The sequence below is a fragment of the Hibiscus syriacus genome, unplaced genomic scaffold, assembly GCF_006381635.1.
Source record: "Hibiscus syriacus cultivar Baekdansim isolate YM2019G1 unplaced genomic scaffold, ASM638163v2 tig00110998_pilon, whole genome shotgun sequence".
NCBI classification, from domain to species: domain Eukaryota; kingdom Viridiplantae; phylum Streptophyta; class Magnoliopsida; order Malvales; family Malvaceae; genus Hibiscus; species Hibiscus syriacus.
The window spans coordinates 458,695-530,783 of NW_024062945.1; the positions used below are offsets into that span (position 1 = coordinate 458,695).

At 33.7% G+C, this 72,089-nt stretch overlaps 1 protein-coding gene and 1 pseudogene across 1 annotated transcript; one reads left to right on the forward strand and one right to left on the reverse strand.

Annotated features, from left to right (window-relative positions):
* Nucleotides 1-17,267: 17,267 nt before the first annotated feature.
* Nucleotides 17,268-48,931, reverse strand: LOC120149239 (annotated as a pseudogene).
* A 6,230-nt stretch (nt 48,932-55,161) lies between these two features.
* On the forward strand, nt 55,162-57,367 carry LOC120149224 (probable serine/threonine-protein kinase PBL11). The gene is made up of 6 exons (XM_039162085.1): nt 55,162-55,505; nt 55,713-56,032; nt 56,099-56,234; nt 56,372-56,505; nt 56,583-56,706; nt 56,787-57,367. Exons 1-6 carry the CDS (start codon nt 55,391-55,393, stop codon nt 57,317-57,319), a joined length of 1,362 nt encoding a protein of 453 aa, XP_039018016.1. The 5' UTR covers nt 55,162-55,390; the 3' UTR covers nt 57,320-57,367.
* Nucleotides 57,368-72,089: the final 14,722 nt, after the last annotated feature.

The window sequence follows — 72,089 nt, forward strand, 5'->3', positions numbered from 1 at the left end:
TTTAGCCTTCGACTTAAAAGAAAATTAGCTAAGCATGACCAAAGTCATACTTAGCATAATTTTTGAAAATGAAATTTAAAAGAAAATAAAGAAGTTTGTGAAAAAAATAGAGAGAAAGCTAGAGAGAAAAAAGATTTTATTCTCAGATCTGTGTCTGTTGTGTTTCTAGGCTCACCATGAGAGGGTATTTATAGCCTTCAAATCCCTAAAAACAAGTTAAAGATAATTCCTAAAATAATATCTTTTATCCTAATTAAAATACTTAAAACTATTTAAACTAAAATACCTAAAACTATTTAAACTAAAATACCTAAAACAAAGATAAAATAAACTAATATTTAAAATAAAATCCTAATTGAAATACAAACATCTATTTAAACTAAAATACAAAGATAAAATATAATATTAATATATAAACTAAATAAGCCCCGGAAGAATGGGTGTCTACAATTGCCTCTCTTTGTCATTTTTCGTGTAACGAAAAATAGGACAAAGATAAAAGGACACAAATTTTCGTTCGGTAGTTATGAATGACTTCTTCGTCGCGAAGTTGGGTCAGTCTTGAAATGATATCCTTCTTCATAAATTCAGAATTTGAATCGGAAGGTGGCTTCTTGTTGCCAAATCGTAGTCAACCTTGGTCTTCTTCTCGGTTTAAAGACCTCGGTTTGAAAATTCAACCAAAAAGTAGTTCCTCATTGATACCATATGGTTGATATGCCCTCGAGCTGAATGGAATCGAACTCCAAGGTTTTTGTTGACAGATAGCCCTTCTCGCCTTGAGTTATGATGTAAATTCGACTGGGAGATAGTTCCTTGTTGCTAAATCGTAGCCAACCTAGGTCTTCTTCTCGACTTAAAGACCTCGGTTTGAAAATTCCACTGAAAATTAGTTCATCGATGCTACCATATGGTTGATATGCCCTAGAACTGAATGTAATCAAACTCAAAGTTTTTTGTTGATAGATATCCATTCTTGCCTTGAGCTATGTTGTAAATAGGCTATGAGATAACCCCCTATTGTTGTAGATGACTCATTTTTTGTGAAACTATGTCAATCAACTTGGCCACTATATCATTCATTGTGAAGTTGAAATAGTGGATGGCTCATTCACTGTGAAGTTGAGCTTTGAATTGGATGTCCTTCGTTGTGAAGTTAAAATCCAAAATTGCATTGCTTTCGAGTTCAATATCTTTCGTTGTGAAGTTGAAATTGACTCTGAATGAAACTAGGAAAATTGTTTGTCGATAGACAACTTTTCTCGGCTTAAGTTGTGCTGTAAATTTCCTCTAAATGAATGATGGTCCCCCTTCACGGGTCTAAGCCGATCATAGTTCTTTAAATGTCTCCCTTTTACGAGAAAGCCAAGTGGTATAAGTTGAATTGTATCCGTTCTGAATCGGCTCTTGGACCCGTCTGAGGTTGATTCTAAGATCTGTTGATCTTTCAATTGGTCAAATTGGTTGAGGTGTAGCTCCTCGTTGTTGAGTTAAGCAACCACCATCAATCTTTTTTGAAGGTACTTTTGAATCGAGTATCTTTCATCTTGAAGTTGAAACTTGACTCTAAAGTTGCAAAAATTATGTATGTGAAAAATGATAAATGTGATGCTCTTAAGTATGTCTAAGATGTATGCAACATGAATTAGTTCGTTTTATCTCCTGGATGGAGCCTCATTTTTGTCTGTTTGTTCATGCATGTGGAGAAAATGCCTACAGAAGATCTGGTTCGTTCATATCAGGATGTTGAATCCCCAAAGATACACCAATATTCGATGTTGAATCTCCAAAAATGCCCCAACATTTGATGATGAATCTTCAATACCCCCACTAATCCTCATTTCTTGCTTCAACATTGATTCTAAGTGTGAGCTTCGTGTCTGAGAGCCACATGTCATTTACCAAGATCCACTCTAGAGAGATTGTATTGTTTGAAAAATGTTTCAAACTTCTGAAAATATCAATTAAAAGAGTGTTGAAAAATATTTAATCAAAAGTTTTGAAAATATTACCCCTTTCTTGGTTTTACAATTGAGATAAATCATAAAACTAGAGTTCATTGGTTATCAAAAAATTAATTACATTGTTAATCCTTCAATAAATTATAGCTATTTGACAAGTGTCAAGATCAAAGCTATCTTTGGGAAATGGTTAAGTAAGGAAAGGATACTCCCAGCTTTCATGGTCACACTTGGATTGTACGATGCCTTATCAAGGAATTTGTGATCGCCTCTTCTGCACAATTTTTACATTCGAGTCACCTTTTCAAGTTTTCAACTCGAATCCTCCTTTGATTTCAAGACGTCATTCAGAATTTACATCTTGAACCCCTTTTTATTTTTCTCTATCATGCATTAAAGATTTTAGAAAACCTTTTGCAAATAAAGATTAATCCTGATAAGCAGGATGAAAACTGAAGATAGTCTCTTCTGTTCAAAAATCCATGTATGACTAGAAGAGACTTTTAAGGAACGTAACGTATGCCATGGTTTATGGTTATGAAAGAAAGGGATAAAAGGCTCAAACAAGTGTTTAAGGGTGATTGAACCAATGATCAATTCATTCTGATGCCTTCAATCTCGTCTTGGTCAATTTGAATCTGCTCGTATGTGTCTCTCTTGATGCTCTATGATCTTTGAGTGAAGTGATTCAGTGGTTCTGGAATGATTGTTCTTGATCAATCTCATAGTTTGAAGCTTGATGTGCCATTTGGCTTTAGGGAATCTTTTCATGTGCTTCTTGTCCCTTTTTCTTTGTTTATTTTCTCTTTGATTTTTTTTGGTTTTTATTCTTTGATTTTCTTTCTGCTTTGATTTGATCTTTGCACTTAGCATTTGGTTCACCTTTCAGTATCTCCTCTGATTTGATGCATTCACTCATGCGAGCAGATTTCCTTCATCTTGCCCCCTAGTGTGAAGGGTTATCCTTGGTTAAGGTTGAATCAAAAGAAAATATACTATAGGCTCAAAAGGGGACAACAAGAGATACATACATATATATATACATACATATATATATATATGTATATATATATGGATTAATGAAACAAAGCCATTCATCATCTTTACAGGATAATTTTTTATTCACATGAAAACAATGTAATTAATGCATAATAGAATTATTTCGAGTTAATTCTACTTTCTTCTTCTTGCTCCCAGTATGTCTCAATGTTCAAGCTTTCTACGAGATGCCCTAAGTTACATCTTAGAAGAAGGCTCATGTTTAAATGAACAACTCAATGCCTTAGGTTTTATTGGTATAAATGTCAATTTTGCGTCTAAAAAGACAATGGTGTGACTTTGTTGACCCAAAGAAAGTTAGGGGTATGACTCTTTGTGTATCGAAAAGATAAAGGCAATGTTCAAAAGTTTCAAAGGGAGGTAATGTCAAAATCTGGTCTTTTGGTAATGACCATGAGTTATTTTGGGTAAATAATCAAGGTATATTTTGGTTTTGGACATCATAAGAAAGGTCTAATCTTTTCATATGTCAAAAATCCATAATTCTTGAAGAATTAAAAGAATCTTTAATTTATTCGATATTCAAAGAACTAAAGATTAAAACTCGTTCAATTATTCCACCATAGAAGGTAGCATAAATTCAGTCATTTAAAAGATTAAGCAAATATGAAAGATCAAAATGTGTTCAAACAAAACAATGCTCTCAGTGTAAATGGTATATGCAATGCCCCCTTTTTTGATTGTCCATGCCCCTGAATCTATTAGATTTTGGATTTTACGCTTCAGTGCCTTATAATTCTCAAAGGAATGTCTGGAGCTTCCTATATGGTAACTGCACAAAGCTTCAACATCGTAGCCCTTAGGATATGGGGACTCTTTTATCAGATCATCCTGGTAGGCTTAGTCTCTACAACCAGCTGATCAGGCTCCCACTGTACTGATTTCAATTTTTCCTTTTAATTGTTAAAATCTTGCTTCCATGTGGTGTCATGTGGTTAAGACCACTTTATCGAATCCTCTATGTAGAAATTTCATGTTTATGAAAATGCTTAAAATGGAATGTAGATGCAAAATGAAAAAAAGCATGAAATGTTTGAGGCATTGATCCGAAAACATGTATGTTATTATAAATAATACTTATTGGGACAAAAGTGTTTTATTTTTTAAGAGACAAAAACATTTTAAAGGTATGTTCTGACTAAATCCTCTAAAACCCGAATAGCTTCTAATAGGTTGACAAGTCTTCTTTCTTTCTCTGTCACTGGTTGAATACCTTGTCGGACCACTCCCGCTTCCCATGCTAAACCGTGCAAGTATCGAGTTGCTTTTTGTACTTGTTCCAAGAAGTCTTGAATGACTGCATCTCTGGCTTTCACTCTCTTTCGAGTCTGCTCCCTAAAGGAAACACCATTGGAGCCCTCCATCGATAGGAACTATCTGAAGTTCATTTGCTTGTTTCTTGAATTCGTCAACAACGGCCTCCAATTTCAGCTATCGTTTTTCCATACTGTTTTCATTGTCTTTGAAGGGACCTCTCTATATCAATAACCCTTTTCTCATCTGCCCCTACAACCTTTGTCAACCCATTTTTGAAAAGCTGAGTTTGATGACTTAGTGTAAGCCTGATCCATTCTAATTCTTTCACAATGTAGTAGAGTGGTATATTCTTTATTGTGGGCACCAAGTCTTCTTGATTGAATGTGACACATGGTTACCCTAAATATTGTCTCCCTTTCTTTCTAAGTCTTTTCTGACCATAGCCGGACCTCTGTGTTTCTTACCTCTTGTATTATAGCCCCTTTGTCCATTAATACAAATTATTTTTGTTTAACGAACACATTTTGGTTGATCAACACCTCTTTTGAATGATGTAAATGATAAAAATTAAATGAAAGAGAAAAAATGAAAAGAGTTAGTGAGGTAAGGAAAATAATCAAAAACAATAATGAAAATAAAAAGTCCTACCCCACATGATATCTACCCCACATGTTTATTATTCCTACCCGGATATGATCTCTATCCTGCATGTTGATTGAACAAGTCCTAACCACATAAATTTCTAGTGCACATTCTTTGAACAGAAAATAAAGCAGGAAATAACTCAAGACAACCTAGGTTTTGATATGAAGTTTTTGGAGTGGGCTCTAATTCCCTGTAGTCTCCCAGTTTAGGTTCTAAAGAAGGTACCCGAGTTCTCCTTGCTGGTGCCCCCTTGGGCTTACCAGACCCTTAGTCCTAAGCCCATTACAAGTTTATGTGGACCAAGTTAAACTCGAGAGGATACATTCCCTTATGTCTATGAGGTGAATAAATTCACACGAAGACATAACGTATATTAATCCCAAAGGTTACTTGCTAGGTTCGCTCGAAGAATAAATTCTCACGAAGGTGCCACTTTCACCCCCACTTAAAAAGGGTTCGGAGCTCGGGTATAGAGCCAGAGATGAAAATGTTTTCAAAAATAGTGAAATCATTGAAAAATGTCAGTTCAACTATTTATTTGAAAAAAATAATCAAAGATAAATAATAAGAATCGAAAAGTTAAATTAAAATTTAAACTTACAATTTTTCTTTAAAAAGACAACCGAAAATTAATTATGGTTTGACTCACTTACCTGTCCCCAGAGGAATCGCCAACATGTGACAACCTTCTTTCGGGTTGACCCGAAATTGGGCTTTGACTTAAATAAGTTGGTTAGAGTCGCTACTGATCATTTAAAAAATATTTAGGTTGATCGGACATCATCTTACCTGATCTGCGTTTTACCATAAATATGTCAGACTCGGGAGTCGGTTACAGTCAAGGAAGGATTAAGACCCTTGAACTGCCCTTTCGGTACCATTTAATTTATTGGTTGTCTTAATTGCGAAAATTGAAATTAAAACTTACAGTCTCAATTCGAATTACTTACCTTTGATCGATTGAAATTACGTCTAAAAGGTTGAAAACGTTAGGTTATAAAATAAAAGAAATATCAAATAAAAATTAAATCTAAAAAAACAAATCAAAGAAGGAAATTTTAAATTTAAAAAATGTTATATAAAAAATGTTAAAAGAAAAAATAAAATAAATGAAGAAAATATTAAATTTCAGAAAAGAAAACTAATAAAATATAAAAAAATGTTAAAAAAAAAAATAAAAGTAAAACAAAATAAAATAAAAAATGGGAAAATAAAGATAAAACAAAATAAGATGAAAAAGGGAAATATAATAAAATAATAAATAATAGTAGTAAAGATAAAAAGGAGTTTTTAAAAGTTGTTTTTAAAATAAAATATAAGAATTAAATAAAAGAAAATAATTAAATAAATAATCTAAAGAGATTGAGATAAAGAGAAACTTACAGTGAAAGCAACCTCAGACTTCAACTTTGCCTCAAATTCCTCGAATTATCGAAACGGATCCTTACTTCAAAATTTACGTCGTCTTACAAGGTCAATTCTTCGCTGCCGACTCGGATTATGTTGTTTCAACAATAACTGGTTCTGATTTCAGTTTCCTCTTAGCAAACAATTTTGCTAAATGTGTTCTCGGAAAGTCGAATATGAATTCTCACATTTAGGACTGAGCTTTTGCTTTAGCCTTCGGCTTCAAAAAATTAGCTAAGCATGACCAAAGTCATATTTAGCATAATTGTTGAGAATGAATTTAAAAGAAAATAAAGAAGTGTGAAAAAAATAGAGAGAAAGCTAGAGAGAAAAAAGGAGATTTTATTCTCAGATCTGTATCTGTTGTATTTCTAGGCTCACCCTCAGAGGGTATTTGTAGCTTTCAAATCCCTAATAACAAGCTAAAGATAATTCCTAAAATAATATCTTTTATCCTAATTAAAACACTTAAAACTATTTAAACTAAAATATCTAAAACAAAAATAAAATAAAATAATATTTAAAATAAAATCCTAATTGAAATTTTAGCATCTATTTAAGCTAAAATAGAAAGACAAAATATAATATTAATATATATACTAAATAAGCCCTAGACAAAAATGGGTGTCTATAGGTTTCTTTTGGCCTCACATTTTTCGAGATTCTTATTTATTCTGTAAAACTTGTGAAAGATGTTAACGTACAGGTAATTTAAGTCATATGAATGAAATGCCTCTTACTTCTATACAAATTTGTGAAATTTTTTATGTTTGGGGAATCAATTATACGAGTCTTTTATTTTTTTCATTTGGAAATACTTATATTATTTTAGCCGTAGATTATATTTCTAAATGGGTGGAAGCTAAGGCCACTCAGAATAATGATGCTTAAACTACAATTATTTTTTTTTGAAAAATACTATTTTCCATGTTTGGCACGCCACGAGCTATAATAAGCGATAGAGGAACTCATTTCATCAATCAACTAATAGAGTCGCTAATGAAAAAATTTGAAGTAACTCAAAGAATTGCTACCTCTTACCATCCACAAACAAATGGACAGGCCGAAGTATCAAATCGGGAAATTAAAACAATTCTTGAAAAAATTGTTAAACCGGACCGAAAGAATTGGAGTTTAAAATTAATTGACACACTTTGGGTATATCGGACCTCTTATAAAGGCCCCATTTGGATGCCACCATACCGATTTGTTTTCGGTAAACCATGTTATTTACCGGTTGAGTTAGAACATCGGGTTTATTGGGCTGTTAAACAATGTAATATGGACATGGATGCGGTTGGTGAAGCTCGGAAATTACACATTCAAGAACTTAGGAAATCTGAAGAAATGCCAATGACAATCCTCAGATATTTAAAGAAAAAAACAAAAAGATTTTTACAATAGTAGAATTTTTTTTAAAATTTTTTTATGTCGGTCAAAAGGTTTTGTTTTTAACTCCAAATTTAAACTTTTTATAGGAAAACTCATATCAAAATGGATCAGACCATTTACAGTAACTCAAGTATTTTCTCATGGTGCTATTAAAGTCGAAGATAACTCATGAGTTCGATTTAAAGTTAACGGTCAAAGGTTGAAAATGTATTATGAAAAGCTCTGATTGGTCTAATCGAAGAAATCAATTTAGAGGAACCAACAGTCTGAAAAAATCAGGTCGTCGAGCGAACGACGTTAAACAAATGTGCTTTATGGGAGGCAATCCATTATTATTTTTATTTTCCGTTTGTTTAATTTTTATTTTTATTTTAAATTTTATTTTTCTAATTTATTTTTTTTTTATTTTTCTCTGATTTTTCAGGTACTAGTTATTCCTAGTTGAATTTGAAGCAGATAGAATCAAGAATTTTTGAACCGAAAGCCAAAAAAATAGCGAAAACCTGACCCCAATGCGTGAAGAGATCATGTGGAAACAAAGGAAAAATCATTCGAAAAAAGGAAGCAAAATTTTGAAATACACTGTTCGGACAGTGCAGAAAAACTGATTTGGTTGAATAGTGGAGAAAAACAATAGACTTGGTTCGAACAGTGCAGAAAATACACAGCAGATTCAAACAATGCAGTATAGGAAAAAAATAGTGCAGAATAAAAAACGATTTGGTTCGAACTATGCAGAAAAGTTCGAATAGAACAGTGCAGTGTAAAAAAAGAATTACAATTTTGGTTTGAAAAAAACACATACAATTTTGGTTTGAAAAAAGAGGATAAAGCTTGATTGAGTTATTTTCTTGAAGTCTACTGCCTTTAGAATAAAATATTGGAATGATCTATTTTTTCTTGATTTTAGTTTTGCAGAAAATTTTAATATATCTTCTGGTGGCTTCTCGATCGGATATTCTACTCTACAACAACGCGTCTCGTCGTGGCCGTGGTCGCCACTAGATCGGGGAATATTCCTTTTCCATCTCTTTGTTTTTAAATTTGATATACGTTTTGGGACAAAACGAATTAAGTGATGGGGGGAAGGATAAGCATGTCAAGTTCTTTTCCTTGACTTATTTGATTGTATGAAATTGAGTTATTTTGATATTGATGTGTTGGGATCGTTGGTTGCTATTCTTAAACTTCATTTTATACTCTTGTTTCCTTTTGGATTGTGACCATGTTTTGATCGAATTTAATTTGCATGATTGGTGATTGATATAGTTGGTGAATTTTTTGTTGAGTATTGATATTTCATGTTTTTGCTGATAGAGATGAACTTGACTCAGTGCATATAAACTTTTCTTGTGAGATTTGAGCCTAACGAGCATACATTTTCTTTCTTGCTCATTGTTTGATTTGAGTGTGTGTGACTAATTAGGATGTTCTAGAACTTGTAATCACAATGCATATCGAAACTACATGTTGGACGTAATGTTTTAATGTGATAGGGGCACCTAGAATAAACCCACTTTTCCCAAAAAGCCTACCTATTTACATATCCACTAGTGAACCACATTTGAGCCTATTTCCCTTTCTTTATTTTACACCTCATAATTAAACCAGAAGTCTTTCTTTTTATTTTTCCTCTCTTTTCACACCCTTGCCGAGACTTGAGATCTTGTATCATTCTTGTTTCATGAAAAAAATCACTGTTTTGAAAAAAATGTTCACTGTTTCGAACAACAGAAAAAAGAGAAAAAACAACCATTCGTTCGAAAAAAGGAAGGAAAAATCGATCGTTTCAGTTTCCTTTCATCTATTCCTTTTCCTTGTTTTGTTTTTCATTGTGCTTCATGTTAATTCGTTGATTGTTCTTAATTATTTTGATCTCTTGTTTTGGTATTTTAAATATTTCTTATTGGCATTTTCCCTTCCCTAACCTAAACCCCGTTACCCCTTGTTTAAGACCCCTTGATTATTGCATTATGTTCACTTTTAGTAGTGGAGATTTGATTGGATTCCAAGCCTATGATAATATTTTGGTTAGTTTCGGTTTGAGCGATTTTATTTACCCCAAACACTTTGAGCGGATATGTGTGAATCTTTGTGAGGTATTGAGTCATGTTTCATTGAAATTAGCAATTAATTGGATATCTTACTTACTTTAAATTTTCTTAGTTGTGTCTTTGCTTGATTGTAACATCAATTTGGAAAATGTCATGGACTTAGTTCAATTGGAAGTTTGAGGAATAACTTGGGACTGAAGATAACAACTTATGATTTTGATGTATTAATTGATGAATGCTTGAGGACAAGTATTGAATAAGTGAGGGAAAATGTGATAAGTGCATTATTTAGTTATTATTTTCCTTTTAAATTGCTCTGTAATCATTGGTTTTTGTGGCTTATTTGTTCGTTTTGATTCATTTTTTGTGCAGGACGCTAGATTCTGGAAATTGAACTAAAAGAATAGAATTTTGCAGTTTTTTTTTATTTTTGGAATCAAAGTTAGATTAGTGGGCATGACTTTGGGAATGAAACATCTGACGAGGCGATGACATCCGCACCTTTTAGAAGGTCCAGTCAGTGCTTCTAGAAGAACGAATGGATCAACCACACGTTTCTTCAATTCGGATTTGAATTAAACTCATGTTTTATGATATTATTTTAAATCTTATATTTTATCTTATATTTGTTTTAAGTATTTTAGCTTAAATAGTTTTAAGTATTTTAATTAGGATTTATTTTCTTTATTTTAGGATTATATTTACCTTGTTTTTAGGATTTTGAAGGCTATAAATACTCTCACAGGGTAAGCCTAGAAACATTTCTCAACAACTTAGAATTTATTCTTCTTCTCTCTAGCTTTATAAAATACTCTCTTCTATTTTCTTTCAAGTTTTCAAAATTTCTTTATTTTATTTTAAAATTTTGTTTTCAAATATGCTAAGTATGGCTTTGGTCATGCTTAGCTATTTTTCTTTTAAGACGAAGGCTAAAGAGAAAGCTCAATTCCAAACGTGAGAATTGTAAGGAACTTAAATCACTTCAGATTTTTCTCTCTATTTTCTGGGCTTATTTTCAAATCAAAACGATTTTCAAAACCAAAAGCCAGCGTTGGTCTGGATGTTGTTATAGTTAACGTGGGAGGAAGGATCAACTTATTAAAGCACATTCGACTTCTTGGGAACACACTTAGCAAAATTGTTTGCTAAGAGAAAACTGAGATCAGAATAAGTTATTGTTGGAACAACATAATCCGAGTCGACAACTTTTTGAACTTCAACGTTTTAAGATCTACAACATTGTTGCTGCTTAGATCAATTCACAAACCGAAATTTAAGAGTGCACTTGGATATTCAGTATACAAAGCATAGTCACAAGGAATTGTCCTTGTAGACAAGTAGCCAATGTGAATCTTGAAGTAAAGATCTATTTTGATGATCCGAGGAATTTGAGGCAAAGCTGAAGTCTGAGGCTGTTCTTAGCATAAGTCTTATTTATCTCAATTTATTTATTATTTTTATCTCATTATATATCTTTAAATAATTTAAAAACTCACCATTCTTATCTTTATCATTATCTTATAATTATTATTTATTATTTTATCCTTATCTCCCATTAAAACAATTTATATTTTATTATTTATTTTATTATTTTATTCTATCTTTATCTGTAATTATATCTTCTTCTAAATCAAAAAGTCTATTAAATCAGAAACACCAGAGTACTTGTGGATCGACTCTGCTTGGATGCTTCTGTATATTATTCTCACTTTTTACTTATTAAGAAGCCGAAATTATTTTTATAGCAAAATGACAGTTATAAATCGGTTAATAGATCGAATACCAATAATTAATTCAAAAAAATAAATTTACTTTTCTAAACACGAGACAATAGAATGATTCGAATGATAAACAAAAAATAGAAAGCTTTTTGGGTAATCTAGATATAAAATCATTGTTCAAAGATATATTTGATGTTTTAGTGACCAATTTGTTATTTTTTAAACTTTAATGGGAGAAAATAAAAACTTACTCAAACATCAGTGATAATTGCTGTAGTTTATCATTTTTAATCCACTGTGACATATAAACAATCCGTTAAAAATCTAACGACAATCCATTTAAAGCCTAATGGTAGTTAATCATTAGTTCACATCTTAATTAAATAAAAACGATATTGAACAAATATTAATTAAATAAAAATCAAAGTGACCAAATATTATATTTTTGAATTAAGTGAGAAAAAGTGTACAAAACGTAAACGGAAGTGATCATGTAACACCCTTAATCCATATACATACCCAAATATGAGTCAAAGTTGTCACACAACATTTATAAACATACTATAATTGAAAAATAATACAAATTTGAACTTTAAAATGTATCAAATTTAATTCTTTCAATAGAATAATATAACCACGTAAAATCATATTATAATGTTTAAACATCCAAATCAATATCAGCTTCAGGCAATAATTAAACAGTTCTAGACTGTGTTCTCTCATAAAGTAAGTTGCCTAATAGTTGTCTAACTTTAAAATATTTCTTTAATCTAATAAAATATAACTTTTTTTTATCTAAAGTACAAAACTTATATTCATATTTTTTTCATTCATAATAATATATCTCAAACACTTCTTACTCGTATACATGCCATCCAGAAAATTTAAAAAAGTATGATGACATTACTGATACTTGTAGTTATTCTTTGTTGATTGATGCCAAGCTTCACTCCTAACTTCACTTGCTCTTCTTAACCTACGCGTGAAAATCATCACACGCTAAGTGTACACTTAGTGAGACATTATAAACAAACTAAGATGATATTAGATACAAAATAACTTAGTAATATTATAACAACTTAAAACGTTAAACTTGAGTTCAAATAAAATCATTAAATATTGAAACTGACTTATTTAAGCCGTTTTTTTCTCATCAGAGACCTGAAAATGATCATCTCATGATTTTTTCAAAACCATGATAATCAATATCAAACATAATAATCATATCATATTCTTTTTCACGTTTCATTTACATAACAATACTTTTACGTTTCATAATTCATTTCCAGATTCAAACTGATTACCATACTCATAATTCACTTTTAGATTTGTAACTTTACTTCAGATTCATAGCCCAATGTATATTTATGAGAATGCAAGGTACGTGAATCAACGAGTGTGCGCAATAAGCATTTCAGTGCTATCATCAAATTAAACTATGCACTCCAAGTGCAATCATATCATTTGCACCAATGGTTCTATACATAATGTACACAAATATACCATATCAAAATCAAAATCACTCCACCTCATGGCATGCCAATTGTACCTACGATTCTCAATGCAACATAAAATGGGTTTTCAGATCATATCTTATTCATTTAATAATCATTGTTTCATAATTTAGAATCATTTAAAATTCATCATCATAAAATCATACTTGGGCAATTCATACCCTAGAACATCCATAAAACTTTATAAAAACATCATGGAAATAATCCATTTATAAAATAAAAAACATACTTTAAAATAATACGAGGTTGATTTATCGCAAGTCATCATCAATCATAATAATTAAATAAATAAATTGTACTCACTCTGACACTTTATTTATAAATCAACATATAAGCCTTGCTAAGCTTTATATTTAATCCTTTATTTCCATTTGCTTCAACTACATAATTTATTAAAATTTTATACTCTAGCAGTTTGCACTAACTTCAAAGAAGTATTGTTTTGTATTAATATACATACTTAAAAATTATTCCATTTATATAACTGGAAACTATACTCAAATAAAAATCCAACCATATAAGGAACTCATTCTAGTTCAATGTGTACAATTTATAATGAATTTAAAAAGTTGACTTACAAAAGCTATTTTGAGCAGAATCTGCTGCCATGTTTTCTGACCAATCCCCGATTAAAAATTCATATCTTTTTGTATACTCCTCGAAATACATATATGTTTGTTTTTTTTATAAAAAAAGATAGATTGTTATATGAATCCAAGGTATAGATATCATCCTCTAATCACTTCTTTATAATTCATGATGATTTTCTAAACTTACTGTTCAGAACACAATTATGGGCAGATTTCACTAACGTGTATTTTCAGCTTATTCAGTAATTCTATTAGCATACCAAATGAGCTTATATGCATGAATCAAAACGTTTTATAACATTTAGGATCCATTTTTTACCATAGTAACTTCGTATTTGGCTCATCGCATGCCAATGTTTGCACGATAACATAAATACGATTAAATATGCACTCACATGGTGTCCTAAGCTTGTAACTTTCCTTAGTAATCCACGCTTCATCCTTAAGCTTCTCCTTAGCTTTAATATTGTTTGATCTTAAATTCAATCACACAATCTAAATGAGCATCATTTACACAACATAAAAAATTCAAGTCACATGTTAGAATCTTACTAACATGAGCACATACTAGAAAATAAGTTCCTAAAAATATTTCGATGCTCATTCGATATTAGTTTCATGTCACAAAATCTATGTTGACCTTAACACTTCAAATTGACCATTTATTTTCCTTTTATCCAAATTTATCCAAACTTCACATAAAGTTCTCAACTTTACATTTTAACCATAATTCTTTTGGAATTCATCTCAACGTTTTCATTTTATTCGTAATAGTCATGTGCCCTTTTACTTCAACTCAAGTCTCAAACAACTTAATTAAATTTCAGCCCAATACCTCAATAATTCCACTATTACCACTTATTTGCTAATTTTCTCAATATTTGTCATTTAGTACTCAAACTTTGTCAACTTCCAAAATAATCCAATTTCACATTCTAACATCAACTTCATCACTCTAATATTAAATTCCAGCATAGTACAACAACTATTGAACAGTTACAAATCAATCCCATAACTTTTCAAAATGGTCAAATAGGTCCCCTAACTTTCACAAAATTACATATTAGTCCCAAAATTTATCTAAACCTTGTAGAATCATTCCTACATTATTTCCAACCCCTACATAATTTTTCCATAATTTTTCTCACCTTACAAGGCTTAAGCCGAATGTTTCAAGGCTAGGGTTCCTTGATTTTCACTTGATTTTAATTGATTCAAGCATGAAATCAACCTCTATTCAACATTTTAAGACCTCTATAATCAAACCCCTAACTCAATTTCATCAAATCACAAACTTTCCTAAATTAGGGTTTAGGTCAAAAATCAATAATAGTATTTCTAGGTGGTTTTGATCACCACCAAGCTTGGAAATGATTATACAACATCTATTAGAATAGAACAATTTTCTATTTCATGTCTTAATAAAAAAAACCAAAGGAAATTATGTGAAAATGAAAAATTAAAAAATTTCTCCACCTTGTGAATCCATGGATGATTTTTAAGATGAATTTTTTCATGAAATTTCTAGTTAATTTCATGTAGATTTTCCATTTATTAACCTTAAATGAATTTAAAATTCATTTACTGGGAAATGACAATTTTACCATTAATGAAACTTGATAATTACATCCATACCAAGCCACATAAACCTTATCAGCTTCCCAAAGTCAAAGATGAACAAAATATTATACTCTTGACAACTTTATCCATGCAACTTTTCAAAAAAAAAAATTCAAATTTGTCATTTTCATCTAATGATACAAATTTAACATGGAAATAAATTCTCAAATCCAATGATCTATATTATTTTCCATCAATTTAAAATGTGAAAATAAATATTTCCAAATTTAATTTAATAACCTTGAAATTTTCCTAAAATTTCTATTCGATCTGACTTACCAAATTTTTACCAGGCTTTAACACTATAAAGTTTTTAACACAAGTTTCGGATCAAAATTCTAATTCCCACCAAAATGTCATTCTTGAGGGTGAATTATTCATTTTTGAAGTCAAAACACCTAAAATTCGAAAATTACCCATTTGGTCCTTGAACTTTTGAAAATTATCCTTTTAGTCCTTAAACTTTTCAAACTTCATACTTTAGACACTAAACTTTCAAAATTTATGTTTTGGTCACTAATTAAAATTTATATTTTGGTCACTAACTAAAATTTGGGGATTACAGATCACAAAGCTTATATGATAATCTACAATGTTGATTTGACATTTCATGATATTGTTGTGGTAGTACATGATAGACGATAATGTGGTATATAGGTTTAATTGATTTTTTTGTTAAGTTCGAGGGCCTGACTATTTTTTAAAAAGTTTGAGGATTTATTTAATTTTTCAATAAAATATTGTATAAAATTTTAAATTTTAAATATAAACAATTATTAAAAAATTAATACATTAAATATAAAAATACTACAAAAATTAAATTATTAAAAAATTAGTTTAAGGATCACATTGAGTGTAAAAACAAGTTTAGAAACCATATTGATTTTTACAAAAGTTTGAAGGTCTTAAATATCATGAAATCAAAAAATTATTGTTAGAATGATTTGAACTTGTATAAGTTAAGTAAAAAATCTAGATTAAGTGCTTTTCTATTTTTTAAATTCCGAAAATAATTTAAAGGAAAATACCGAAAACATCTTTTTTTATGTTTTATTATTTTCACTTATTTTTGTTTTTATTTGTCAAAAAACCGTTTTCTAATTTTACAACCAAACACGTTTTTTTTCAATTTTCTTTTATTTTCTAAGAAAATGAAAATAAAAATACTTTACATTTTCTGGAACCAAACTGACCATTATAGTATACATACAAAAACTATTTTTGAAAAACATATCGAAAGAAGGGTGCATTCGAAGAAATTATATATATGTCTTCAAATATGTCAGAAAACGAAAGAAGAGTGCTTTAATGAATCTTTTCTTAATTTGGGTTTTTGACGAGTTAAAAGATGTATTGATTTCAGCTGAGGAACAGTTTGGTTCCTATCTATGTTTTTTTGGAGTTGGAAGGAACAACATGAAAGACTGCATAGATGGAGATTGAACAAGAAATAAAGTTTGAAATAAATTCAAATAAAAAATTAAACTATATTTTATTAACAAAAGTGAACACAATTTTCATTCTCAACTTAAAACTCAATTATTTGTAATAAAGTTTAAGTCAAAATCACGATTTTTAGTACTAATTAAAAAAAGAGATCAAACTTGGAATTAGACATCACAAGGAGAGAGGATAACTTACTCCTAAACAATTGCATAAATGTACCATTTTTGTTGCTCAATAGCATAGTCATAAGGGATAAAACATATAAAATATGCAGACTTTCGAATATGTTAGCATGGCAAGTTGCTCGATAGTCGAAAAAAGCCTACCAACATTTTTTATTGTTAGATTTTCCAGTTTAAGTAAATAATCTAGAATAGAAACTATCATGCATATCTCTTGTTAAAATAATCAAGGCTTATCTCTTTTTACTATAGTATATTTATCTGTAAATTTAAAAGAAGAAAATAAACCTCACCTGATGGCATTATACCCATTGAAAAACATTATAACTTTTGGACTAATAATGTTAGCAAAGCCTTTTCCAAGGACTTGAGCACAGAATTGCACACAAATCATTTGCAAAATCCATATCCAAGAATTGCTAGAAAACATCATGGTTGAAATGGCCTGGGATGGAGCTACTTTGCCGAGCCTGCTTCAAATGCATTGTCAATGCATAATTATTTACCTATTAAGGAATCAGATCAGACAATTTTAATCAGATTCGAAACAATAAAAGTTGTATATTGAATCAGAATCCGAAAAAGAAAATGAGAGTAAAATATGTAGATTATATAGGTATATGAAAAGTCTTCATCTGTTCTCACTTCCCATGTGAATCAAAAGTTGAGTTCATGAAGCTAACCTCAAGGGTTCTCAACTGCTTTTGATACTGAGATGCTAGTTGTAACACCCCAACCTGTATCCGACCCGAATATGAATCCGAGATGTCACATTGACTTTTCAAATCATTCACTTTTACAAAACAATTGATAACTCAAGCTTACATTAAAATAAAACAAAATAATTTATATAAATGCAATCAAAAAGGTTTAAACACTGATCATAGCATATTTGATTTAAACTTTCATTTACATGCCAACAAAAGTACATACAACTTAAATCAACTTGATATGATCTTCGGTTGATATATATTGTCTTGCTGACTTGTCTTAGCTTGCATCTTCCTGTTTCTTTGAACCTACGTGTGAAACACTCACACGCTAATTCACGAACTTAGTGAGGCATATAATGCAATAATAAATTAATGAAACACACAATCACATACTTTCATAATATACATGAATCATCATATATCTACTCAACAAACATACACCATCATTCATTTAACCAAAAATAACATATCACATTATTAAATGTTAATTCATGTTATAACTTTTAATAGCCCATGGTACGTTACTGAGAACTTAAGGTATGTGAGTGCATTGAGGTTGTGCACAAATGCTGTCAACACAACTCGTATAAATTGCACCGAAGTGCCGCGTAGAAATTGAACCAAAGTGACACATAGAAATGTCCCGAAGGACCACATAGTATTATCCCGGAGGACCGCGTAGAAATATCCTGAAGGACCACGTAGAATTGTCCCGAAAGACCACGTAGAACCCTCGACTCTTGGCATGCAAATTATACCTTTAACTCTAATAACACATACTATGGGCTTTACCATTTATATCATTTTGATAGCTTATCACATAACCATGTATTCACATAACCCATTATCACATAGCTTATGTCATATTCTCATATAATCACATAGATCCTTGTCACATAGCTTATATATCACATGTTCATATAATCACTTAGGTCAATACCACATAGTTTATCTTATACTCTCATGTAATCACATAAGTCATGTATAATAATGCATATAACACATAAACATATGCTTACTCCTGTACACATAATAATCATATCAATAACATGCTTGTATTCATGGAATCATGCAATCAAACATTGGAAATAAACTCATCGCAAGTCTTATTTCCATAAAACACCATATACATAATATCATGCACTCACCTTAGCCTCACTAGTTAAAGCACTACTATTTTTCTCACTTGATCAATCCTATCTCGTTGACTCGTCCGATACTTACTTTCGTTCGATATCTACACAATACATATGATCAATATGAATGTCTTAATTCAAATCACTATTAATCAATCCTTTATAACATAAGCTAAACAAAGTACTTAAATTCATAATTTCCATATGAATAGTATCGGTACCCAAGGTACAGTAACGATACTTCCTTACTATGGTATCGATACTATACTTCAGTATCGATACCCTTTCTCAGTTCTGGAATTCCATCTCTAAAAATGGTACCGATACTTATACATTGGTATCGATACCCCTAGTACCAATGTTAATACTTCAATATCGATACTCTATGAATAATTTACCAACTTTTACCTTATGGTATCGATATTGTACATCCAGTATCGATACCCAGACCCAAATATTGTCTATTTTCACTTTGAAGTATCGGTATTGTTCATCCAGTACCAATACCCCTCGTCCATAACTTACTCATTTAACCTAAAATTTTCCAAAGCTTTGCTAACTTTCTCTTTTTACTCTTCTTTAAAGCCTTCAAACTCAACTATACTCTCCTAAACAAACTTATTTCACTTTGGTACTCCTAAACATCCAAATTCTCAATAACATACTTAAAATTGAAAATCATACCAAATTTTCAACTTTGTTATAAATCCTTTATATCCTCATAAATATATTATTCTAATTGATGACAAGTCAAATTTAACTTCAGACCTCACTAACTAACTCTTTCTCAAAAAATCACTCAAAAACCCCTTTTATTCAATTACTCATAACTGGTAATTCTTTTAGTTTTTACTTTTCTTTAAACTTCCTTAAACTTTCCTAATACTTCAAAAATCAAAACCAACTTAAAATGAAAGGAAACATTAACTTAAGAGTAATCTTACCTTACCAATTAAGTCACGGGAAGAGAAGAAAATGGTTGAACCAAAATCTCTAGATTTTTCTTTCATTTCCTTCCATTCTCTACGTGTATATATAAAACACCCATAATGAATTTTTAAATCATCACTTGTCTATTGACCATTCTTCCCTTACATTTTTTATTCATTTTTATTTAGTCATATACAATGATATTTCCAATTAAGTCCCTAAACTTTTTAATTTATCTAATTTGATCACAAAATTTTAAAATCTTGTAATTTGGTCACTAACCCGGTGTTTGGGATGTTACAAATCTCTCCTCTTAAGAAAATTCATCCTCCAATTTTCACTGCACAAAGAGATGGGGAAATTGTTTACGTATATCATCTTTACGTTCCCATGTTGCTTCCTCTACTTTGTGATTTCTCCATAAAACCTTGACCAACGAAATTGTTTTATTCCTTAACTGTTTAACTTTATATGACAAAATCTGCACCGATTCTTCTTCATAATTCAAGTCATGTTGAACTTCTATTTCTTCTGGTGTAATGATATGTGAAGGGTCAAATCGATATCTTCGGAGTATAGAAAGATGGAAAACATTATGAACTTTTTCCATTTCCGGTGGCAAAGCTAACTGATATGCCACTGGTCCTACTCTCTTCACAATCTCATATGGCCCAATGAATATAGGACTCAACTTTCCTTTCCTGACAAAACACAATACTTTCTTCCACAGAGATACTTTCAAAAATACTTTATATTCAACTTCAAACTCAATCTATTTTCTTTTTAAATCGACATATGACTTTTGTCTATCGGATACCACTTTGAGATTGTGCTGAATCACTTGAACTTTCTCATCCACTTCCTTGATCAATTCAGGACCAAGAACTTCCTGATCCTTGAGCTCGTACCAATTCAATAGCGTGCGACACTTCATTCCATATAAATCCTCATAAGAAGTCATCTTAATACTTGACTGATAGCTACTGTTGTAAGCAAATTCGACAAGTGGCATATACTTCTCCCAAGACCCTTTGAACTCTATTATACAAGCTCTTAACATGTCTACCAGAATTTGGATAGTCCTTTTGGACTGTCCATCTGTCTGAGGATGAAAGGTTATACTAAAGTTCAATCGAGTTCCTAAGGATCCTTGCAAAGTCTTCCAAAATCTTAATGTGAATCTAGGATCTCGGTCAGAAACAATTGAAACAGGAACACCATAAAGTTGAATTATCTCTTTAATGTATAACTCAACATATTTATCCCTTCAGAAATAAGTTCAAATGGGAATGAAATGTGCTGACTTGGTCAATTGGTCAACTATTACCCATATGGAATCTCTTTTATTCGAAGTCAGAGGTAACCCCGTCACAAAGTCCATCATTACATTCTCCCATTTCCACTGAGGAATGGAGATTGGTTGCAATAATCCTAAAGGAACTTGATGCTCAGCTTTGATTTGCTGACACGTTAAACACTTGGACACAAATTTTGTGATACTTCTTTTCATTCCTGGCCACTAATACTAACTCTTAAGATCCATATGCATCTTGTTTCCACCTGGGTGCATAGTTAACGGACTACAATGAGCTTCTGTTAACATATCCTTCTTCAATTCCTCATCCTCTGGAATAACCAGCCTCCCAAGATAATATAGATGACCATATAGATTAACTTCAAAATCCTTATTCATTTTATTTTTCACTTGATCCATCCTTTTCAAACACTTATCATCCTTACCTTGCAAGTCATTGATTCGATCCAGCAACATTGGCTTAAGCTTTATGTAACACCCATCTCTCGTATACCCATACGTATACGAGGTATAGATGTCACATCACTAATGTTACAATTCCTAATTCGAAATCCCGTAAATTTTTTGTTTCATAAAAAAACATTTAATTCCATTAAAAAGAAAAACATAATTTAACTTAAATCAACAAAGAAAAAGAAATCTTCAATATATCATCATTTTACAACGGTTTAATCTAATCATTGTTCAGAGTGTTTTACTAAACCCTATTACATGCCAACTAAATTATAACAAAAGTAGACAGGTATGTCATATGGTTACTGATGAGGTGACTCAGTCTGGATGTCCAATGATCTCCTTACTCAGCTGTGTTCAACCTACGCACGAAATAAACACACGTTAAGTATTACTTAGTGAGGCAAATAGAAATCGTATAACGAAATCAGTAAATATATCATTATCCTTTATTGACCAATTATCAATTCGTTATTTACATTCATTACTCTTTATTTATATATCACCCGTAGTGCCCTAGCGTCATTCATAAACAAATTATGAATTTTGTACCTTGCACACCTAGTGTTGAAACGGATATTCATCCTCATAGGATAAATTCCATGAAATGCACACTTAGTACCGAAACGGTTATCCATCCATATAGGATGAATTCCATGAAATGCACACTTAGTGTCGAAACAGTTATTCATCCACATAAGATGAATTCCGTGAAATGCATACTTAGTGCCGAAACGGTTATTCATCCATATAGGATGAATTCCGTGAAATGCAAACTTAGTGCCGAAACGGTTATTCATCCACATAGGATAAATTCCGTGATATGGACACTTAGTACCGAAACAGTTATTCATCCACATAGGATGAATTCCGTGAAATGCACACTTAGTGCCTATTGGGTACTCACCAAATACATCTTAAACAATCATACAAATATAATTGGCGCAACATATAGTAGCACGATTTAAATGCACTCACATTTCTTGCCTTGCTTAGATATCCAAAATTGGAGATAATTACTCCGGAACTTGGCCCCTGCGTTTAGCTTTACTCGACTCGGGAGCTTGATTTCAATCTATCCCACATTCATTAAATACATGCATAATATCAACTGTTAGTATATTTCCTAACAATTATAATTTAAACATTAATCAAAATTCTTATTATTAACCTTTTTACAACAATATCAGCCCAACTTAAGATTTCTGGCCCTTCAGTATCGATACCTATACCATGGTATCGATACTACCCTACTATGGTATCCATACCCTCTTCCGGTATGATACCAAAATTAGCTTCGATGTTGTCTGGTATCGATACCCTCACCTTGGTATCGATACCTTCCCATCAGTATCGATACTGACCGATACTGTTCTTAGCAGTACCGTTCCAACAATATCGGTATCAATACTCCTTGTATAATTCAGCCCAATCTTTGTTTATTGTATCAGTACTGTTCTTAGCAGTACCGATACCCCTGCCCAGATTTTCTAGTTTTCAACAAGAAATTTACTCAACTTTGGCCAATTTTCCTCTCATTTACCCCTAACATGCTATGTATCCTTTCTATACTTAACCCTACTAACTTTCCTTCATTTAGATACTTATAACATCTAGAATCTCTCAAATACCTTTGATTCTTAGAATCATACCAAAATTTCCAACTTGTTTTTAAACTCATTTTAGGCTTCTAATATTGCTTTACTTATTTGACAAGTCAATTTTACCAATAACCAACCATAAACCCTCCTATTTCAACATATCACTAAAAACCCCATTTTCTTAAATATCTAATATCTCATTCATAACTTAATTTTAATCTCATCTAAACCTTCCTTAAGTTTCCATCATATATAAAGCTTCAATAACCAACAAAATTTGAATGAATAAACCATTAAATTGAAAACTTACCTTTGAGCTTGGGAGAAACTTAGTTACGGGAGAAAAAGGAAGAAAATAGAAAAAAATCTTTTATCCAACCTAATCCCCTTTTCCCTTATCTTTTATATCAATTTAAAATATACTTCAAATTCTCTTTCTTATAAAGGAACAAAATTCCCTCTTACTAATCCATAGTCACAATTTAACCATAACCATTAATCATAATCATTCTCATATTTCATTATTTGATAGAATAAATCCTCATATTTTTGAATTATTTCAATATAGTCCTAAATCAGTATTTGGGGCATTTTAATTCCCCCTTAATAAAAATTCATCCTCGAATTTTAAAGTAGTACCTGAAGCAAAGAGATGTGGAAACTGTTTTTTCATATCCTCTTCTCTTTCCCAGGTAGCCTCTTCCACCTTATGATTCTGCTAAAGCACTTTAACCAACGGAATCTGTCTGCTAGGTAATTCTTTGGTTTCCTTAGCTAAGATCCATACTGGCTCTTCCTCATAAGTTAAATTTGGTCGAATCTCTATTTCTTCAGGAGTGATAACATTCGAGGGATCTGATCTGTACCTCCTAAGCTTCGATACATGAAATACATTGTGGATCTATCCATGTCTGGAGGCAAAGCTAACTGATAAGCTATAGGTCCAACCCTTTATAATATCTCATACGGTCTAATGAACCTCGGACTCAACTTTACTTTTCACCCAAAACGTAACACATTTTTCCAAGGAGATACTCTCAAATATACCTTGTCTCCCTCCTAGTATTCTATTTATTTTCTTTTCAAATCCGCATAAGACTTCTGTCAATATGAGGCTATCTTAGATTGTTTTGTATAATCTTCACTTTGTCCTCCATAACTTTCATTAAATCTGGGCCAACCAAATCCCGATCTTTCATTTCAAACCAATTTAATGGTGTTTGACATTTTCTCCCATACAGAGATTCATACGGGCCATCTTAATACTCGATTGATAACTATTGTTATATGTGAATTCTACTAAAGGTAAATACTTTTCCCACGATCCCATTAATTCAATCACATATGCCCTAAGTATATCCTCCAATATCTGAATAACTCGCTCTGACTGCTCATCTTTCTACGGATAAAAGTTGTACTAAAGTTCAATCGAGTACCCAATGCCTCATGCAAGGACTTTCAAAATCTTGAAGTAAATCTTGGGGTCTCAATTGGACACTATCGATACCAGTACTCCGTACAGTCTAACTTTCCTTTTATATATAGCTCAACATACTTATTCATTGAGTAGTCTACTCGAACTGGAATGAAATGAGCCATCTTGCTCAATCTATCTACAATTACCCAAATCGAGTCCTTTTAACCCGGTGTCAGCGGTAGCCCCGAAACAAAATCGATCGTGACTCTCTCCACTTCCACTCAGGAATGGATATTGGCTGCAGTAACCTTCATGGACTGATGTTCAGCTTTCACTTGCTGACATGTCAAACATTTGGCAACAAACTCTATGATAGATCTTTTCATGCCTGACCACTAGTAATGACTTTTGAAATCTGATACATCTTATTTCCTCCTGGGTGCATCGTCAAAGGGCTATAATGGGCTTCGTAAAGAATATCACTCCTCAAATTATCATCATCGGGAATGCAAAGTCTTCCCCGATAATATAAGCATCCATCTTCCCTTAATTCAAAATCTTTAATATCTTCTTTTTCAACTTGCGCTAATTTCATCAAAGATTTTTTTATCTCTACCTTGCAACTCTTTTACTCGATCCAACAACATCGATTTTAACTTTAATTCGGCAATTAAAGCACCATCTCCGTCCACAGACATACGTGCGTCTAAAGCCCTTAAAACTACAAAAGTTTTTCGACTGAGTGCATCCGCTACCTAATTAGCCTTTCCCGGATGGTAGTCGATAATCAAATCGTAATCTTTCAAAAGCTCTATCCATCTTCTCTGCTTTAAATTCAACTCTTTTTGAGGCGCTAGATTTTTAAAGTAAAAACCACTGCAGCCAATTCTAAGTCATGCGTCGGGTAATTTTGCTCGTGATTCTTTAATTTTCTGGAGGCATACGCCACAACCTTCTTTCTTACATCAGCACACAACCCAACCCATTATGGGATACATCACTATACATGAAATATTTTTTACCCGACTCAGGTTGTACAAGCACTGGAGCCTCAGTTACAATTCTCTTTATAAACTCAAAACTTTCTTAACTTTTATCCAAACAAAAGGCATATCTTTTCACAACAGTTTAGTTAACGGCAAAGCTAGCATTGAAAAGTTCTTCACAAATCACCTATAATAACCAGCGAGTCCCAAGAAACTCTGAACTTCTAATGTTCTTTGGGGATTACTATATGGCCAAGAAAAATAATCTCAGATAACCAAAATTCACATTTGGACAATTTAGCGTATAAATTCTTGTCACGAAGTATCTGAAGGACCACTCGAATATGAGCATCATGATCTTCCTTTGACTTGGAATAAACCAGGATATCATCTATAAACACTACCACGAGCTCATCCAAGTATGGTTCGAAAACCTGTTCATTAATTCCATAAATGTAGCAGGAGCATTTGTTAATCCAAATGACATTACTACAAATTCATAGTGTCCGTACCAAGTCGAAAAGCTATTTTGGAAATATCCTCATTTTTTTATCCTTAACTGATGATACCCTGACCTCAATCTATCTTAGAGAACACCGTTATGCTTTTCAACTGGTCAGAAAGATCATCAATCCTTGAAAGAGGATACTTGTTCTTTATCGTTACCTTATTCAATTGACGATAGTCAATGCATAACCGCATAAACCATCTTTCTTTTTCACAAATAGAATAGGTGCTCCCTAAGGAGAAATATTAGGTCGAATGAATCCTTTATCACGCAGCTCTTGAAATTGTGCTTTTAGTTCCCTTAACTCCGTTGGAGCCATTCTATACGAATCCATAGAAATAGGTTCGGTACCCAGGTAAACTTCAATTCGAAACTCTACCTCACGATCTGGAGGTAAACCTGGTAACTCTTAAGGAAAAACCTCTGGAAACTCTTTAACTGTGGGAATATTCTTCAATCTCATTTATGACACTCGAGTGTCTAATACGTTGGCTAGAAAAGCAACACATCCTTTTGACATCATTTTCTTTACTGTCATGTTGAAATCACATTAGAGGGGGGCTTTGTTTTATCACCAATCACTATAATCTCGGAGCCTTCTGCATCCTTTAATAATAGTCGTTTCGGTGAGAATCTACCCATCCATGATATGGAGACAACCAATCTATGCCCAAAATGATTTCGATCTCATCAAAGGGTAACTCCATTAAGTTTGCTAAGAACACTACCCCTTGAATTTTAATTGGACATTTTCTACACACCCTAGTTATCCTTGCACTTTGACCCATAGGATTTATTGCTATCATTTCACTAGCAATAGGTTCTAAAGGAATTCCTCTATTTCTAATCAGCTTAGTACTAATATATGAATGTGAACAACCTGGGTCGACTAGAATAAAAATAGGCTCATCAAAAATGTCAAATATGCCTGTTATATTCTCCAGGTTATCTCGATCCTCATTGGTCTTTATATTATAAACTTGGGTAACTCCCCGAGTCTCTTGCCTTTGAACGGTCTCAGATTGACCGCCTGACCTTCCTCTTCCTCTACTTCTAATAGGTGATGTTACAGATCTCTCAGATTGCACTGATTTATCCCCATATTTTGTGGATAGCTCCTAGCATAATGACCCATTCCTCCACAAATAAAGCAAGCGCCAGAGAGTACTCTACACAATCCTCGGTAAAATTTACCACATGTCTGACATGGGTTATTTTTTTCTCCAAAAGTTATACCCGAGCTCGCATAAAAGAATGGGACTGCTTAGACTTCTATGTAGCTACAGCAGCCTCCGATCTATCATTATATCGGGAACCAGATTCCTTGCGTCTCTTAGAAAATGTGTAGATGAAGACATCCCACTCCTTTTTCCCATCTGTATGCTTTGTTCCGCACTAGAGTCTCTTCTTGAGCTTTTCAATCGTTTTCGCTCTATTAATCACTTATTGCAGACTTGAAAAATTTAACGCTAACATCATCTCTTTTAGTTTAGGCCTCAAACCCTCTATGAACCAATCTTAACGAGCTTTATCATTAGGAACAACTTCTGTAGCATACCAACTGAGCTTATTATATTCGGCCTCATACTCATGCACAGCTTGATCACCTTGTTTCAAGCTAAGAAACTTCAACAACATTGCCCTCATGAACTGCTCCCTGATATGCTTGTTCTTGAACTCCTCTAGAAAGAATTGCGAATTCACTTACTCGGGTGACGCATACATCTTCGTATTTGTCCACAATACCCGAGCTGAACCTCGGAGTAATGATACTGCTTCTCCAACGTTTCATGATCGAGCATTGCAAACTTTCTAACATCGCCTTAATGTCATTCAACCATAAATTCATATCTATTGGACCTTCACTCTCTTCTCCCCTGAATTATAGAGCTCTTAAACTTCTTAACTCCTTTGGAATTAGCATTCGTTGTATTGGAGGAGCAGGGGGAGGCGGTGGAGGTTGGAACCTTGTCAAGATAGCGTCGAGAGCTTGCATGAAAGTTCCAAACTCCAAAACATGCATACCCTGAGCTGCCGATGCACTGGCATTCTCTGACGGAATCAAATGTTTGCTATTCTCTTAAGAGCTTTCACTACTCGATTCGTCTCTACTCTCTCAACCAGCCGCTCCTCTTGAATTATAGAATCCAACATATATCACATCATTCATAAGAATCATACTCAAGTTAGTAAGGAGAAATATTTTTCATACTCATTCAATACCCTATCAGTAACCTTGACATCTTAGTGGCATGTAAACTATTTTTATATATCAACCTACACTCGTTTTCTACCGAGAATCAGCTAAACTTGTAGCTCTAATACCAATAAATGTAACACCCATCTCTCGTATACCCATACGTATACGAGGTATATATGTCACATCACTAACCTAATTTGAAATCCCGTAAAATTTTTGTTTCATAAAAAACACATTTAATTCCATTAAAAAGAAAAACATACTTTAACTTAAATCGATAAACAAAAAGAGATGTTCAAATATAACATCATTTAACAACGATTTAATCTAATTATTGTTCAAATTATTTTACTAAGCCCTATTACATGCAAACTAAAATATAACAAAAGTAGACAGGTATGTCATACGGTTACTGCTGAGGTGACTCGGTCTGGATGTCCAATGATCTCCTTACTCAGTTGTGTTCAACCTACGCGTGAAATAAACACACGTTAAGTATTACTTAGTGAGGTAAATATAAATTGTATAATGAAATCTATAAATATATCATTATCCTTTATTGATCAATTATCAATTCGTTATTTCCATTCATTACTATTTATTTAAATTGCACCCGTAGTGCCCTTACGTCATTCATAAACAAATTATGAATTCCGTGCCTTGCATACCAAGTACTGAAACGAATATTGATTCTCATAGGATGAATTCGTGAAATGCACACTTAGTGTCGAAACAGTTATTCATCCACATAGGATGAATTTCGTGAAATGCGCACTTAGTGTCGAACGGTTATTCATCCACATAAGATGAATTAGTGAAATGCACACTTAGTGCCGAAACGGTTATTCATCCACATAGTATGAATTCTGTGAAATGCACACTTAGTGCTGAAACGGTTATTCATCCACATAGGATGAATTCCGTGAATGCATACTTAATGCTGAAACGGTTATTCGTCCATGTAGGTTGAATTCCGTGAAATGCACACTTAGTGCCTATTGGGTACTCACCACATACATCTTAAACAAGCATACATATATAATTGGTGCAACATATAGTAGCACGATTCAAATCCACTCACCTATCTCGCCTTGCTTAGATATCCAAAATGGGAGATAATTACTCCGGAACTTGGCCCTTGCGTTTAGCTTTACTCGACTCGGGAGCTTGATTTCGATCTATCCCACGTTCATTAAATAAATGCATAATATCAATTGTTAGTGTATTTCCTAACAATTATAACTTAAACATTAATCAAAATACTTATTATTAACTTTTTTACAACAATATCAGCCCAATTGAAGATTTTGGCCCTTCAGTATTGATACCTATACCATGGTATCGATACTACCCTACTATGGTATCGATACCCCCTTCTGGTATCGGTACCAAAATTATTTTTGATGTGCCTTGCTATTGATACCCTCATCATGGTATCGATACTACTATGCTAGGGTGCTGATACCCCCTTCCGGTATCGATACCAAAATTAGGTTCGATGTTACCTGGTATCGATACCTCCCCATCAGTACCGATATTGATTGAATCAGTATCAATACTCCCTGTATAATTCAGTCCAATCTTTGCCTATAGTATCGGTACTGTTCTTATCAGTAGCGATACCCCTGCCTAGATTTTCCAGTTTTCAACCCTAAATTTACTCAACTTTGGCCAATTTTCCTCTCATTTACCCCTAACAATGCTATGTATCCCTTTTCTACTTAACCCTACTAACTTTCCTTCATTTAGATACTTATAACATCTAGATTCTCTCAAATGCCTTTGATTCTTAGAATCATACCAAAATTTCCAACTTGTTTTTAAACTCATTTTAGGCTTCTAATCTTTCCTTTACTTCTTTGACAAGTTAATTTTACCAATAATCAACCATAAACCCTCCTATTTCAACATATTACTAAAAATATCATTTTCTTAAATCTCTAATATCTCATTCACAACTTAGTTTTAATCTCATCAAAACCTACCTTAAGCTTCCATCATATATAAAGCTTCAATAACCAACAAAATTTGAAGGAATAAACCATTAAATTGAAAACTTACCTTTGAGCTTGGGAGAAACTTGGTTACGGGAAAAAGAGGAAGAAAAGAGAAAGAAGACTTTTATCCAACCTAATCCCCTTTTCCCTTATCTTTTATACCAATTTAAAATATACTTCAAATTCTCTTTCTTATAAAGGACAAAAATGCCCTCTTACTAATCCATAGTCACAATTTAACCATAACATTAATCATAATCATTCTCATCTTTCATTTTTTAATAGAATAAATCCTCATATTTTTGAATCATTTCAATATAGTCCCTAAATCAATATTTAAGGCATTACAATTCACCCCTTAATAAAAAAATTCCCCAACTTTTAAAGAAGTACCTGAAGCAAAGAGATGTGAAAACTGTTTTTTCATATCCTCTTCTTTTTTTCCAGGTAGCCTCTTCCACCTTATAATTCTGCCAAAGCACTTTAACCAACGAAATCTATTTGCTATGTAATTCCTTGGTTTCCTTAGCCAAGATCCGTATCGGTTCTTCCTCATAAGTCAAATCTGGTCGAATCTCTATTTCTTCAGGAGTGATAACATGCGAGGGATCTGATTTGTACCTCCTAAGCATCGATACGTGAAATACATTGTGGATCTTATCTATGTCTGGAGGCAAAGCTAACTAATAAGCTACGAGTCAAACCCTTTTTAATATCTCATATGGTCCAATGAATCTCGGACTCAACTTTCTTTTCTCCCAAAACGTAACACTTTTTTCCAAGGCGATACTCTCAAAAATACCTTATCTCCCTCCTGGTATTATATTTCTTTTCTTTTCAAATCTGCATAAGACTTCTGTTGGTCTAAGGCTATCTTTAGATTGTTTGTATAATCTTCACTTTGTCCTCCATATATTTCCTTAAATTTGGGCCAACCAAATCTCAATCTTTTAATTTAAACCAATTTAATGGTGTTTGACATTTTATCCCATACAGAGCTTCATACGGGGCCATCTTAATACTCGATTGATAACTATTGTTATATGTGAATTCTACTAAAGGTAAATAATTTTCCCACGATCCCATTAATTAAATCACACATGCCCTAAGCATATCCTCCAATATCTGAATAACTAGTTCTGACTGCTAATCTGTCTACGGATAAAAAGTTATACTAAAGTTGAATCGAGTACCCAATGCCTCATGCAAGGACTTACAAAATCTTGAAGTAATCTTGGGTCTCGATCAGACACTCTCGATATCGGTACTCCGTACAGTCTAACTATCTCTTTTATATACATCTCAGCATACTTATTCATTGAGTGGTCTACTCGAACTTGAATAAAATGAACCATCTTGGTCAATCTATCTACAATTACCCAGATCGAGTCCTTTTTATCGGTGTCAGTGATAGCCCCGCAATAAAATCCATAATGACTTACTCCCACTTCCACTCAGGAATGGATATTGGCTGCAGTAACAAGGATGGCACCTGATGTTCAACTTTCACTTGCTGACATGTCAAACATTTGGTAACAAACTCTATGATAGCTCTTTTCATGAATGGCCACCAGTAATGACTTTTCAAATCCTGATACATCTTATTTCCTCCTGGGTGCATCGTCAAAGCGCTATAATAGGCTTCGTAAAGAATATCACTCCTTAAATTATTATCATCTGGAATGAAAAGTCTTCCCCGGTAATATAAGTATCCATATTCCCTTAATTCAAAATCTTTAATATCTTCTTTCTCAACCTGTGCCAATTTCATCAAATATTTCTTATCTTTACCTTGAAACTCTTTTACTTGATCCAAAAACATCGATTTTAACTTTAATTCCGTAATTAAAGCACCATATCCATCCACAGACATACGTGCATCTAAAGCCCTTAAAGCTGCAAAAGTTTTTCGTCTGAGTGCATCCGCTACCACGTTAGCTTTTCCCGGATGGTAGTCGATAATAAAATTGTAATCTTTGAAAAGCTCTATCTATCTTCTCTGTCTTAAATTCAACTCTTTTTGAGTCAACAAATATTTTAAACTTTTATGAACTGAATAAACATGACAACGCTCACCATACAAATAATGGTGCCAGATTTTTAAAGTAAAAACCACTGCAACCAATTCTAAGTCATGTGTCGGGTAATTTCGCTCATGATTCTTCAATTGTCTCGAGGCATACGCCACAACCTTCCCTTCATGTATCAGCATACAACCCAACCCATTATGGGATTCATCACTATACATGTCATATTCTTTACCCGACTCAGGTTGTACAAGCATTGGAGCCTCAGTTACAATTCTCTTTAACAACTCAAAACTTTCTTGACACTTTTCTATCCAAACAAAAGGCACATCTTTTCGCAACAGTTTAGTTAACGACAATGCTAGCATTGAAAAGTTCTTCACAAATCGCCTGTAATAACCAGCGAGTCCCAAGAAACTCTGAACTTATGTAATGTTCTTTGGGGATTGCCAATCTACTATGGCTTGAATCTTTTGGGATCCACTCTAATGCCTTCTACCGATACTATATGACCAAGAAAAGCAATCTCAGATAACCAAAATTCATATTTGGACAATTTAGCATATAACTTATTGTCACGAAGTATCTGAAGTACCACTCGAAGATGAGCATCATGATCGTCCTTTGACTTGGAATAAACCAGGATATCATCAATAAACACTACCATGAACTGATCAAGTATGGTTGGAAAACTCTGTTCATTAAGTCCATAAATGCAACAGGAGCATTTGTTAATCCAAACGACATTACTACAAATTCATAGTGTCCGTACCGAATCCGAAAAGCCATCTTGGAAATATCCTCTTTTTTTATCCTTAACCGATGATACCCTGACCTCAGATCTATCTTAGAGCACCAATACGCTTTTCAACTGGTCAAACAGATCATTAATCCTCGGAAGAGGATACTTGTTATTTATCGTTACCTTATTCAATAGACGATAATCAATACATAACCGCATATACCCGTCCTTCTTTTTCACAAAGAACACAGGTGCTCCCCAAGGAGAAATACTGGGTCAAATGAATCCTTTATCAAGTAGCTCCTACAATTGTGCTTTTAATTCCCTTAACTCTATTGGAGCCATTCTATACGAAGCCATAGAAATAGGTTCGGTACCTGGGTAAACTTCAATTCTAAACTCTAACTCATGATCTGGAGGTAATATCGGTAACTCTTCAGGAAAAACCTCTGGAAACTCTTTAACTGTGGGAATATCCTTCAATCTCAATTCTTTGTTGTCATGGCTGAAATCACATTAGAGGGGGACTTTTCTTTATCACCAATCATTATAATCTCGGAGCCTCCTGCATTCTTTAATAATAGTTTCCGGCGAGAATCTACCCATCCATGATGTGGAGACAACTAATCCATGCCCAAAATGATTTAGAACTCATCAAAGGGTAACTCCATTAAGTTTGCCAAGAACATTACCCCTTGAGTTTTAATTGGACATTTTCTACACACCCTAGTAACCCTTGCACTTTGACCCATAGGATTTATTGCTATCATTTCACTAGTAATTGGTTCTAAAGGAATTCCTCTATTTTCAATCAACTTAGTACTAATATATGAATGTGAAGAACCTGGGTTGACTATAACAAAAATAGGCTCGCCAAAAAGGTGAAATGTACCTGTTATGATCTCCGAGTCATCTCCATCCTCATTGGTCTTCATATTATAAACTTGGGCCATTCCCCGAGTCTCTTGCCTTTGACCGGCCTCAGATAGACCACCTGATCTTCCTCTTCCTCTATTTCTACTCGGTACTGCTACAGATCTCTTAGATTGCACTGATCTATCCCCAGATTTCTGTGGATAACTCCTAGCATAATGACTCGTTCCTCCACAAATAAAGCAAGTGCCAGAGAGCAGTATACACAATCCTCGGTGAAATTTACCACATGTCTGACATGGGTTATTTTTTTCTCCAAAAGTTCTACCGAGCTCGTAACAAAAGAATGGGACTGCTTAGACTTCTGTGTACCTACAACAACCTCCGATCTATCATTATATCGGGAACGGATCCCTTGCCTCTCTTAGCAAAATGTGTAGATGAAGACATCCCACTCTTTTTTCCCATTTGTATGCTTTGTTTTGCAGCTAGAGTCTCCTCTTGAGATCTTTCAATCGCCTTCATTATATTAATCACTTCTTGCAGACATGAAAAATTTAACACTAACATCATCTCTTTTAGTTTAGGCCTCAGACCCTCTATGAACCACTCTCAATGAGCTTTATCATTAGGAACAACTTCTGTAGCATACTGGCTGAGCTTATTGTATTAAGCCTCATACTCATGCACCGCTGATCACCTTGTTTCAAGCTAAGAAACATCAACAACATTGCCCTCATGAAATGTTCCTCGATATACTTGTTCTTAAACTCCTCTAGAAAGAACTACCAATTCACTTGCTTGGGTGACGCATACATCGTCGTATTTGTCCACCATACCTGAGCCAAACCTCAGAGTAATGATACTGCTCTGTCAACCTTTTCATGATCAGAGCATTGCAAACTTTCCAACATCGCCTTAATGTCATTCAACCACAAATTCGCGTCCATTCGACCTTCACTCTCTTTTCCCCTAAATTCTAGAGCTCCTAAACTTCTTAACTTTTTGGATTTAGTATTCGCGATACTAGAGGAGTAGGGGCAGGCGGTAGAGGTTAAAACCTTGTTAAGATAGCATCGATAGCTTGCATGAATGTTCCAAACTCCGGAACAGGCATACCCTAAGGTGCCGGTGCACTGGCATTCTCAGACGGAATCAGATGTTCACTATTCTCTTAATAGCTTTCACTACCCGATTCGTATCTACTCTCTCAACCAGCCGCTCTTCTTGAATTATTAAATCTGACATATATCACATCATTCATAAGAATCTTACTCAAGTTAGTAAGGAGAAACATCTTTCATATTTATTCAATGCCCTATCAGTAACCTTGACATCTTAGTGGCATGTAAACTATTTTTATATGACAAACTACACTCATTTTATGCTGAGAATCGGCTAAACATGTAGCTTTGATACCAATAAATGTGACACCCATCTCCCATATATCCATACGTTTACGAGGTATAGTTGTCACATCACTAATGTTACTGTTCCTAATTCAAAATCCCGTAAAATTTTTGTTCCATAAAAAAACATTTAATTTCTTTAAAAAGAAAAACATACTTTAACTTAAATCAACAAACAAAAAGAGATGTTAAAATATATCATCATTTTACAACGGTTTAATCTAATTACAGTTCAGATTGTTTTATTAAACCCTATTACATGCCAACTAAAATATAACAAAAGTAGACAGGTATGTCATACGGGATCTGGATGTCCAATGATCTCCTTACTCAGTTGTGTTCAACCTACGTGCGAAATAAACACACGTTAAGTATTACTTAGTGAGGTAAATACAAATCATATATCGAAATCCATAAATATATTATTATCCTTTATTGATCAATTATCAATTTTATTTCCATTAATTATAATTTATTTATATTGCACCCGTAGTGCCCTTACGTCATTCATAAACAAACTACGAATTCCGTGCCTTGCATACCTAGTGCCGAAACGGACATTCATCCTCATAGGATGAATTCATGAAATGCACACTTAGTGCCGAAACAGTTATTCATCCACATATGATGAATTTGTGAAATGCACACTTAGTGTCGAAACGGTTATTCATCCACATAAGATGAATTCCGTGAAATGCACACTTAGTGCCGAAACGGTTATTCATCCACATAGGATGAATTCCGTGAAATGTACACTTAGTGTCGAAAAGGTTATTCATCCACATAGGATGAATTCGTGAAATGTACACTTAGTGCCTATTGGGTACTCACCACATAAATCTTAAACAATCATACATATATAATTGGTGGAACATATAGTAACACGATTTAAATGCACTCACTTGTCTCGCCTTGCTTAGATATCCAAAATGGGAGATAATACCTTTAGTACGATTTAAATGCACACTTATTAACCTTTTTACAACAATATCAGCCCAACTTAAGATTTCTGGCCCTTCAGTATCAATACATATACCATGGTATCGATACTACCTTAATATGGTATCAATACCCCCTTCCGGTATCGATACCAAAATTAGCTTCAATGTGCCTTGGTATCGATACCTCACCATGCGATATGACTATGCTAGAGTACTGATACCCCCTTCTGATATCGATACCAAAATTAGGTTTGATGTTACCTGGTATTGATACCCTCACCTTGGTATCGATATCTCCCTATCAGTACCGATACTAATTGAATCAATATCGATACTCCTTGTATAATTTAGCCTAATCTTTGCCTATAGTATCAGTATTGTTCTTAGCAGTACCGATACCCTGCCCAGATTTTCCAGTTTTCAACCCGAAATTTACTTAACTTTGGCCAATTTTCCTCTCATTTACCCCTAACAATGCTATGTATCCCTTCTCTACTTAACCCTACTAACTTTCCTTCATTTAGATACTTATCACATCTAGAGTCTCTCAAATGCCTTTGATTCTTAGAATCATACCAAAATTTCCAACTTGATTTTAAATTCATTTTAGGCTTCTAATATTTCCTTTACTTCTTTGACAAGTTAATTTTACCAATAACCAACCATAAACCCTCCTATTTCAACATATCACTCAAAACCCATTTTCTTAAATCTATAATATCATTCATAACTTAATTTTAATCTCATCTAAACCTTCCTTAAGCTTCCATCATATATAAAGCTTCAATAACCAACAAAATTTGAAGGAATAAACCATTAAATTGAAAACTTACCTTTGAGCTTGGGAGAAACTTGGTTAAGGGAAAAAGGGAAAAAAAAGAAAGAAGACTTTTATCAAACCTAATCCCCTTTTCCTTATCTTTTATACCAATTTAAAATATATTTCAAATTCTCGTTCTTATAAAGGACCAAAATGCCCTCTTACTAATCCATAGTCATAATTTAACCATGACCATTAATCCTAATCATTCTCATCTTTCATTATTTAATAGAATAAATCCTCATATTTTTTAATCATTTCAATATTTTCCCTAAATCAATATTTAGGGCATTATACTTTAATTATGCAAGTAATGCACCATCTATACTCATTGACAATATTGCGTCTAAAGCCGCAAAGCTGTAAACATTTTCCGACTCAAAGCATCAGCTACTACATTTGCTTTCCCATGATGAAAGTTAATTATTACATCATAATCTTTAAGAAACTCAATCCACCTTTATTGTCTTAGGTTTAATTCTTTATGGGTCATCAAATATTTCAAGCTCTTATGATCCATATAGAGATAGCAACATTCACCATATAAGTAGTAACGTCATATATTTAGAGCGAACACTACTGCAGCCAACTCCAAATTATGTCGAATAGTTCTTCTCATGCGATTTCAATTGTCTAGATGCATATGCCACCACTTTTCCTTCTTGCTTTAGTACACATCCCAAGCTATTATGGGACGTGTCACTGTAAACCATAAAGTTCTCTCCCGATTCAGGTTGGACCAATACTGGAGCTTCTGTCAAAATTCTCTTTAACACTTCAAAGCTTTCTTGAAATTCAAATGTCCAGTAAATAATACATTTTTCCTCAGCAATCTGGTCAAAGGAAAAACTATCATCGAAAAGTTCTTAAAGAACCTCCGATAATAACCTGCAAGACCTAGGAAACTCCGAACTTCTGACACATTCTTTTGAATTTCCCAGTCTAAAATAGCTTTGATCTTTTGAGGATCTACTCGAATCCCCTGTAGAAATCACAGACCAATGAATGCCACCTCACTTAACCAAAATTCATATTTAGATAGCTTGGCATATAACTTCTTATCTCGTATGTTTGCAGAACTACCCTAAGATGTGCATCATGTTCCTCATTGGACTTTGAATATACCAGAATATCATCAATGAAGACAAACACGAACTTATCAATATGGAGTTGGAATACTCTATTCATTAAATCATAAACGCAGCAGGCACATTAGTCAACCCAAATGACAAAACAATGAATTCATAATAACCATATCTCATCCTAAAAGTCATCTTTGGAATGTCTCTTTCCTGAATCTTCAATTGATGATAACCAGAATGTAAATTGATCTTAGAGAAGATCGAAGCTCCTTTTTATTGATCAAACAAATCATCAATTCTTGGGAGGGGATACTTTTTCTTTATGGTCACCTTGTTGAGCTGTAGATAATCAATGCAGAGACGCATTGAAGCATCCTTCTTCTTTACAAATAATACTAGACCTCCCCAAGGTGACACACTTAGTCTGATAAATCCCTTATCTAATAATTCTTGCAACTAGATCTTTAACTGGTTCAATTCTTTCAGAGTCATTCGATAAGGTGCCATTGCAATTGGTATTGTTTTAGGCATTACCTTAATTTGAAACTCAATTTCCCTATCTGGAGATAACCCTGGCAATTTCACTAAAAAACGTCGAGGAACTCTCTAACTGTTGGAATATCCTCTAATCCTTTCTTTTCAGCTCGAGTATCAATCACATTAGCAATAAAACCTTGGCATCCTTGTAACAATAACTTCTTTGCTGACATCACTGTTATAACATTTACTAACGGATTAAATCTCTCACTAATCACAATCACTTCAAATCCGTCAGGACTAATCAGAGTTACTCGCTTCAGTCTATAGTCGACATTTACATGATAATGATATAGCCAGTCCATTCCTAGAATTACTTCAAATTCGTCAAAGGGTAGTTCCATTAGATTAACAAGGAATTCAATTCCCTGAATCCTTATGGGACACCCTCGACATACTCGATTTACCCGAGCACTATGTCCTAATGTGTTAGTCACTATCACTTCATTATTGGTTGCTTCTAATTGAATTCTTAACTCTATCACCAACTTGCTACTAATGTATCAATAAGTTGAACCTAGATCAATCAATACCAAAATAAATTTATCACATAATTAAAAAATACATGTAATGATCTCCAGATCATAGCAATCTTCATTGGTCTTTATGTTGTAAACCCGGGCAGTTGAGCGCATTTCTTGTTGAGTAGAGGACTCAGACTGATTTCTTCCTCTACCTCTTACTCTTCCTCTCTGGGATACTGAAACATATCGTTCAGACTGTGCAATCTCTCCCATCATCATGGGACAGTCCCGAATAAAATGTATGGTATCCTCACATCGGAAACAAGCTCCAGAGACTACTTGACATATTCTGGTATGGTTCTTTCCACAGTGCAGACACTGTCTCGGTTGACCTTGATTCGATCTCCCAGTACCAGACCTTACTGATTGAGTGTTTTTATCTCTCATCGGATTGTATCCTCTGAAAAAGGATACGGCTAACTCTGACCTCACCTGAGATCGAAAGCCAGAATCTCAACCCCTTTTTAATGGTCCTAAACTCGAGGAATCACCAGCTCTCTTGGATATCTAAACTGTTTGTTCTTCAAACCTCTCATTCTGAGCTCTTTCTATAGTTTTAGCATAGTTAACCACTTCTTGGAACGATGATAGATTCAAGACTATCAACAACTCTTTCAGTCTAGGACGTAAACCTTTAAAAAACCAATCGCAAGCATCATTCTTAGTCGGAACTAGTTCAGCAGCAAATCGACCCAACTTATCGCACTCGTATTCATACACGGTGTGATTCCCCTGCTTCAGACTCATAAACTCTTGTTTCATTTGCCTTACAAACTGATCTTCAATATACTTACGCTTAAACTCTTCTAAGAATAAGGACCATGTCACTTGATTACTATTCATTTTAATGGTGACATTTGTATACCATACTCTAGCTTGTCCACGAAGCAATGAAACTACTCCATCTAACTTCTCCATTTTAGAACAATGGAGTCCATCTAACATTATCTTTACATCACTTAACCAAAGGTCCGCAACAACAGGACCTTCCTCTGCTTCACCTTTGAATTCAGGAGCTCCTAGTCCTTTCAACTCTTTCGCGACATTCATTCTAGGAGTTGAGGGAGTAGGAGGTTGGAAACGCGTCAGGATAGCGTCCAATGTCCTGAAAAAATGTTCCCTGATTTTGTACAGGCACTCCCTGAGGTGCCTGTTTTTCATCTTGCCTAGCCAGGGCAGGTGAATTGCTACTATCTTTCTGAATATCATCTCCCGCTTCACTTCAGGAACTCTCGTGGTCAGACATCTAATAAGATATAACCAATAAATTGTATTAGCAAGACATCATAATCATTACTTATCAGATCAAAAAATTTCACTATTTTATTGGCATGTATACTTTTTAAAACACTTTTGACTTCGGTTTAAGCCTAGAATCAGCTAAACCTTAGCTCTGATACCATTAAATGTAACACCCAACCCAAATCTAACCCGGATACAAATCTGAGATGTCACATTGACTTTTCAAATCATTTACTTTTACAAAATAGTTGATAATTCAAACTTACATTAAAATAAAACTGAATAATTTATATAAATATAATAAAAAAGGTTTACAACAATGATCAGAGAATATTTGATTTAAACTTTCATTTACATGCCAACAAAATAACATATAACAAAAGTACATACAACTTAAATGAACTCTAATCTGATCTTCGGCTGATATATATTATCTTGCTGAATTGTCTTAGCTTAGATCTTCCCATTTCTTTGAACCTACATGTGAAACACTCACACGCTAAGTCACAGACTTAGTGAGGCATATAATGCAATAATGAATTAATGAAACACACAATCACATACTTTCATAATGTACATGAATCATCATATATCTACTCAACAAAAACATACATCATCATGCATTTAACCAAAAATAACATATCACATTATGCAATGTTAATTCATGTTATAACTTTTAATAGAACATGGTACATTATTGAGAACTTAAGGTATGTGAGTGTATTGAGGTTGTGCGCAAATGCTGTCACCGCAGCTCGTATAAATTGCACTGAAGTGCCACGTAGAAATTGCACTAAAGTACCACATAAAAATATCCAGAAGGACCACATAGTATTGTCCCGAAGGACCGTGTAGAAATGTCTCAAAGGACCATGTAGAATTGTCCCGAAAGATCACGTAGAACTCTCGACTCTTAGCATGCCAATTATACATTTAGCTCTCATAACACAAACTATGGGCTTTACCATTTATATCATTTTGATAGATTATCATGTAACCATGTATTCACATAACCCATTATCACATAGCTTATGTCATATTCTCATATAATCACATATATCCTTGTCACATAGCTTATATATCACATGTTCATATAATCACTTACGTCAATACTACATAGTTTATCTTATACTCTCATGTAATCACATAAGTCATGTATAACAATACATATAACACATAAACATATGCTTAATCATGTACACATAATAATCATATCAATAACATGCTTGTATTCATGGAATCATGCAACTAAACATTGGAAATAGACTCGTCGTAAGTCTTATTTCCATAAAACACCATATACATAATAGGATGCACTCACCTTAGTCTCACTGGTTAAATCACAACTCTTATTTCTCACTTGATCAATCCTATCTCGTTGACTCATCCGATACTTGCTTTAATTAGATATCTACACAATACATATGATCGATATGAATGTCTTAATTCGAATCACTATTAATCAATCCTTGATAACATAAGCTAAACAAAGTACTTAAATTCATAATTTCCATATGAATAGGTATTGGTACCCATGGTACAATATCGACACTTCCTTACTATGGTATCAATATTATACTTCAGTATCGATACACTTTCTTGGTTCTGGAATTACATCTCTAAAATTGGTACCAATACTTATACATTGGCATCGATACCCCCAGTACTGATGCTATTACTTCAATATCAATACTCTATAAATAATTTACCAACTTTTAACTTATGGTATCGAGACTGATTATCCAGTATCGATACACAGACCCAAATAGTCTATTTTCACTTTGAAGTATATGTAATGTTCATCTAGTACCGATACCCCTTGTCCAGAATTTACTCATTTAACCTGAAAATTTTCCAAAATTTTGCTAGCTTTCTCATTTTACTATTCTTTAAAGCCTTCAAAATCTACTATGCTCTCCCAAACCAACTTATTTCACTTTAGTACTCCTAAACATCCAAATTCTCAATAGCATACTTGAAATCAAAAATCATACCAAATTTTCATCTTTGTTATAAATCCTTTCTATCCTCATAAATATCTTATTCTAACTGATGACAAGTCAAATTTAACTTCAGACTTCACTTAAAATGAAATGAAACATTAACTTAAGACTAATCTTACCTTACCAATGAAGTCACGGGAAGAAAAGAAAATGGCTGAACCAAAATCTCCATATTTTTCTTTCCTTTTCTTCTATTCTCCACGTGTATATATAAAACATCCATAATGAATTTTTAAATCATCACTTGTCTATTGACCATTCTACCCTTCCATCCTTCCTTCTTTGCTATTTAGTCTTACACAATGATATTTCCAATTAAGTCCCTAAACTTTTCAATTTATCTAATTTGATCATGAAATTTTAAAATCTTGCAATTTGGTCACTAACCCGGTGTTTGGGATGTTACACTAGTTGCTTTAGATGTTTCAACTCCTGACTTTGATTTTCATAATCCTTCTGACATTTATGTTGAACAACAACAGCTTGTTTCAAAATAATATTTTCCTGAATGATTGCATCAGTTATTCTTTCAACATCTTATTTTCCTAAGATACCCAAGTAGCAATTTCAACATCCTTGAACTCAAAAAAACTTTTTTTCTCATTTTCGTAGTAAATTCATCATTGGTAAACTTTGACCAAAATCATATTTAGATCAGTAAAATTATTTATCATCTAAAAGAAAATTGAAGATTTAGGTAAGATGAGAAATGTACTTTGCTACCTTTATCTAGTAAGGATTTTTTCCTCATACTTATTCAATTTGAGGTATTGATCTAATGAAATTATATATATATATATACTCCAACTTTTTTGCTCAGTTATCTAGTAAGGATCTTTTCCTCGTACTTATTCAATTTGAGGTATTGATCCAATAAAATAATATATATATATATATATATATATATATATATAATTTATACTCCAACCTTTTGCTCAGAATACCAACAAGGTAATTGAATTTTCTTAATCATATGAAATCTAGTCAAACTAATAGATTTCATCCAAAAATATTAAAATAATTAAGCTAACATGTAATTCTTTTTTGTAAAATTTTAAATGGATTTGAGTTGAGTTTTCAGGGGTAGTTTATTTTGCTTGGTGAGTGGAAGAACATGCTTAAAACAATTCTTTCTCTTTTTAGTCTCAAAATTGTTGATATTATTCACCAAAATATTATCAACTGTGGTAATAAATTTCCCCCATTTGTTTTGTTTGTAACCATGAGAACCAACATGGTAAAAACTTCAGGCCACCTCCGCTCCAGCTTGAACACGAATTGATTTCTCTAAACCTTCCAGCGCTCTTAAAGCAATAGCTCTTAATCATCAATATTAGAAGCATTCAACATTTCTCTAACAAAAAGTTCCACCCCGTCTGAACCATTCATTGAGAGGACTTTTGGGGTTGTCTATTCTTTAGTTAGAACATCTCCGTTACGAATTATTGGAGCTACACCTACAACAAAATAATTATCTTCTTACGATGCAACTATGAATGCCATGTAACACCCCTTTCTTGTATCTGGACCCGAATACGAGTCATAAATGTCACATAATACTTCTAAAACATTTCTTATTTGGAATCCATAAAATTTTGTTTTATTTAAAATTTATTCAAATTAACATTTTTCACCAAAATTTCTTAATAATGTAAAATAAAAAATATAACATTTTAGCATTCAAATCGAGTTCGGTTTGAGGGAACAACTTGGCAGTTCGATAGTATTTATAGAAAGAGTGAAACTGCCTAAAAATTGTCTAGTTTAAAATTCATTCTTATATTCATAAAAATATAATTGTATTGTAAAATATATTAGAATTCATAATTTTAACTATATATTTTTGCTTACTAAAATCCACGTATATAAGTTTCTACAACTCGTTTGAAACCTTATAATCATATAAGAGCTTTTCTAATTTAACTTAAAAAGATGACATATTAATAATTTATAGACACTTCTTATTCGTATACATGTCAACTAAAAAATCAAAATACAACAGGATGTCATTACTGATACCTGTAGTTATTCTTTGATGATTGATGCTAAGCTCACCTCCTTACGCCACTTCCTCTCTTATACCTACGTGTGAAAATCATCACATGCTAAGTATACACTTAGTGAAACATTATCAAATATAAAATAAAACATATCGATATATAAAATATCACATAAATCGTAATATAGAAAATATCATATAATAATATATGAACATGTAAAACAAATTTTCAAACCTTTCCTTAAATTGAAATATGAAAACTAACAATTCAGAATCCACATATCAAAATGAACAATTTAAAGTCGATTGTTCAAATATAAGGCACTTTATGCCGAATCAAAATATTCGATGAAAGCTTTAAATCTGATAAACCTACATTTTTCACATTTATTTAACTAACAACCCCAATGTATAACAAATGAGAGTGCATGGTATGTGAGTTAGACGAGTGTGCACAATACAACTGTAACTGCCAAAAATAACTTGCATTCATAGTGCCAGACAGAAGTATAGGTGTTGTAGAACACAACATCACTATACTAAAATTAGAAATCAAACATAGTAGCTTACAACATCAATACATCGTGAAACCCAGAACACACATATAGTTCCAGACAAATATACACAAATGTACCATAACGCACATTTAGTGCCAAAATACATAATCACTCCACCTCATGGCATGCCAATTGTACCAACCAATTTCAATGCACATACAATGGGCTTTAATATCAAAACCATATAACATTTTTTATGAGAAGTATTCATAGATACAAACATATTAAAATATCATATAAAAGTACATTGAGTAGTTCATACCTGAAATCATCCATAAAACCATTTAAGAAAAGTATCATACAAATATATTGGTTAATTTATACCCAAAATCATCTGAATACCTTTTTGGTAAACCAATATAAATAATAGATCCAAATACGATTTAAATTCTTTTTCCTTCAAACTATTCAAGATTGACTCGTGGCTAGTCTTCCTCATATTATATATAATAATATAAGTAAGAATGTACTCACATGAAATGCCTCAATATCAACATTTACTTTAGATATAAGCCTCACTTTTGTACTATGTCCTTGTTTTTTAAGTTTGCTCATATCACAACTTTGATCACGATCTACATAAGTATCATATACCAAAAACATATATTTCAAAGCATATGTTAGTACCACACTAACATAGGCATAAGCTAGTAATTAAATTTATAAAAATTCTTCTAACATTTGTGCGATACTAAACCATATCACAAAATAAATCTTGACTTTTATTCTTCAAAATAACATGTTACGTCCTTTACTATTCATATTCACAACTGTTCACCTGACATTTCAAATTTCACATTTCAACCTAATATAAATTATGTAGAATTCATCTCAACTTTAGTACCACACTAACATAGGCATAAGCTAGTAATTAAATTTATAAAAATTCTTCTAACATTTGTGCGATACTAAACCATATCACAAAATAAATCTTGACTTTTATTCTTCAAAATAACATGTTACGTCCTTTACTATTCATATTCACAACTGTTCACCTGACATTTCAAATTTCACATTTCAACCACTAATATAAATTATGTTAGAATTCATCTCAACTTTTTAAATTTATTCAAAATGATTTCTTGCCATTTAACTTCAATTCAAGCTCCAAATATCATAATCAAACATTCCAACAATGTAGTCAAATCCTACTCATCAACTTTATACCAATTCTAATTCAAACCCATAAATTATACAATTTATAATTTGGTTCTCAAACTTTAACAAATTTACAAATTGATCCAAACCAACATTCTAACATTAAAATAAGCATTCCATTATTCAATTCCAGCAAAGTACATCAACTATCAAGCAATTACATTTGAATTCCCCAAATTTTCCAAAGTTTACAAATTGGTCCCTATACTTTCACTAATTTAAATTGGTCCAAACAATTTTCTAAAGCATATAAAATCATTCCTAACCCTTGTATAACTTTTCTTAATTCTCTTTATCATGGTCAAATGTATCAATCATTCTCTATGCATTTCCAATTAATTTTAATCATCAAACAAGCTTTAAACAACTTTACAACTTCAACAACATAAGAATCCATCCTTAAATCATCATAATTCATCTTCCCCTTCAACCACCCAATTCATGGAATCACTCATCCGAGCAAGAATAACATGAACTATTTATACCAAATGATATATAATTTCATATAGATTAATTCTCTATTTCACTCCTTAATCCGAAAATCAACTAAATAAGCTTAAAATGAAATTGAAAATTCTTCTTACCTTAGCTATGGAACTCACGACCAAATGGAGAAGATGAATGAAAAATTCTTGATTCTTCCATCATTTATTAACCATTACACTTGTTAAAAGCTAATTAAAATGAATATAAAATTTATTTTATGAAAAAAGTCCATTTTACCCTTAATGAATCATGATAATTACACCATTCCATTATTATGACATCATTCCTTACATCGTCATGTTAAATATAAACTAATATTTTATTAGTTTCCATCTTTTTCCTTACACTTTTCCAAAATTTTCAATCTTATCACTTTAATCCAACGATTTCGATTTAACATGGAAAATAAATCTGAAATCCAATGAATTATGTTAAATTCTACTAAAATAAGATATGGAAATGATATTATTAACCTTATATTATCATCCTTCAAATTTTCTTGAATTATTTGTTCAATCTGATTATTTGAGTATTTTATTAAACTTTATCGCTTTATAGTCTTTTATATAAATTTCGGATCAAATATTAAAACCCACGAAAAATCATTATTGGGGGTAAACTATTCATTTATGGGATACTTTTTTTGGAAAAATTATCACTTTGATCCAAAGTTTTTTAAAATTTATACTTTAACCACTAAACTTTCAAAAATTATACTTTGGTCACTTGCCAAAATTTTGGGGTATTACATGCCAAATGACTTAAAGTTGATTCAGTGAAAAATAGGTAAGTTATAATTCTAGTTTTAATGTAATCTCATTCATATAACATAGAAGGAAATAGTAATTTCATTAAGGAAGTTTTACATATTGCACTGTACATCTATGCCAGTACCTAGTTTTTGCAATTTGTTTAATTCATTTGAGAGAGGGTAAGGGGCAAGGCATGGATATCTCCTTATAAACAACCCCAAGCGTTGAAGTTTCTTAGTAAATCATACAATACACATTACCCTTTCTTAAGTTCTAGCATTCTAATTCCTAGCAGCACTCTCATAGACTTAGACACAACCAAAAGCAAGACACTTATTCAAACATGCTACATGGAATCAATTAACAAACTTTTGAGTGATCATTTGAAATATTCCACTGTCTTCAAATTGTTCGTGAAAACAAAAAACAAAAATCTTGTTTGCTATACAATAATAATAATAATAATACTAAATGTTCTTAAAGTTGACATGAAGATATAGTCTCACAATAATTAATCTCAAGAATTGAATCCAATGAGAGATGAAGAACCAAGTTAAAAATCTTGGTCAATCCAAAAGACAATTTTCAGGGATATCAATATGGAGTTATCAAAAGAATTTTTCTATTTGTACCTTGAGCTTGAGGTTGATCATTTCGGTTTAATTTTACACCAATTTTATCATCCACAGAAGCAACTGCATTCCTATCAACAGATCCTAAATTAAGCTCATTCAGACTTCTAATAGTTGAATCCAAATCATCTCCACATTCCTCAAGCACTCTTTCAAGTACCTAAACCATTACCAACAAAACATCTTTTCTCAGATACAATAAAATATAACTCAAGTCAATTGAATCTATATGATAAAATACAATGTTATTATGCATAGAATGCCCTGTAAATCTTATGTAACATGGAATTTGCTTCATATATATTATTTTAGTGAAATAAAGCAGCTACATAATAAGAACTAAAAGTCTAAAAATTAAATGTGGATGAATGAGTTTGAAATTATTGATGATGATAATGATAATAATTTCCATTTTATATTCTTTTCCAGAAATTAAAAATTAAATGAATTTTTTTTTTTTGCATATATTAAAAATCAAGAGAAAAACTTACCTGTTTATCCATTTCAGGGAAAATAGCAATCAATTGATCGATAAAAAATAAGGGAGGTGGCAAAGAAGGAGATAAATAAAAAAGAAGAAGAAGAAGAAGTAAAACGAGAGGAACAACAGATTCTCTTAGAAACAGGGGGTGACACACTCGACTCCTCAAAGAAAGATCTCTTCCTTGAAACTATGGCAAACATGTTTTAGCCAAATTACCTGCTTTTAAGGCCTTTCTTTTTCTTTTTTTTCAGCTTCCTCCTCTTCCTTTAACATTATAAAATCTAAATTCAGATTCAAAATCTCTGATCCCATCTATCTCGATTTTTCTCAAAACAGAAACATAAAAGGGCTTCAATAACTTAAGATTTGCTGTCTCTCTATAGGTGGTAATTTGATAGAGAGGAATTCTCGTTGTTGTTGTAGTTGTTGTAGAATTTGAGGAAATCAAAGAATTTGATATTTTCTATGTTTTCTTTCTCCTATTTTATTTTGGTTATTATTTGTTAACATGGCTGGAGGAAGATGAGGCAGGTAGCAGGCGCTTACCAGAAAAATAAGGGGGGAAACGAAAAAATTATTGGGATTGAATTCTAGGGAAAATGTAACACCGAGGATTGGATAACCCATCACTTAAAACTATAGACGTTGGAATAAGCAAAACTAGGGAGATGTTTTAAATTTATAAATGGTCACTTTCGTTTGAATTTTATAAATTTTTCCTCACTGAATTTAAAAACATAATATTTGATCACTTTTGTTTCGTTTTAATTAAGATGTGGTTACTAAACGTTAACAGTCGTTAAACCTTTAACGGTCTACTGATATGGCACGATAAATATATAAAATTAAAATTATATCATTTACACATAGATAATACGTGGACACGTTTTGGAAACTTTTCTTTCATATTTGTATACTTTTGCTCACTAAATTTAAAAAAACATAAATTTTAATCACATTATCGTTTTATTAGGTTTTGGCCACTTATGTTATCGTTTTATTAAGTTTTGGTCACTTGGACGTTGAATGTGATTAGTTTGATGACGTGACCCACTAGTAAAATGATTTAATTTTTATTTTAACCCGCACACTTTAAAAAATATATTATGGGTGTTTTGTAAATATAAATTAGTTTAGGGACAAAATTTTAAATTTATCAATTTTTAATAGTTTTCTTCCCAACCCTATTATTCTCTGCTTCTTCTTCAGACATCTCTACTCCTTTACTCTATTTGCCTTCTTTCAACGACTTATATTGCATGTCAAGAATAATACAAGATCTCCAACTTCCAATAAAAATAATAACACTAAAGTTCAGAAAAAAATGAAAGGGTATGCATCTAGAGATAAAATGAAGTTGTGTAATCTCAGCTATACAAACTAAAATTCAATTCCAAAGGATGAGATTGCAGAATATCGAATCCAACAAAGAACCATAAGATAAATTAAAGGATCCAAATAACCCGATAACTAGATATCACTCTTCATGGTGATTTTCCCTTGAGAAAGCGCCTTCGGTGAAACATAATCAATAAATTCAAACAACTCAATAAATGGATTAGTGAATATATCCTCTGAACTCGATCTAAAATCCATGATCTTCAACGTCGAATCTTTTTTGGTTCAAGAATAAGAAATATTCTGATTCTAGATCCCTATGAATAATGTTCACCTTATGAATCATTGTTAACCCTTGCAACCTGCTCAATCTATCGCATCACCTCCATCGAGTCGCCCTCCGAGTACCTCATTTCTGTGACGACTCGATCGAACAACTCAATGTAGGAGTAGAACTCCAGTACTAAGTGAACGTTAGTTTGATCTTCATAAACATCGTGGAGGTCGATCATGTTCGGATGCGACGAAACGTTCTCAATAATCTTTCGCATCACGAGGATTTCATTGGTCAACAACGCGTAGGAGATGGAAACCTGGTATTGTTTCATCGATAATGCCACCATTGAAAAAGATCTAGTTTTCTCGACTCGACACGGTGGCGTGGTGGTGGTGAATCTTTTCAGGGTTTTAATGGCAAATTTTCTACATTTTCACGGTTTTCATTATATCTTTTTATACCTTTTCTTACAATAAAAAACCCACCTAATTTGACTTCAAATAATTACAACTAATAATTATAAACAATAAGGTTATTGCAATGGAGCATAAATGTCTGAAGAAGAAGCAAGGAGAATATTAGCAATAGCAGGGATTAGGGAAAACTATTAAAAATTGATAAATTGAAATGATGTCTCTAAACTAATTTGAATTTACAAAATGACCCATAATCAATATTTGTCTAAAGTTTAGGGGTTAAAAGAAAAATAAAACCATTTTGCTAGCAGGTCACGTCATCAAACTAAAGGCATTCAATGTCCAAGTGACCAAAACTTAATACAACGATAACATAAGTGACCAAAACACAATAAAACAATAACGCAAGTGATTAAAAGTTGTGTCTTTTGGATTTAGTAAGAAAAAGTGTACAAATATATAAAAAAAACTTAGTCCACGTTTGTAACATCCCAAAAACAAGATTAGTGACTAAATTGTAAGATTTTGAAACTTCGTATCTAATTTAGAAAAATCAAAAAGTTTAGAGATTTAATTGGAAATTATTTGATTAGGATTGATTAATAAAAATGGAAGGATAGAAGGGCATATTGGTCTTTTGGAAAATAATGAACTTACAATTTTTTATGGGGTTTTATATATCTCCACGTGGAGAAGAGTTGAAGAAAAATCCAGAGTTTTCTCCTTCTTTCTTCCTCCTCTCTACGTGAGTGCTTGGCTAAGGTAAGGATTATTTTTAATGTGTTATTTCTTGCACTTTAGTAATGGTTTTGATTCTTGAGGTGTTAGGAAAGTTTAAAGTGGTTTAAAACTAAAAGATAGATAAGTTATGGGAGAATTTATAAAAAAGGGGTTTTAAGTGTAATTGTGGAAATAGTTAGTAAATAGATTTATAAGTTGGATTTGACTTGGAATCAATTGAGATAAGAAGTCTAAGGTGTTAGAAATGAAATTAGAACATGTTAAAAATTTAGTAAGATTCTTAGTTTCAATAATTACGGTGAGATATTGAAAATGATGATGTGTTATAGTGATATTAAATGGTTTGAGTGAGTATAGTTGAGTTTTATGACATGAAAGAAATTGTAAAGTGGAGTTTAAGTAATTATTAGTAAATATTTTGGGTTAAAGGAATGAGTTCTGGTAAGGGGTATCGGTACTGGATGAACAGTACCGATACTTCAACGTAAATGTAGACAATATTTGGGTTTGGGTATCGGTACTGGATGAACAATATCGATACCATAAGCTAAAGTTAAGGAATTCTTCAAGGAAGATCGTCTGAAGTAGTAGTATCGATACTGGGGGTATCGATACCAATAGATAGGTATCGGTACCATTTTTAGATAAAATTCCAGAATCAATAATGGGTATCGATACTGAAGTATAGTATCGATACCATATGAGGGAAGTATTGGTACCATACCTTGTGTACTGATACTATTCATATGGAAATTATAAAATTATGTGTTTTGTTTAGCATATGTTCTTAAGGAATTATTTATAGTAATTGAACTCCAATATTTATATGGATCGTATATTGGGTAGATATCGAGCGAAAGCAAAGTCCGGACAAGTCGACAAAGTAATATTTTCCAAGAGAGAGATAAGAGATTGGTGTTGATTAGTGAGGCTAAGGTGAGTGCATACTATTAGGATATATGTATTGATATATGGAAAAGAGGCTTGCGATAATTCTATTTTCGATATTTTAAATATATGATTGCATGTGTAGAAACATGATTATGATTTTTACTATGTGAATATGCCTTGTTTGCATTATATGTTAAGTGTATGAATCTATGTGATATGAGTTATGTGGTAATAATCTATGTGAACATATGAGAATGTGACATGATCTATGTTTTACATGTTATACTATGTGTTACATGATCTATATGAACTGGTATCATTGACCTATGTGGTTATATGAGAAAGATATAAACTATGTGATAATGAACAATGTGAATATATGAAAAGGTGATATAATCTATGTGATATGGTCGATGGGACTATGTGAAAATGAGACATAATTTATGTGATACATAAATATGTGAATAATTGAAAATGTGTAAACATTAAAGCCCATAAGTATGTGTTATGAGATCTAAGGGTATAATTGGTATGCCAAGAGTCGAGGGTTCTATGCGGTCCTTCGGACATATATGTGGTCCTTCTGGACATTCTATATGGCACTCAGTGCAAATTATACGAGCTGTGGTGACATCATTTGTGCACAACCTCAATGCACTCACATACCTTAAGTTCTCAGAAGTATACCATGGGAAAAAAAGATGTAAACTAAATAAACAGTGTGTGATGTAATGTGTTTTGTATTGTGAAATATATTATATGATGTCTTACAAGTGTTAAGTACAAGACTATATGCATTAAATGGTTTAATGATTTTGAACAGTGAATGTGATAATAATGTTAATGATGAGGATATATATGTATTTGCACTGATAATTTGGTTATATGATGTGTCATTTAGTTTCTTTACATGATTGCATTAAATGCTAAAAATATGATTAGATGATAAAAGGTATTATTCTACATTTTATATGCCTCACTAAATCTGTAACTTAGCATGTGAGTGTTTCACACGTAGGATCAATGAAGCTTGAGGAGCAAGGATAAGAAGTTGGGACTGCATATCTTTACCAGGTCATATCAGAAGCAATATACATAGTAGGTTCTTTTTCATATGAAATATTGTTGGCATGTAATTACAAGTTCAAATAGTAAATGTTCTGATCGATTTTGTAAACTTTTTTGGATTATAGTTATGTAAATTATTTAGTTTTATTTTAATTAAAGTTTGAATTTGCTACTATCTTGTAAAAGTAATTGATTTGAAAAGTTAATGTGACACATCGGGTTTGTATCCAGGTCGGATACAGGTTGGGGTGTTACAACGTTATTATTTACATGAAAATAATATAATTTTAATTTTATATTTTTATTGTGTCACATCATCACATCATTAAATGTTTAACGACCGTTAACCTTTAGTGACAACAACTTAATTAAAACAAACTGAAAGTGATCAAATATTATATTTTTGAATTCAATGAAAAAAGGCTTACAAAAGTCAAACGAAAGTGGTCAATTTTGTATTTTACCCTTTATTAAATTATTTTAAATTAAGATAAAATCGATAGAATTTATAAATTTTAGAGGTTAAAATATTATTATACGAATTTATATTAGTTTTGTTTAAAATTTTAATGATAAAATAATATATTTTTAATAATATTTTATTGAGTGGCATAATTATAAATATTTTAAAAACCATTTATTTAATGTCAAATCTATAATTAAGTTACTTTGATGTATTATACCTTATTATTTATCAGCCTAAAGGATAAACATGCCTCCTTGTTCAATTTTACCCTTGGAAATAGTGTGGTTCTATATGTTAGGGTTAGTCCCTCGATTATGGTGCCTAAAATTTAGTGATCTTTCAGGTTGAATATTTAGTCTCTATATCTAGTTTTAATAAAGTTTTCCCCTAAAAGATTGTTGAATTAAATGACTAAGAATTATATTCTTAAGTCTGTTTTAGGTTTCTATTTAAAAAAAAAAGTTTGTTTTGGGTTGGAGTATTGTGATTAAAGATACAATATTAGGAGATTTAATCTCTCATTTAAAAGAAATTGACCCAATTCAATTTTACATAATCAAAATTTATAAATTATTAGACATCAAAAGATTTTACATAATAATTTATAAAATTATTGTGTATATCACGACAAAACAAACTTCATGTTAAAGGGTTTTGAATAAAGAAAAACAAGGTTTGTAAGTTTATTGTAAAACCTGTGGAATTAGGTTTCTCATAGAGTATCAATTATATGATTGAGCTAAAAAAAGGTAGGGTATCTTGTTCGGCCAATATGATGAGGTTGAGTGGGCTAAAACTGGAGAGCCCTTCACAGCTATTCTGAAGCCTTACGGTGGGTCCCCATCGGGTATCGTTTCTTTCCAACTGGGACCTCATCTATTTCGCTTTTTCTCTCACCCAAAGCATCTTGGAATTCCATTTTGTTTATCCGTGAAATGACCTCTCACCAAAGCTCCCCTCTTCCCATTGAAAAAAAGAAAAAGAAAACATTTTCCATAATCAAAATCATGCATTTGTTTTGACCGTCTTTCCATTAGTTCTAACCAGACAACATAATACAAACCATGCATTCTTTATTTAATATACTAAAGAATTGAGCACAAGATCCCACAGATATTACATTCTCCGTATGGGAAAAACATCAAGGGCTTGTTTGTTTCTTATGTGGAGTGAATAACTATGTATTTGACCTTTTAAAGGGAATGTATAAGGCCTGAAACAAATAAGGCTACCTGGCGTATGGCCATGAGAAGTTCTGCCGAATTCAAAGAAACAATACTCAGGTGCTTAGAAGCTCAAGGGAATCCTAGCGCAAATCAAGGATACAATGGCCATGCGATTACCTACTTCCAACGCTGACACTGCTAATAATTACTCTTTCTTCGGCTTAGGTCTTAATGATTTTATTTTAGGGTAAGGTTAGTCAATTATGTGAGATAACCTATTAAGTGATATTAGCGACAGAGAATATCAGTTTTTTTTAAAAGATTTACTGTCGGAAGAGAATGAATTCCGTCATTATTTTAATCGAGTGACATTGAGTGTATTTATAAGTTGGGATTGAAGAGTAGGAGGCAATAGCCATCCTCCAAAGGTAAAAGTTGTTAAAAAAAGTTCATTTTGTAAACAGTACTGCGGTGATGTTTATGATGATGCCTGCAATCTCCGACACCCACAATCCTCTCTCTTTCTCTCTCCTTCAACTCAATTAGCTCTTGTTCATTTTACTTTATTTCCATGCCCAATCTCTTATTCTCCTCCCCCTTTAACCTCTTGCAATTATAGTAACTTCTTCATTTGTTTAACTTCAACGTACAAACCATGGCTGACAACTACTGTGGCTGTTGGGTTTTCTTGAAGCGCGGCGTTTGCAACTCCTCTTCTTCTACTCACTCTGCCACCACTATCCCTCGTACTAGTCTTGTTTATGATGCTGGTATTTTCTTTCTTTCTTATTCTATTTATATAATTATTGTCTCTTTCTCTTTAGCCTTTTGTTTTTGTTTTCTACTTGTTTTCTTCCTTCTTTGCAGCCTGATTTCTGATATCAATCCCATGTGTTGCTTTGGTTCTGATTTCTTCATTTATGTTTATGGAATTACCGATCAAAGGAAGACGACTGATTGTCAATCTTTGTGTGCAGCTACAGAGACAAGATGTCTAAATGCTAGTCATAGGGACCTCTGCCCACCAAATGAAGATCGTCTTTCATCTGATAATCCTGATCCACCAACATCAACCAACAAATCTCCATGTCAGCTTCTTCAATTTACTTATCAGGAGCTAAAATCTGCAACAGGGAACTTTAGGCCTGACAGCATACTTGGTGAAGGTGGTTTTGGGTATGTCTTCAAAGGATGGATAGAGGAAAACGGGACAGCACCGGCCAAACCAGGTTCAGGGATCACGGTTGCTGTCAAGAGTTTGAAACCAGATGGTCTTCAAGGCCACAGAGAATGGGTGGTTAGTAGAAATAGTACTATGTGAATTGGGTTAGTAGATTCAATGTTGAAAGAGATTCTTTTGCAGGTGGAGGTTGACTTCCTTGGACAACTTCATCATCCTAACCTTGTTAAACTAATCGGTTACTGCATCGAAGACGACCAGCGGTTGCTTGTATACGAATTTATGACCCGAGGAAGTCTCGAAAACCATCTTTTTAGAAGTAAGTCTCGAATATTTTCCTTCTTTTCGTCTTTCCAACTCGGTTTAAATCCCTTGTGAATCGGCTGTAACGGACAGTTATAGAAGTTCACATGAAAGAAATATTGATGTTGCCTTGTTTTGTCTAATTTTGCAAAGGGACAATACCTCTCCCTTGGTCAAATAGGATTAAGATTACACTTGGGGCAGCAAAAGGATTGGCCTTTCTCCATGGTGGTCCAGAGCCAGTCATTTATAGAGATTTTAAAACATCCAACATTTTACTCGATTTGGTATGTATGTTGTACCGGTGTCAACAACTCATACCCTTGGTTTCATGGAATCATTCATATGGAAATTATTATTGCAGGAATATAATGCTAAGCTTTCAGATTTTGGTCTAGCAAAAGCTGGTCCTCAAGGTGACAAAACACATGTTTCTACCAGAGTTGTTGGAACCTATGGCTATGCTGCACCAGAGTATGTTATGACAGGTATTAGACTTCTTAGACATGATATGACTATTTGACAGATTGAAATTTGATTCAACATTGGAGTTCTTTTTCCCTCTCAGGACACTTGACATCTAAGAGTGATGTCTATAGCTTCGGTGTTGTATTACTCGAGATTTTGACCGGCCGAAGATCGATGGACAAGAAGCGTCCTAGTGGGGAGCAGAATCTCGTTGCTTGGGCTCGGCCGTATTTAGCTGACAAGAGGAAACTTTACCGACTGGTGGATCCCCGTTTGGAACTGAATTATTCTCTTAAAGGGGTGCTTAAAGTTTCTCAATTAGCTTACAACTGCCTCCATAGGGACCCCAAAGCCCGTCCGACAATGGACGAAGTAGTGAAGGTCCTCACTCCATTGCAATACCTTAACGATCTCGCCATATTATCCCATCACTCCCGTCTATCTCAACAAGCGAGACGTAAAAAGAAACTGAAAGGACCTCATCAACAACTCCCCAATGCTCAGTCCAAAAGCACCAGAGATTCCCCCTTGAATACCGGAAAGCACAGCGTAGATGATCTGTATTGTGGCATGGACATGAAATCGAACTTTGATTGTGTGAAGACTATTTCAGGGTTGGATGAGCTAAAGTAGTAAAGCGATTTGTTCAAACCTTGAATGTGGGAAGATTATCTTGCAATTTCCCAGTATTGTAATTAGATCAAACACTATGCATTGCTTCAAATCTAAATCTTCTCTCTTTCTTCAATTGACTGAAACAGAATATATTCTAACCATCCAGATTCCAGTCCAAGATAAAAGGCAGTGGGTTATGTGCAGCAAATGAAATGAAGAGAGAACAAAGAAAGAGAAAAAACATCAACTGCTCAAACTAGAATCTAATCCCTGCCTGGCTGCCTTTAACTTATTCTGAAAATCACTAGCAAAATGCATCTTGACATCGCTTGCGTATTCTGTACGGCATTCAATATGGAATCTTTCTGGGCCTTTTACTTGATTCTGCAAATCATTTCCACAAGAAAAGGTGGTTTAGTTACGTTGCCAATTCCTAATGCACACTTCTTTCTTCTGTTTCTTGGAGACCATTACATTAGGGAAATAATATATTATGCAGACCAATCAATGGATCTGGGTCTGGCCCTGCCTATGGGTTCCTCGTATCTTTTCAATTTATGATTTTTATCATAATTATAATAAATAATATATTTTTCATTTCCATTTTGTAATTATACAAAAGGAAAATATTGGTCATATTTAGTTCTTCTTTTAAGGCTTCAATTCTTCGACCAATCTTTATAAAAGTTTATTTATTTTTTTCAAGTAAAAATCCATGGTTTTTAAATTGATTGTTTAATAGGCATTATTCTAAGAAATTTTATATTCATTAGTTAGTTACTTTTGTAGTGTCCATATTCAATATTTCTTGTATTATACAAATTACAGGTTTAGACATTCATAAACGTTAGGAAATTAAGGGGAGTACTATGTGTAATATGGAGGGGTACGATTCTCTACAAGTTTTTGGATTTAATTTTTTTATGCCTCTTTTAACTTAATTTGAAATTAGGTCAATTAGATCATAATTTTCATTTTTGGATATAATCGTATCTTGGATTTCTCTTAGTTTTGAAATGAGGTCAATTAAGTCTTGGTCTACCATTTTTTTTTTATTTTTTAATTCATTTTAAATTTAAAATTAAATAAATAATATTTCCATTTTAAATTAATAATTTAACAATTAGACGCTGACTTTATTTTATTTTTAATTATATTCAAGAACATAAGCATGAATTTATGTCAAGGGTGTGAGATTAATATTAAAAATTTAAGTGATACAAAATTATAAAATTTCGAAAAGTACGTAATTAGATATTTATATAAAATACAAGAAAAAGTAAAAACATTTTTCTTTTTTTATTAAGTTAAGGTGATTACTGAAGAGTATCTGTTCTAAATATTTTTCAATCATTTGACAATGAACGTCTAATCACCCTTACAACCGCTGGCGTTGGAACCCGTAACCTCTAAGAACAACAACAATTCTTTTAATCACTAAGGTAAATTGGTTCGTACCAAGAAAAATACTTCAAATATAAGAAAATTTTTAAATTTCTATAAAGTACAACCATATTTTTCAACATCCCTCGATCCATCTGTACTTATATTTACCTTTGGAGTTTCAATCGGACTGTTTCATGAGAAAACTCCATTCCTAATGCATCATCTTAATCTAAGATTTTAATTAATAGTAGGACCATAGTTCAATTTTACTAAAAAAAAATGGCTCGAGTACGTCAATATATTACTATAACATTTTCATGCAAATTAGCAGCATTTTCATTTTATTGAAGTTATTATATAGAATTTATTTTGAAATTTATGTGATAATATTTAAATTTACGTTAGTTTTATATGAAGGTATTCAAAATTTTAAAAATCACATTTTTTTATAAATATTAAAAAGAACACTTGAAATTTGAATGTCTAGCAGAACGCATTTAACGATGAAAATAAAAGAATGAATACGCTCAAACCCATAAATACCTTATTGGATAATGAAATGGTGGAATTATATTTAATTACAGATTAATGGATACCAACTCATAATTACGACAAATCCGCCATTGGAGAATGAAGCAGTGAAATTTAAATCAAAATCAAATTCTATAATTACAATGTAACAATTAAATCAAAATCAATTACAATGTACTTACAAACATTACTATAATAAGATATTTGAATAATTAAAATTAGTTATTATAATACAGATCAAATTGGTAATCAGACTATATAAATATGGATTCAAAAGTAAACACCATGTGTTTGTATCCACCAATTATCTCAGAAATGAAGATTGAACGCTCGAGCCTCGAGCAGTATCTGTACTAAAATATAAACATGATGAAGCAAAATGTAATGGAAATGAAGAAAATTTATTTGCATCGATATAATACATGTTGAGGTCACCGTTGAAAGATACGATCAAAACAGCTCTACATTTCTACCCGTACGTACCTGCGTCTCATCAGTGCGACAATAAACCTGCAAAGCCAGTGATAGTTTGTTTCTGCTGCAAAATCAGCGAACGTGAATATGGTAATACTATGTTACAAAAAGAAAAGGAAAAGGAATATGAAAACTGGAAAGTGATATTGGCGCGGCTCAATCTGAGATCGTATTTTACGACCGAGTCTATGCGTAAATCCGTCTTCAGATTGAACCTCACCAATATCGCTTTCTTTATTTTGCTTCCCAAGCTACCACCATGGCTGCACTGAGAAGCTCACCCTGATCAATGTTTAAAGAGTTTGTAGGTTTTATACACTTTGCATGCCTTACCGACCAAGAAGAAGAAGAAGAGAAAAGGGTACTTGAATAGAGAGGATATGGCCCCAAGGGCCAAGACAATAAAATATGATCCTTTTTCCAGTGTCCCTGGTAGGCCAAAAGAAGCCTACCTTCATGGAGTAGAAGGTGGAGATCATGGCAGTTCTGTTGGTGGTTATGAATGATTATGACAATGTGGGATCTCTAATCATGATTTTTATTCCTTCATTATTTGACTCAAAATCAAGGCATTTCTGGTGCTCAAGTATTAACATGTGTCGTCAATCAAGTTAATTATGAGGAATCTTAAAAAAAAAAACAAGAATGGGACGATAAAAGCATTTTACAGATCAGAGGAAATAAAAACCAGCTAGAAACCAACTATTATCCATGAACAAGACAAGCACAGTCTTGATAATATGATGTTTCTTGGTGCACTAAGACCTAGCATGTTCCTATATATTATGAACAAGATAGGGCAAACAATAACAAAAGACAAATGAAGGAGACATTCTTCTGTTGATTAAAAAGTCTCATACAGTAAACCTCAAAGTTTCCAGCAAAGTATGCTTGAAAGCATTGTTTTTATATATATCACATCTGTTCATCATGGAGTACCACTCAAATCAATCAAAAACAAGGCTTGATTTTCAATGGTTTTAACTCAATTAGTATTAAAAAAGACAACAAATGGAAGTGATAAGATTGTCAACGATGAACAATAAAAGAAACAACCATGATATGCTTTTATGACTTTATTCTATGCACGAGAGAAGGATTAAGGGAGTGATTGCAGGCGAGAATTTAAATACAGGTTACATCACGCTATTATGGTAACTATTCAAAAATATTAAATATTGATATTTGTTATTGTATGCACAATGATGATAAATACGATATAATCAATAATACATGCATTTAGAAGCTAGAACCATAGTTTACAGGCGAGGGGAATGATGTCAAGGAGAGCAAATTGAACGTGCTTTGCAAGGTTTATCATGCTTAATTTGTACTCAATCAAACTCAAAATCCTTGTTTCGCGCATGCACCTGGAAATATTCTCCTCAGAAGGAATAAAAGAATGAACCCTACTCACTCCTTTCCATAGTACCTTGTTTTATTAATTAAGAAATTATATTGTGATATTATTTTTTAATCGGGAGAATAAGACAGGTGGGTTATATGTACATATCCGTATAAAATATATATTACACTAACTCATCAGTGAATGAATTCTATATGTAACAAATCTTTATTATGTGACACGAGGCTAGACTGTCGGTTAGCTGGTCCGTGCGGCCCTTAGACACCTCGCTCGGTTGCTTGGCGTCTAAGTCAGCCTAAACTCCTCGGTTAATGTTACTATAATGATAAGCACGATGGAAAAGCATAAAAAAAGTAAGTAAGCGTGTGTGGGGGAAATTTTTGGCACGAATGCCTGAGTTTATTCACAAAAATCTCTCTATATCCAATGGAGGTGGGGAGGCCTCCTTTTATAGTGAAGTACCCTTACATCTCATGACTACTCCTAGTCTAACTACAAGTAAAACTCTTTACTTTAGTTGAAACTATAATATTTGAGTCCTATTCAAACAAGGACTATGTTACTTGATTTTATTTTACAAGTAATGGTCGGCCTTGCTAGGTGGACAAGCCCTAAGTCGGTGCTAGCCTCGACCCTCAGTGCACCCTCAGTGTGCATAGGCCTTGGCCCTATGTTCCCCCTATGTGTGCTGACCTCGCCCCCAAATGGCCCCCTTTGTGTGTTCATCTTGGTTCTAGGTGCACACCCTATGTGCATTGGCCTCGACCCCGAGTTCATCCTATTGCTTGTTGGCTAGAGCCCTCAGCTGACCTTGTTGTATGTTAGCCTCGGCTCTAGGTGCACCTTGGTGTGCGTTGGTCATGACCCTAGGCGAACCTTGTTGTTTGATGGTCGTGCTTGTGGGTAGTTTGGGCAGGCTATCTGGACCATGTTCGTTGTTGTATGTGCCTTGGTCTCGGTGTGGGCCGCCTAGGCGGCATCTGTCGCACCCTGGTGGGTGTTGGTCTCGGCACCATAATGGGAGCAACCTGCTTTGTGTTGGTTACGGCCCCACGGGTAGTCTTTTGTATGCCGACCTCTCCCATAAGTTCGCGGCCCATGACATTCTCCCCCACTTGTTCTAGTGATGCCCTCGTCGCTAGGTTTGCTTTGGTTTGCTTTGTGTCTTTAAGAGTTATTCCTAATGTGGTGTTCACCTTTTTTAGAGCATTCTGACATGTTGAATAAATGTTAAGGTCTTGGTCTCATCTTGATCACTTTGTATCAACAGGACACTACCTTCCTATCGGGAATCCATGATGCTCATGACATTTGCATAGGGAAGGCTAGATGCTTTGATCTGGATAAGGAAGTTCAACTCAATGACAAAATCAAAGTCATCCATGGGGATTATCATGAAGTCTACGTTGTCCTTTCATCCTCCAATCTTCAATTCTACCGTCCGTGCCATTCCAACGATTGGAACTTCTTCAGTGTTGAAGGTCTTGATTGCTCCTTTTGATGGTTCAATTTTGACTCCAAGATTGTCGGTGACCCTTTTTGATATGAATAAATGGGTTCCCCAATATCGACGAGAGCAACTCCGGATTTTCTGGGAAAATTGATGTTAACGTACATTAACCCTTTCTTTCGGCTTTGATGTTGTGTGACTTAGAGTGGGTAATTTTGTACTCTTTGTGGTCCCCTCTCTCGGTGATCCTTTCGTCGCTTGGAACTTACCCTTGGCTTAACACTTGTAATTGAGCTGAGTTACTTAATTCTTCCTCTGAATCACCATCTTCTTCGGTAACGATTGCGAGTTTTTTAGTGTGAGGGCAATCTCTTGTAAAGTGTCCTTGCTCATGGCAATTAAAGTAGCAGATCAATTGGATGTCCCCATTCTCTTTTGACTTGTTGCGTCAATAGGTTCTGCCTTTTTTAGGCTCCTCATCATCACTTGATAGACTTTGTTCTTGGTCTTCATCTTGATTTCTCTTACTAGGACCCTCGACTTTTGATTTGGGAGGCTTGGGTTTCTTAACACCAAGTTTGATGAGGGATTCGATGGTTGTCAAGGCGTTATAAAATTCTTTGACACTCCTTTCCAACTCGTTTTTGGCACATGTCTTTAATTAGTCCATGAAAGTGAAGAACCCATCCTCTTCGGTTAGACTCGGGACTTATAGGCTTAACTCGAAAAATTTCCGAATGTGCTCCCTTAGAGAGCCTTCTTGCCTAAGACCCCTTAGTTTTGATTGTGTCTCGTTCTTGGCATCATAAGGGTAAAATTTCTCTTTAAACTCAGCTTGGAATTCTGCCCAGGTTCCAATGGTGGTTCCATCTCGTTTTATCTTGGTGCATTTACGTCGCCACCATAAGATTGTTAAATCAATTAAGTAAACAGAAACAATGTTTACTTTCTCAATATCATTCTAGATGCCAATGGCTCGAAAGTATTGATCCATGTTCCACATAAAATTTTCATCGTCTTTGGCCTACCTAGTCCTTTTAAACTTTTCTAGTTTAGGGACTTTGACTTGACCTTTGGGGGTGATGGTTAGCATGCTTCCAGCCACGACAGCCTTGTACCAGGCCACCTCGGTCTTGAGCTGCTCGATCTCCTTCTTTAGGTTTTTAACCTCAGTTCTGGAACCCTGGTTTTTAAGTTCTTCTACCTCTTGAGTTAATCCAGGATTTGGGCTTCAAAAGCATCATCTTGTTGGGAACTCTTGCATCCAATCCATTGAGTGCCACTTACACATCCTTCTGGATATTCTCCAAAGCTTCAAGTTTTTCGAGATCTAATGACCTCATCTTCTCAAGATCGATGCATTGTAACATATCCAAAACCTCCTTGGTCTCTCTTGCATAGTCCTCAAGTCTGATGATCTTACCTTGGAGCGATGCGAGCATGTCCTTCGAAGTTCCTCACTTCTTCTTTGCCTTGCGAGTCTCGATGCCCTCAAATGTTGCTGCCTCGCCACGTTGTGAAGCCATCTAGTCCAGTCACGAACATGACTCTGATACTACTTAATACGGGGTAGACTGTTGGCTAGTTGGTTTGTGCATCCCTTAGATGCATCGCTTGGTTGCTCGACGTCTAAGTTAGCCTAAACTCCTCAGTTAATGTTGCTATAACAATAAGCATGATGAAAAAGCATAAAAAAAAGTAAGTAAGCGTGTGTGGGGAAATATTTGGCACGAATGCCTAAGTTTATTCACAAAAAACTCTCTATATCCAATGGAGGTAGGGAGGCCTCCTTTTATAATGAAGTCCCCTTACATCTCATGACTACTCCTAGTCTAACTACAAGTAAAACTCTTTACTTTAGTTGAAACTCTAATATTTGAGTCCTATTCAAACAAGGACTATGTTACTTGGCTTTATTTTCTAAGTAATGGTTTTCCTTGCTAGGTAGATAGGCCCTAAGTTGGTGCTGGCCTCGGCCCTCAGTGCACCTTCGGTGTGTGCATGCCTCGACCCTGTGTGCCCCTGATGTGTGCTACCCTCGCCCCTAAGTGCCCCCCTTTATGCATTCATCTCGGTTCTAGGAGCACACTCGGTGTGCATTGGCCTCGACCCCGAGTGCATCTCATTACTTATTGGCTAAAACCCTCAGCTGACCTTGCAGTGCATTATCCTCGGCTCTAGGTGCAGCTTGGTGTGCGATGGTCACGACCATATGCGACCCTTGTTGTTTGATGGTCGTGCTTGTGGGTAGTTTGGGCGGGTGTGTCTGGAACCTGTTCGTCACTATGTTTGCCTTGGTCTTGGCATGGCCCTTTTAGGTCGCCTAGGTGGCATCTGTTGTTCCCTCGTTGGTGTTGGTCTCAGCACCATAGTGGGAGCAGCCTACTTTGTACTGGTTGCGGCCCCACAGGTAGTTTGTTGTAGGCTGACCTCGCTCACAAGTTTGCGGCCCGTGACATATGCATAAATATTAGGACATACATAATTCATATGATGCATTTATATTTCCAGCAACCCAAAGCGGAGACACCTGCGCTAAAGGAGCCCTGCATTCCTTGGGTTTTGCTTTTTTTTTAAAGAGTGTTAGTTAGTCAGGCCCCTCTTTCATCTTCTTATTCGCCTTGAAGATTTGTGTTTAAAAAAGCAATTTTTTTTATTTAAAAAATGAAAGCCTCCTCTAACTCTTCTCACAAACTAAAGATTTTGGGCAACAAGTTCGCGTGCCACTTGCCAATTACATATTCTCCTACGCCTTGAACCATTTCATTTCCTCTTTACATTATTATTCTTTTGAACTACCAGCTCATGCCTTGTGACAAAATATATATATATATATTAATGAAAGATTTTGTAAAATGAAGAGTGAGCGAGAACATAGATTTCCAAGGCTGGGTAGGTTGATTATTGCAAGCGTTGATTAAATAGACACCTATGTTTCTTCGTCATGCAGGGATTTCTTCTAGTTATATATATAGGAATGGCCCATGATCATCATTCTCAAAGCAAACATTCTTTTTTAGCATCTCTTCAGTGAAGAATAGTTGTTGAATTACTTTTGAATCTTCAAGTTTCCTCACTCTTTCCTCATGTTCACTCATCTGAATTCTTAAAAGTACAAGAAAGTGACGTTTATTTTTCACTGATTATACTTTCTTTTCATGTTGTAGCAACAGTGCTAGTTTAATAAGATGTTATATTTGGATGAATCTCCCAAGGAATTGAACCATTTGAAACAACTTGTAACATTTCGTGAAACTAAAGAAGTTTAAAATTTAAAGATAACAGTTGAATTTAACAAATTAAGCAAAGGAGGCTAAGGGAAAGGACGAGGTCCAACTTTAGAACTTGTGTTTGATGATTAATGCTTCTTCAATCTCATTTACTTGCTATTTGTAAGTATGATGATTAAATTTCTTGATATGATTATTTGTATTTTAGTTCCACAATTTATTTTTGAGAAACCAAATCACCCTTGTCTTTGTTTTGCAGGTGGTGGAGTTGTTAGATGGCCCATTGGATAACTATTTCAAGGAGAAGGGTTAGGGCTGCATGAATTATTTCAATTTTCAAGATATGAGATTTAGTAGTGCGTTCTTAATTTCTGAATTTCCTTTCATTTATTATAGTTTTTTGGGTTGATCTCAACATATATATGAGAAAACAATGCTATCGTGGGAAGTATTCATTTATCGGACCACCTTCATCTATATTATACGTACATGTTGCTATTTTGGAGCATTATTGAGAGAAGAACGATAGTATTTGACAAAACCATATTAGTAATAGCAAAGATAAGGGTAAAAACAAGGTTTTAAAATTAATTACTGTAACTATAGAGTTTATTGGACGAGACACTGTTAATTTTTATTTTTATCACTTCGATCAGTCAATCTGATGAACCAATGATGCAACTTAATCTGTTAGGTCATAAAGGAAGTGATGTGGCAGGAATTTCAGTCTACTTCGATTGGTTGTGGCTGGACACATTTCATGGATGAAAGGAGCTGAGATATATGGGAGAAAATGTGCTCATCACTTTATTTTCTACTTAGATTGGTTATCCATTTGAATTAACATAACTTGTTGCTTTAGACCAACAATCATACTGGTTGACCCACAAGATATGGTTGGTTGGAAAACCACCCAAGGATGTGTAAAATGCAAGTGTGGTTAGATCCATAATTTCAATTGGATCCAAAATTCTCTCATAATAGTTTTTACCCAACCTGTAAATATTTTTAGGCTTTCTAGTTAGATTTTGTTAAAAATCAAACATGAGTTCTATATATAGAAAAAATGGGAAATTTCATGAAGCAAACGTGGCAACCATATGTTGGCAAGGATAATTGAGTAGAAACTACATGAATTAACATGTGCATGAAAATGTGGCAGCTATAATCAAATATGCATGTGGCAGTGGAAGACAATTGAGTAGAAACTACATGAATTAACATGTGCATGAAAATATGGCAGCTATAATCAAATATGCATGTGGTAGTGGAAGATATAATGGTGTGGCAACAATATATGCCATGCTTATTATATAAGATTAAGGTGGAAAATAGAAGAAAATTTTAGAAGGACAGGCAAGTGATGTGGCAAATAATAAACACTAAGGTAGCAACAACAAAATTAAACATATTAATTAAGGAAAAAGTATTGATAATCACGGTAATGAAGGAAGGAAAAAATTAGGCAGTTTATTGTGCAATATATATGTATTTAGTTAGTAATATGAATGAATGCATGAGTGAAGAAAAAAACAAGAGAGAGATAGGGTGAAGCTTAGAAAAACTTGAGTTTGAGGTTGAGTTAGTAAACTAGTCGCAGCTAGTGTCGTAGTGTTTGGGTAACGTCGTTGTATCGTGTTGAATAATCGGATAAAGAAAACATAAAGAACACAAGAATTTTAATGAGGTTCAACAATGTGCTTACGTCCTCGGTGCCTTAGGCGGCGCTAGTTTTTCATTCAATGTCTCATAGGTTTAGTTTACATCTCCTTTTATAATAAATAAACCCTGGTACATATTTAAAAAAAATAACCATATACCATACCGCAGGGGCTACGCCCCCGCACCCCAACCCACATAATCGTAACCCCCACTACAAGACCTTTTTTGTAAATACAGATGATGTTCACTCTGCTCCGTCCTCTTTACTGGTATATTATGAGTCATACCTAACAAATCTCCACCTTGGCGAATATCCTACCCCTTAGGAAACATTCAATGTGGGTTGGGTTACCTTACTTCTTTAACAACTCGAAACATTCAACAAAGTCCAAGCAATGCATGAACTTGTCTGTCATAAATGGCTTGGTGAACATATCAGTGGCATTCTCATCAATATGTACCTTCTGAAACAAAATCTCTCCAGATGCAACAAACTCTCTGATCTTGTGAAACCTTACATCAATATGCTTAGTTCTAGGACGATATACATGATTCTTAGCCAAGTGAATAGTACTTTGATTGGCACAAAGCAACTGAACTCCACCTTGCTGAACACCAACTCCTTCACTAAACCAATAAGCCATAAAGCTTCTTTTGTAGCTTCAGCCGCTGCCATGTATTCAGGTTCACTTGTAGAGAATGCCACAACAGATTAAGCAGTAGACTTCCAACAAATAGGCCCTCCACCAAGAGTAAAGACATACCCTGTTGTAGATCTTCTATTATCCAAGTCACCCAAATAGTCTGAATCCACATATCCTACAACTAAAGGATTATCCCGATGACTACCAAAAACAATTCCATGTCCCACAGTACCCTTTAAGTACCTAAAGATCCACTTGATTGCTTCCCAATGTTGCTTACCAGGTTTAGACATGTACTTACAAACTTGACTAACAGCATGAACTAAATCAGGACGAGTACATACCATTGTATACATCAAGCAGCCAACAACATTATAATACGGAACCTTTGCCATATCTTCAGCTTCCTTATATGTCTTAGAGCACTATTCTGATGAGAGATTAAAGTGATTCACCAATTGAGTGCTCACTGGTTTTGCGCTGCTCATCGCAAACCTTTCTAGCATTTTCTTAACATAACCCCTTTGAGATAGCCACAGTTTCCTTGAGTCTCTGTCCCTGCAAATTTCCATTCCAAGAATTTTCTTTACAGCACCTAAATCTTTCATATCAAATTCTTGACTCAATAAATTTTTCAAACCGATAACATCATCCATGTTCTTCGCAGCAATTAACATAGACACAACAATCATACTCATATCGCTTGTAGCCAATCTTGATCATATAGGAGTCAAACCGTTTGTACCATTGTCTCAGAGACTATTTCAACCTGTATAAAGATTTCTTCAATCTGCAAACTAAATGCTCATTTCCAGGTTGAGTGAAACCTTCAGGCTGTTGCATGTAGATCTGCTCCTCTAAATCACCGTGCAAAAAAGCAGTTTTAACATCCATCTGCTCTAAATACAAATCCCAACTAGCCACCAATGCAAGTACTGCTCGGATTGAAGTGTGCCTAACCACAGGAGAAAAAATTTCATCATAATCAACTCCTTTCTGCTGTGAAAAACCCTTAGCTACCAAACGAGCCTTGAACTTCTCCCCCTCTTTTTCTGTTACTGTTGGTTTCTTCTTATACACCCATTTGCAACAAATATACTTCTTACCCTCAGAAACGCGAACTAACTCCCATGTACGATTGTGATGCAAAGACTCCATCTCCTCAACCATGAAAGCCATCCACTTGTCATTTTCTTGACTAGTAACAACAACTTGAAAAGTAACCAGATCATCACTGCTAACAGTAAGTGCAAAAGAGACCAAGTCTTCAAAACCCAATCTGTTCGGAGGCTTTATATTCGTCTGTCTCACCCTGTCTCTAGCGAGACTATAATCCTGCAGATCAATCGTAGCAGAACCACCAGAAGTCGGTTGAGAACTTTTTGTTTTCTCAACTGGAAACTGCTAGAAATCCACCACTATCGTGTCTTTCTTCTGCTGCAATATGGATTGTTCATCAAAAACAACATCTCTATTGATCATAATTTTCTTCGTAACTGGATCCCAGACTTGAATCCTTTGACACCTTTCTTGTAACCCAGAAAAACACACTCCTTCGATTTTGCATCATGTTTAGATCTCTCGTCAGCAGGTACATGAACATAAGCAGGACAACAAAAATCCGTAAGTGATCAAAAGTAATATCATGACCAGTCCATACCTCTTCTGCAACTTCCCCAGCCAATGATGCCCTTGGAAATCTATTGATATGATAACACGCCATGTTAATAGCCTCAACCCAGAAATGTTTGGGAAGTGTCGCATTCAACCTTAAACATTTGGCTCTTTCATTCAGCGATATGTTCATCCGTTCTGCAACATCATTCTATTGTGGTGTCTTACGCACTGTAAAATGCCTCTTAATCCCATGCTCCTAACAGAAGTTTAGAAACTATGAATCTATGTACTCCGTACCATTTTCAGACCGCAAACACTTGATTTTTCGTCCTGCTTGGTTTTCTACCTCATCTTTCCACATCTTGAACTTCTCAAAAATGTCAGACTTCTGTTTCAGAAAATACACCCAAACTTTCCGTGAAAGATCGTCAATAAAAGTAACATAATACCTATATCCACCCAAAGACGATGTCGTGGAAGTCCCCCATACATCAGAATGTATATAATCAAGAATCCCTTCAGTTGTGCACTTCCCAGTCTTGAAACGAACTTTAGTCTGTTTACCAAGAACACAATACTTGCAAAAATCGAGCTTACAACTTTTAACACAATGCAACATATTTATTTTATGTAATTCAGTCATACCACATTCACTAAGATGAGCAAGACGCATATGCCACAGTTTGGTAGTATCATCACAGGACTCAACAGAATGAACTCCACCTACAACGATACTCCCTAACAATCTATAAATATTCCCTGCAGTCATCTTTCCTTTCATCAAAGTCAAAGCTTCTTTAACAATCCGAATGGTTTTCCTATCCTCATTAGCCTTAGGGATAAAACCATTCTTGTGCAAAGTGCCCAAAGAAATCAAATTCTTCTTCAAATTTGGGATATGTCGAACACCACACAACATCCGAACAGAACCATCATACATCTAAATTCTGACATCACCAATACCAAAAATATTGCAACATCGATCATCACTCATATAAACAGAACCAGAATTAACTGACCTGTATGATGAAAATCATTCCCTATTTGGCTTAATGTGATAAGAACATCCAGAATCAAGAATCCAAGCATCCGTCAATTGAGTCATTGAAATAGAGAGCATATTACCCTCACTGCAATCAGAATTGTCATCCTCGACCACATTCACAGACTTGGATGAGTCATCACGCTTCTCATCAGTCTGCTTTTTCAGCTTCGGATAGTCTCGCTTCATATGTCCTGCCTCCTTGCACTTGTAACAGTGAATTGGCTTCTTATCCCTATATTTGGATCTGAAATTATGCTTCCCAGGCCATGCCTTCTCTGGCTTCCGTCCACAGTCTCGATTACCATTGACATATAAGCTATCAGCTTGAGAGCTTTCTCCTACATTTTGCTTCCGCTAGTTGTGAGCCAACAAGGCTGCAGTAATGTCCTCAACTTTGATAGATACTTTCCCATATGTAAGAGTAGTCACGATGTGTTCGTAAGAGGGAGGCAACGACCATCTCTTTGTCTTCATCCTCAATTTTCACATCAATCCGAGCCAAATCAGAAATGATTTGATTGAAGACATTCACGTGTTGTGCCAAATCATGATCATCCTGCATCTTCATCCCATACAACTGTTGTTTTAGATATAGTTTAGTCGTTAAGGATTTGGACATAAAATGACTTTCCAACTTCTTCCAAATTTTATCTAGATACGATAGATGCATGACGTGATACATGACCTCGTTCGCCAAACATAATCGTATGGTTCCTGTCGCTCACTACTGCAATTCTTCCCAATCTTCCTCCTCCATCGACGCCGGCTTTGTAGGTCACAAAGCCTTCAGGATCCCTTGCTGCGCCAACAGATCCTTCACCCTTGTTTGCCATAATTCAAAGTTACCCTGACCATCAAATTTCGTAACTTCAAATTTGGCTCCTGATATCTGATACCAATTGTTGAATAATCAGGTAAAGAAAACAGAAAGAACACAAGAATTTTAAAGAGGTTCAACAATGTGCTTACATCATCGGTGCCTTATGCGACACTAGTTTTTCATTCAATGTCTTATAAGTTTAGGTTACATCTCCTTTTAAAATAAATAAACCCTAGTACATATTTAAAAAATAACCATGTACCATACCGTGGGGCTACGCCCCACACCCCTAACCTACATAATCGTAACCCCCACTACGAGACTTTCTTTGTAAGGACAGATGATGTTCGCTTCGTTCACTCCTCTCCATCCTCTGTCCTTTTTACCGGTATATTTACAAGCCATACCTAACATATCGTATTTTGTTTGTATCATTAATAATTTGAGTTATAAAGTTGATCGAGTGCCCATTGACAACTGTCGTTTTGATGTCAAAATAAATTGCTTCTTCTCAATTAATAAATAAAGGAAATTTAACTTAGTAAAAGAGAAGTAATGATCGG

Bases quoted from the DNA above. Each gene is read 5' to 3' on its own strand.
- LOC120149224 (XM_039162085.1), top strand. From the start codon at position 55,391: ATGGCTGACAACTACTGTGGCTGTTGGGTTTTCTTGAAGCGCGGCGTT. The intron at 56,033-56,098 runs GTTAGTAGAAAT...ATTCTTTTGCAG, and splicing joins AAGGCCACAGAGAATGGGTG to GTGGAGGTTGACTTCCTTGG. The intron at 56,235-56,371 runs GTAAGTCTCGAA...AATTTTGCAAAG, and splicing joins CGAAAACCATCTTTTTAGAA to GGACAATACCTCTCCCTTGG.